Here is a 72,089-nt window from a genome sequence, read left to right as displayed (position 1 = left end):
GGAGTAGATATTTCCAAGTTTATACACTTAGCGGTGTAGACATTTCTATGTTTATAGAGATAACAGTGTAGATATTTCCATGTTTATACAGATGGCTGTGTAGATATTTCCATGTGTATACAGATGGCAGTGTAGATATTTCCATGTTTATACAGATGGTGGTGTAGATATTTCCATGTTTATACAGATGAATGTGTAGATATTTGCATGTTTATACAGATGGCGGTGTAGATATTTCCATGTTTATTAAGATAGCGGTGTAGATATTTCCATGTTTATACTGATAGCGGCGTAGCTATCTCCTTGTTTATAGAGATGGCTTTGTAGATATTTCCATGTTTATACAGATGGCAGTGTAGATATTTCTATGTTTATAGAGATAGTGGTGTAGTTATTTCCATGTTTATACAGATGACTGTGTAGGTATTTCCATGTTTATATAGATGTATGTGTAGATATTTTCAGGTTTATAGAGATAGCGATGTAGATATTTCCAGGTTTATACAGATAGCGGTGTAGACATTTCCATGTTTACAGAGATAGCGGTGTAGATATTTCCATATTTATACAGATAGCGGTGTAGACATTTCCATGCTTATACAGATAGCGGTGTAGATTTTTCCATGTTTATAGAGATGGTGGTGAAGTTATTTCCATGTTTATAGAGATAGTGATGTAGATATTTCCATGACTATACCGATAGCGGTGCGGTTATTTCCAAGTTTATACAGATAGCGGTGTAGGTATTTCCATGTTTATACAGATAGCTGTGTAGATATTTCCATGTTTATAGAGATAGCGGTGTACATGATTCTATGTTTATACAGATATAGGTGGAGATATTTCCATGTTTATACAGATTTCGGTGTAGATATTTCCATATTTATAGAGATAGTGGTGTAGTTATTTCCATATTTATACAGATGGACGTGTAGATATTTCCATGTTTATTCATATGTCGGTGTAGATATTTCCATGTTTGTTCAGATGGCGGTGTAGATAGTTCCATGTTTATACAGATAGAGGTGTATATATTTCCATGTTTACAGAGATATCGGTGTAGATATTTCCATCTTTGCGGGGATTGCGGTGTAGTTATTTCCATGTATATACTGATAGTGGTTTAGATATTTCCATGTTTACAGAGATAGCTCTGTAGGTTTTTACATGTTTACACAGATAGTGTTGTAGATGTTTCCATGTTTATAGAGATAGCGGTTTAGATATTTCCATGTATCTACAGATAGCGGTGTAGATATTTCCATGTATACAGGGATAGTGGTTTACATATTTCCTTGTTTATACAGATAGCGGTGTAGATATTTCCATGTTTATACAGATAGCGGTGCAGATATTTCCCTGTTTATACAGATAGTGGTGTAGATATTTCCATGTTTATACAGATCGTGGTGTAGATATTTCCATGTTTATACAGATAGCGGAGTAGATATTTGCATCTTTGCACAGATTTCGGTGTAGATATTTCCATCTTTACACAGATAGCGGTATAAATATTTCCATCGTTGCACAGACTGTGCTGTAGATATTTCCATCTTAACAGAGATAGTGGTGTAGATACTTCCATGTTTACAGAGACAGCGGTGTAGACATTTCCATGTTTACACAGATAGTGGTGTAGGTATTTCCAAGTTTATACAGATAGCGCTGTAGATATTTAAATGTTTTTACAGATAGCACTGTAGATATTTCCATATTTATACAGATAGCGGTGTAGGTATTTCCATGTTATACAGATAGCGGTGTAGAGATTTCCATGTTTATAGAGATAGCGGTGTAGATATTTCCTTGTTTGTACAGATGGCTGTGTAGATATTTCCATGTGAATATAGATGGCTATGTTGCTATTTCCATGTGAATACAGATGGCAGTGTAGATATTTCCATGTTTATAGAGATGTTGGTGTAGGTATTTAAATCTTTATACAGATGACTGTATATATTTCCATGTTTATACAGATGGCGGTGTAGATATTTTAATGTTTATATAGATAGCGGTGTAGATATTTCCATGTTTACAGAGATAGCGGTGCAGATATTTCCATCTTTGCACAGATTGCGGTGCAGATATTTCCATCATTATACAGAAAGCGGTGAAGATATTTCCAAGTTTCCACAGATAGCTGTGTAGATATTTCCATTTTTCCTCAGATAGCGTTGAAGATATGTCCATGTTTACAAAGATAGCGTTGTAGATATTTCCACCTTGGCACAGATTGCGGTGTAGATATTTCCATCTTTACACAGATTGCGGTGTAGATATTTCCATGTTTACACAGATACCGGTGTTGATATTTCCACGTTTATACAGATGGTGGTGTAGATATTTCCACGTTTACACAGATGACTGTGTAGTTATTTCCATATTTATACAGATGGAGGTTTAGATATTTCCATGTTTATAGAGATAGCCATGTAGATATTTCCATGTTTATACAGATCGCAGTGTAGTTATTTCCATGTTTATACAGATAGCGGTTTAGATATTTCCATGTTTATACATATAGTGGTGTAGATATTTCCATGATTATAGAGATCTTGGTGTAAATATTTCCATGTTTATTCAGATGTCGGTGTAGATATTTTCAGGTTCGTAGAGATAGCGATGTAGATATTTCCATGTATATACATACAGCGGGGTAGACATTTCCATGTTTACAGAGAGAGCGGTGTAGATATTTCCATATTTACACAGATAGTGGTGTAGATATTTCCATGTTTATACAGATGGCGGTGTAGATAGTTCCATGTTTATGAAGATGGCGGTGTAGATATTTTCATGTTTATAGAGATTGCGGTGTAGATATGTTCATGTTCATAGAGATAACAGTGTAGATATTTCCATGTTTATACAGATGGCTGTGTAGATATTTCCAAGTGTATACAGGGGCAGTGTAGTTATTTCCATGTTTATAGAGATGGTGAAGTAGATATTTCCATGTTTATACAGATGACTGTGTAGATATTTCCATGTTTATACAGATGGCGGTGTAGATATTTCCATGTTTATACAGATAGCGGTTTAGATATTTCCATGTTTACAGAGATAGCGTTGTAGATATATCCATCTTTGCAGAGATTATGGTACAGATATTTCCATCTTTACACAGATAGCAGTGTAGATATTTCCAAGTTTACACAGATAGCTGTGTAGATATTTCCATGAATCCACATATAGCGTTGTAAGTATTTCCATGTTTACACAGATACCGGAGTAGATATTTCCAAGTTTATACACTTAGCGGTGTAGATATTTCTATATTTATAGAGATAACAGTGTAGATATTTCCATGTTTATACAGATGGCTGTGTAGATATTTCCATGTGTATACAGATGGCAGTGTAGGTATTTCCATGTTTATACAGATGGTGGTGTAGATATTTCCATGTTTATACAGATGAATGTGTAGATATTTGCATGTTTATACAGATGGCGGTGTAGATATTTCCATGTTTATTAAGACAGCAGTGTAGATATTTCCATGTTTATACTGATAGCGGTGTAGGTATCTCCTTGTTTATAGAGATGGCTTTGTAGATATTTCCATCTTTATACAGATGGCAGTGTAGATATTTCCATGTTTATAGAGATAGTGGTGTAGTTATTTCCATGTTTATACACATGACTGTGTAGGTATTTCCATGTTTATGTAGATGTAGGTGTAGATATTTTCAGGTTTATAGAGATAGCGATGTAGATAATTCCAGGTTTATACAGATAGCGGTGTAGACATTTCCATGTTTACAGAGATAGTGGTGTAGATATTTCCATATTTATACAGATAGCAGTGTAGACATTTCTATGCTTATACAGATAGCGGTGTAGATTTTTCCATGTTTATAGAGATGGCGGTGAAGTTATTTCCATGTTTATAGAGATAGTGATGTAGATATTTCCATGATTATACAGATAGCGGTGCGGTTATTTCCAAGTTTATACAGATAGTGGTGTAGGTATTTCCATGTTTATACAGATAGCCGTGTAGATATTTCCATGTTTATAGAGATAGCGGTGTACATGATTCTATGTTTATACAGATATAGGTGGAGATATTTCCATGTTTATACAGATTTTTGTGTAGATATTTCCATATTTATAGAGATAGTGGTGTAGTTATTTCCATATTTAAACAGATGGCGGTGTAGATATTTCCATGTTTATTCATATGTCGGTGTAGATATTTCCATGTTTACTCAGATGGCGGTGTAGATATTTCCATGTTTATACAGATAGAGGTGTATATATTTCCATGTTTACAGAGATATCGGTGTAGATATTTCCATCTTTGCAGAGATTGCGGTGTAGTTATTTCCATGTATATACTGATAGTGGTGTAGATATTTCCATGTTTACACAGATAGCTCTGTAGGTATTTACATGTTTACACAGATAGTGTTGTAGATGTTTCCATGTTTATTGAGATAGCTGTTTAGATATTTCCATGTATCTACAGATAGCGGTGTAGATATTTCCATGTTTACAGGGATAGTGGTTTACATATTTCCATGTTTATACAGATAGCGGTGTAGATATTTCCATGTTTATACAGATAGTGGTTCAGATATTTCCCTGTTTATACAGATAGTGGTGTAGATATTTCCATGTTTATACAGATCGTGGTGTAGATATTTCCACGTTTATACAGATAGCGGAGTAGATATTTGCATCTTTGCACAGATTTCGGTGTAGATATTTCCATCGTTGCGCAGACTGTGCTGTAGATATTTCCATCTTAACAGAGATAGTGGTGTAGATACTTCCATGTTTACAGAGACAGCGGTGTAGATATTTCCATGTTTACACAGATAGTGGTGTAGGTATTTCCAAGTTTATACAGATAGCGGTGTAGATATTTAAATGTTTTTACAGATAGCACTGTAGATATTTCCATATTTATACAGATAGCGGTGTAGGTATTTCCATGTTATACAGATAGCGGTGTAGAGATTTCCATGTTTATAGAGATAGCGATGTAGATATTTCCTTGTTTGTATAGATGGCTGTGTAGATATTTCCATGTGAATATAGATGGCTGTGTTGCTATTTCCATGTGAATACAGATGGCAGTGTAGATATTACCATGTTTATAGAGATGTTGGTGTAGATATTTAAATGTTTATACAGATGACTGTATATATTTCCATGTTTATACAGATGGCGGTGTAGATATTTTCATGTTTATATAGATAGCGGTGTAGATATTTCCATGTTTACAGAGATAGCGGTGCAGATATGTCCATCTTTGCAAAGATTGCGGTGCAGATATTTCCATCATTATACAGAAAGCGGTGAAGATATTTCCAAGTTTACACAGATAGCTGTGTAGATATTTCCATTTTTACTCAGATAGCATTGAAGATATGTCCATGTTTACAAAGGTAGCGTTGTAGATATTTCCACCTTGGCACAGATTGCGGTGTAGATATTTCCATCTTTACACAGATTGCGGTGTAGATATTTCCATGTTTACACAGACACCGGTGTTGATATTTCCACGTTTATACAGATGGTGGTGTAGATATTTCCACGTTTACACTGATGACTGTGTAGTTATTTCCATATTTATACAGATGGTGGTTTAGATATTTCCATGTTTATAGAGATAGCCATGTATATATTTCCATGTTTATACAGATCGCAGTGTAGTTATTTCCATGTATATACAGATAGCGGTTTAGATATTTCCATGTTTATACATATAGTGGTGTAGATATTTCCATGATTATAGAATTCTTGGTGTAAATATTTCCATGTTTATACAGATAACGGTGTAGATATTTCCCAATTAATACACGTAGCACTGTAGATATTTCCAAGTTTATACAGATCGCGGTGTAGACATTTCCATCTTTCTAGAGAGGGCAGTGTAGATATTTCAATGTTTATACAGATGGCGGTGTAGATATTTCCCTGTTTATAGAGATGGCGGTGTAGATATTTCTATGATTATAGAGATAGCGTTGTAGATATTTCCATGTTAATACAGATGGCGGTGTAGATCTTTCCATGTTTATGCAGATGGTGGAGTAGATATTTCCATGTTTATAGAGATGGCCGTGTATATATTTCTATGTTTATAGAGATAGCGGTGTAGATATTTCCATGTTCATACAGATAGCGGTGAAGATATTTCCATGTTTATACAGATGACTGTGTAGATATTTCCATGTTTATACAGATAGCGGTGTAGATATTTCCATGTTTATACAGTTCGCGGTGTAGATATTTCCACCTTTATACAGATGACAGTGTAGATATTTCCATGTTTATACAGATAGCGGTGTAGATATTTCCATGTTTTCAGAGCTGGTGGTGTAGATAGTTCCAAATTAATGGAGATGGTGGTGTAGATATTTTCATGTTTATAGAGATTGCGGTGTAGATATTTCCATGTTTATACAGATGACTGTGAAGATATTTCCATACTTATAGAGATGGCGGTGTATATATTTCCATGTTTATAGAGATATTGGTGTAGATATTTCCATGCTTATACAGATAGCGGTGCAGATATTTCCATTTTTATAGAGACAGCATTGTATATATTTCCATATTTATACAGATAGCGGTGTAAATATTTCCATGTTTATTCAGATCACTGTGTAGATATTTCCATGTTTATAGAGATGGCGGTGTAGATATTTCCCTGTTTATTCAGATAGAGGTGTGGTTATTTCCGTGTTTATACAGGTAGCGGTGTTGATATTTCCATGTTTACACAGATAGCGGTGTAGATATTTCCATCTTTGCACAGATTGTGGTGTTGATGTTTCCATTTTTACACAGAGAGCGGTGTAGATATTTCCAGGTTTACACAGAGAGCTGTGTAGATATTTCCATGTTTACACAGATAGCGTTGTAGATTTTCCATATTTATACAAATAGCGGTGTAGATATTTCCATATTTATACAGATAGCGGTGTAGATATTTGCATATTTATACAGAGAGCAGTGTATGTATTTCCATGTTTAAACAGATAGCGGTGGAGGTATATCCATGTTTATACAGATAGCTGTGGAGATATTTCCATTTTTATACAGATCGGGGTGTAGATATTTTCATGTTTGTACAGATAGCGTTGTCCATATTTCCAAGTTTCTACAGATAGCCGTGTAGGTATTTCCATGTTTATGCAGATACCGGTGTAGATATTTGCATGTTTATACCCATAGCGGTGGATATATTTCCACGTTTACAGAGATTGCGGTGTAGGTATTTCCATGTTTATACTGATGGCTGTGTAGATATATCCATGTGTATACAGATGGCAGTGTAGATTTCCCATGTTTATACTGATGGAGGTGTAGATATTTCCTTGTTAATAGAGATAGCGGTGGAGATATTTCCATGTTCATACAGATAGCGATGTAGATATTTCCATGTTTATACAGACAGCAGTGTAGGTATTTCCATGATTATACAGATAGCGGTGAAGATATTTCCATGTTTATAGAGACAGCGGTGTAGATATTTCCATGTTTATACAGATAGCGGTGTAGATATTTCCATGTTTATACAGATAGCGGTGGAGATATTGCCTTATTTATACAGATGGTGGTGTAGATATTTCCGAGTTTCTACAGATAGCCTTGTAGATATTTCCATGTTTATACAGATAGCAGTGGAGTTATTTCCATGTTTATATATATTGCAGTGTACGTATTTCCAGGTTTATAGAGATAGCGGTGTAGATATTTCCATGTTTATACAGATGGCTGTGTAGATATTTCCATGTGTATACAGATGGCAGTGTAGATATTTCCATGTTTATACAGATGGAGGTGTAGATATTTCCATGTTTATACAGATGACTGTGAACATATTTTCACATTATTACACATGGCGGTGTAGATATTTCATTGTTTATACAGATAGCTGTGTGGCTATTTCCAAGTTTATACAGATAGCAGTGGAGCTATTTCCATGTTTATAGAGATGGCTGTGTAGATATTTCCATGTTTATACAGATGGCAGAGTAGATATTTCCATGTTTATACAGATAGTGGTGTAGATATTTCCATGTTTATAGAGATAGCGGTGGAGATTTTTCCATGTTGATACAGATAGCGATGTAGATATTTCCATGTTTATAGAGATAGCAGTGTAGGTATTTCCATGTTTATACAGAAAGTGAAGATATTTCCATGTTTATAGAGATAGCGTTGTAGATATTTCCATGTTTATACAGATAGCGGTGGAGATATTTACATGTTTATACAGACAGCGGTGGAGATATTTCCATGTTTATACAGATAGCGGTGGAGATATTGCCTTGTTTATTCAGATGGCAGTGTAGATATTTCCAAGTTTATACAGATAGCGGTTTAGATATTTTCAATTTTATACAGATAGCAATGCAGTTATTTCCATGTTTATACAGATTGCAGTGAAGGTATTTCCAGATTTATAGAGATATCAGTGTAGATATTTCCATGTTTATACAGATGGTTGTGTAGATATTTCCAGGTGTATACAGATGGCAGAGTAAATATTTCCATGTTTATGCAGATGGATGTGTAGATATTTCCATGTTTATACAGATGACTGTGTAGGTATTTCCATGTTTATACACATGGCCGTGTATATATTTCCATGTTTACAGAGAGAGCCATGTAGATGTTTCCATGTTTATACAGATTGCGTTGTAGATATTTCCATGTTTATACAGAAAGCGGTGTAGATATTTCCATGTATTTACAGATAGCAGTGTAGATATTTCCATGTTTATATAGATAGCGGTGTAGACAATTCCATGTATATAAAGATAGCGGTGTAGATATTTCCATATTTATACAGATATCGGTGTAGATATTTCTATGTTTATATATATAGTGGCATAGGTATTTCCATGTTCATAAAGATTGCAGTGTAGGTATTTCCATGTTTATATAGGTAGTGGTGTGAATATTTCCATGTTTATACAGATCGCAGTGTAGATATTTCCATGTTTATACAGATGGAGGTGTAGATATTTCCAAGTTTATACAGATTACTTTGTAGATATTTCCATGTTTTTACAGATGGCGATGTTGATATTTCCATGTTTATACAGATAGCGTTGTAGACATTTCGATGTTTATAGAGATAGCGGTGTAGATATTTCCATATTTATACAGATAGCAGCGTATATATTTCCATGTTTATACAGATGGCGGTGTAGATATTTCCATGTTTATACAGATTGCTGTGTAGCTATTTCTGTGTTTATAGAAATAGCCGTGTAGATATGTCCATGTTTTTACTGATAATATTGTAGATATTTCCCTGTTTATACAGATAGCGGTGGGGGTATTTCCGTGTTTATATAGATAGCGGTGGATATACATCCATGTTTATACAGATGGCGGTGTAGGTATTTCAAAGTTTATGAAGAAAGAGGTGTAGATATTTCCATGTTTATACAGATAGCGGTGTAGATATTTCCATGTTTATAAACATTGCGGTGTAGGTATTTCCATGTTTATAGAGGTAGCGGTGTAGATATTTCCATGTTTATACAGATGGCTGTGTAGATATTTCCATATGTATAGAGATTGCAGTGTAGATATTTCCATGTTTATACAGATGGAGGTGTAGATATTTCCATGTTTATACAGATGACTGTGTAGATATTTTCATATTTTTACACATTGCAGTGTAGATATTTCATTGTTTATACAGATCGCGGTGTGGCTACTTCCCTGTTTATACAGATAGCAGTGGAGGTATTTCCATGCTGATAGAGATAGCCGTGTAGGTATTTACATGTTTATATAGATGGCTGTGTAGATTGCAGTGTAGATATTTCCATGTTTACACAGATACCTGTGTAGACATTTCCATGTTTTCACAGATAGCGCTGTAGATATTTCCATGTTTATACTGATAGTGGTGTAGATATTTCCATGACTATACAGATAGCAGTGTAGATGTTACCATGTTTATACAGATGACTGTGTAGGTATTTCCATGTTTATACAGACTGCTGTGTAGATATTTCCATGTTTATAGAGATAGCGGTGTAAATATTTCCATGTTTGCACAGATTGTGGTGCAGATATTTCCATATTTACAAAAATAGCGGTGGAGATATTTCCATGTTTTCACAGATAGCTGTGTAGACATTTCCATATTTACACAGATAGCGTTGTAGTTATTTCCATGTTTATACAGATACCGGTGAAGATATTATGATGTTTACAAAGATAGCGGTTTAGATATTTCCATCTTTGCACAGATTGCAGTGTAGATATTTCCATCTTTACAAAGATAGCGGTGTAGATATTTCCATGTTTACACAGATTACGGTGTAGATATTTCCATGTTTACACAGATAGTGGTGTAGATGTTTCCATGTTTATTCAGATAACTGTGTAGGTATTTCCATGTTAATACAGATGGCAGTGTTGATATTTCTATGTTTATACAGAGGGCTGTGCAGATATTTTCATGTTTATACAGATGGCGGTGTAGATATTTCCTTTTTATACAGATCGTGGTGTATATGTTTCCATGTTTATACAGATAGCTTTGTAGATATTTCCATGTTTACACAGATAGCTGTGTTGATATTTCCATGTTTACACAGATAGTGTTGTAGATTTTTCCATGTTTATACAGACAGCGGTGTAGATATTTCCATGTTTATATAGATAGCGGTGTAGATGTTTCCATGTTTATACAGATAGCGGTGGAGATATTTCCATGTTTATACAGATCGTGGTGTAGATATTTCCATGTTTATGGAGATAGCGGTGTAGATATTTCCACATTTATACAGATAGCGGTGTAGATATTTCCATGTTTATTCAGAAGGCGGTGTGGTTATTTCCATGTTTATACAGATGGTGGTGTAGATATTTCCATGTTTATACTGACAGTGGTGTAGATATTTCAATGTTTATACAGTTAGTGGAGTAGATATTTCCATGTTTATACAGATAGCACTGTAGATATCTCAATGTTTACAAAGATGGTGGTGTAGGTAATTCCATATTTGCACAGATTGCGGTGCAGATATTTCCATCTTTACACAGATAGCGGTGTACATATTTCCATGTTTACACGGATAATGTTGTAGACATTTCCATGTTTATACAGATAGCATTGTAGATATTTCCATGTTTATACAGATAGCGGTGGAGATCTTTCCATGTTTATACAGATGGCCATGGAGATATTTCCCTCTTTATACAGATGGCGGTGTACATATTTCCAAGTTTATACAGATAGCGGTGTAGATATTTCCATGTTTATACAGATAGTGGTGTAGATATTTGCATGTTTATACCGATAGAGGTGTAGATATTTCCATGTTAATACAGATCGCGTTGTAGATATTTCCATGTTTATGCAGACGGCGGTGTAGATATTTCCATGTTTATAGAGATGGCGGTGTAGATATTTCTATGTATATAGAGATAGCGGTGAAGATAATTCCATGTTTATAGAGATGGTGGTCTAGGTATTTCCATGTTTATAAAGATAGTGGTGTAGTTATTTCCAAGTTTATTCAGATAGCGGTGTAGATATTTCCATGCTTATACAGATAGTGGTGTTGATATTTCCATGTTTATACACATAGCGGTGTAGACATTTCCATGTTTATTCTGATCCCGGTGCAGGTATTTCCATGTTTATACAGATGGCAGTGTAGGTATTTCCATGTTTATGCAGATAGCGGTGTAGATACTTCCATGTTAATACATGTAGAGGTGTAGATATTTCCATGTTTATGCAGATCTCGGTGAAGTTATTTCCATCTTTCTACAGATGGCAGTGTAGATATTTCTATGTTTATAGGGATGGCTGTTTAGATAATTCCATATTTATACAGACAGCGGTGTAGTTATTTCCATGTTTATGCTTATGGCGGTGTTGATATTTTCATGTTTATAGAGATGGCAGTGTACATATTTCTAAGTTTATAGAGATGGCGGTGTAGATAATTCCATGTTTATAGAGATGGCGGTGTAGGTATTTCCATGTTTATAGAGATAGTGGTGTAGATATTTCCATGTTTATACAGATAGCGGTGTAGATATTCCCATTTTTATACAGATAGTGGTGTTGCTATTTCCATGTTTATACAGATAGCGATGTAGATATTTGCATGTTTATACAGCTCGCGGTGTAGATATTTCCATATTTATACAGATGGCGGTGGAGATATTTCCATATTTTTAGAAATAGCCTTGTAGATATTTCCATGATAAAACAGATAGCGGTGTAGATATATCCATGTTTATACAGAGAGCGGTGCATATAATTCCATGTTTATAGAGATAGCATAGATATTTCCATCTTTGCACAGATTGTGGTGTAGATATTTCCATCTTTACAGAGATAGCGGTGTAGATATTCCCATGTTTACACAGATAGCTGTTTAGATATTTCCATGATTACACAGATAGCGGTGTAGATATTTCAATGTTTATGCTGATAGCGGTGTAGATGTTTCCATGTCTATACAGATAGCAGTGAAGGTATTTCCATGTTTATACAGATCGAGGTGTAGATATTTCCATGTTTATACAGATAGCGGTGTAGATATTTCCATGTTTATACAGATAGTGTTGCAGATATTTCCATGTTTATACCGATAGTGTTGTAGATATTTCCATGTTTATAAAGATAGCCATGTAGATATTTCCATGTTTATACAGATAGCGGTGGAGATATTTCCGTGTTTATACAGATAGTGTTGCAGATATTTCCATGTTTATACAGATAGCTGTGTACATATTTCCATGTTTACACAGATAGAGGTGTATTTATTTCCGTGTTAACACAGATAGTGTTGTAGGTATTTCCACGTTTATACAGATTGCGGTGTAAATATTTCCATCTTTATACAGATCGTGGTGTAGATATTTCCATGTTTATACAGATCGTGGTGTTTATATTTCCATGTTTATACAGACAGCAGTGTAGATATTTTCATGTTTATTGAGACAGCAGTGTAGATATTTCCATGTTTACAGAGATAGCGGTGTAGATATTTACATCTATGCACAGATTGCGGTGTAGATATTTCCATCTTTACTCAGATAGCGGTGTACATATTTCCATGTTTACACAGATAGCGGTGTAGATATTTCCATGTTTACACAGATAATGTTGTAGATATTTCCATGTTTATAGAGATAATAGTGCAGATATTTCTATGTTTATAAAGATAGCGGTGTAGATGTTTCCATCTTTATACAGATAGCGGTGTAGATATTTACATGTTTATACAGATGGCGGTGTAGGTATTTCCATATTTATAGAGATAGCGGTGAAGATATTTCCGTGTTCATACAGACGGCAGTGTACATATTTCCTTGTGTATATAGATGGCAGAGTAGATATTTCCATGTTTATACAGATGGCTGTGTAGGTTTTTCCATGTTTATACAGATGACATTGTAGACACTTCCATGTTTTACAGATGGCGGTTTAGATATTTCCATGTTTATACAGATGGCAGGGTTAGTATTTCCATGTATGTGCAGATAATGGTGTAGATATTTCCACGTTTATACAAATAGCGGTGTAAAATATTTCCATGTTTATTCAGATGGCGGAGTAGATACTACCATTTTTATACTGGTAGCGGTGTAATTTCCATGTTTTTACAGATAGTGGTGTAGATATTACCATGTTTTTACAGATGGCTGTGTAGATATTTCCATGTTTATGCAGATAGCGGTGTGACTATTTCCATGTTTATAGAGATCGTGGTGTAGATATTTCCATATTTATACAGATAACGGTGTACATATTTCCATGTTTCCACAGATAGCGGTGTACATATTTCCATGTTAACACAGATAGTTTTGTAGATATTTCCATGTTTATACAGATTGCGGTATAGATATTTCCATGTTTATAAAGATTGCGGTGCAGATATATCCATGTTTATACAGATTGCGGTGTAGATATTTCCATGTTTATAAAAATAGCGGTGTAGATATTTCCATGTTTACACAGATAGTGTTGTAGATATTTCCATTTTTATAGAGATAGCGCTGTAGATATTTCCATATTTATTCAGATAGCGGTGTAGACATTTCCATGTTTATACAGATAGCTGTGTAGATATTTCCATGTTTACAGAGTTAGCGGTGTAGATATTTCCATCTTTGAACTCATTGCGGTGTATATCTTTCCATCTTTACACATATTGCGGTGTAGATATTCCCAAGGTTACACAGATAGCTGTGTAGATATTTCCATGTTTACACAGATAGCGTTGTAGATATTTCCACGTTTATACACATAACAGTGTAGATATTTCCAGGTTTATAGAGATAGCGGTGTAGATATTTCCATATTTATGGAGATGGCGGTGTAGATATTTCCATGTTTATATAGATAGCAGTGTAGATATTTCCGTGTTTATAGAGATAGCGATGTTGACATTTCCATGTTTATACAGATAGCGGTGTAGATATTTCCATCTTTATACAGATAGCGGAGTAGATATTTCCATGTTTACACAGATAGCGATGTAGATATTGCCATGTTTACACAGATAGTGTTGCAGATATTTCCATGTTGATACAGATAGCCGTGTGGATATTTCCATGTTTATACAGGTGGCGGTGTAGATATTTCCATGTTCATGCAGATGGCGGTGTAGATATTTCCTAGTTCATAGAGATGGCGGTGTAGATATTTCCATGTTTATAGAGATAGCGGTGTAGGTATTTCCATGTTTATAGTGATAGCGGTGTAGTTATTTCCAGGTTTATACAGATAGCGGTGTAGATATTTCCATGTTTATATGGACAGCGTTGTTGATATTTCATGTTTATTGGGATAGCGGTGTATATAATTCCATGTTTATACAGATAACGGTGTAAGTATTTCCATGTTTATACAGATAGCGACGGAGATATTTAAATGTTTATACACATGTCTGTGTAAATATTTCCATGTTTATAGAGTTAGCTGTGTAGATATTTCCATGTCTATACAGATCGCGGTGTAGATATTTCCATGTTTATACAGATAGCGGTGTAGATATTTCCATGTTTATACAGATCGCTGTGTAGATATTTCCATGTTTATACAGATCGCGGTGTTGATATTTCCATGTTTATACAGATAGCGGTGTAGATATTTCCATGTTTATAGAGATAGCGGTGTAGATATTTCCATGTTTATATAGATGGCGTTGTAGATATTTCCATGTTTATACCGATAGATGTGTTGGTATTTCCACGTTTATACAGTTAGCGATGTAGATATTTCCATGTTTATACAGCTCGCGGTGCAGAAATTTATATCTTTATACAGATGGCATTGTAGATATTTCCTTATTCACACTGATGGCGGTGTAGATGTTTCCATGTTTATACAGCTGGCGGAGTAGTTAGTTCCATGTTTATGGAGATGGCAGTGTAGATATTTTCATGTTTATATAGATGACGGTGTAGATATTTCAGTGTTTATAGAGATAGCAGTGTAGATATTTACATGTAAATACAGATGGCTGTGTAGATATTTCCATGTGTATACAGATGGCATTGTAGATATTTCCATGTTTATACAGATGACTGTATAGGTATTTCCACGTTTTTACTGATGGCAGTGCAGATATTTCCATGTTTATAGAGATAGCGGTGTAGATATTTCCATGTTTGTACAGATGGCGGTGTTGGTATATCCATCTATACACAGATGGCCGTGTAGATATTTCCATGTTTATACAGATGGCGGCATAGATATTTTCATGGACATGAAGATGGTGGTGTAGATATTTCCATGTTTATACAGATAGCGGTGTAGAGATTTCCATGTTTACACAGATGGTGGTGTAGATATTTCCGTGTTTATACACATGGCGGAGTGGATACTTCCATCTTTATGGAGATGGCAGTGTAGATATTTTCATGTTTATAGAGATGGCGGTGTAGATATTTCCGTATTTATAGAGATAGCGGTGTAGATATTTCCATCTTTCTACAGATGCCACTGTAGATATTTCCATGTTTATACAGATGGCAGTCTAGATATTTCCATATTTAAACAGATGCCTGTGTAGATATTTCCATGTGTATACAGATGGTATTGTAGGTATTTCCATGTTTATACAGATGGTGGTGTAGATATTTCCATGTTTATTCAGATGACTGTGTAGATATTTCCATGTTTTTACAGATGGCAGTGTAGATATTTCAATGATTATAGAGATGGAGCAATAGATATTTCCATGTTTACACAGATCGCGGTGTAGATATTTCCATGTATATACAGATAGCGGTGTAGATATTTCCATGTTTTTACAGATATCGGTGAAGATATTTCCATCTTTACACAGATTGCGGTGTGGATAGATCCATCTTTCAACAGATGGCATTGTAGATATTTCCATGTTTATACAGATGGCGGTGTAGATATTTACATGTTTATATAGATGGTGGTGTAGATATTACCATGTTTATACAGATAGCGGTGTAGATATTTCCATGTTTATACAGATGTTGGTGTAGATATTTCCAGGTATATATAGATGCCTATGAAGATATCTCCATATTTATACAGAGGGCTATGTAGATATTTCTATGTTTATACAGATGGCAGTGTAGATATTTCCATGTTCCTACACATGACTGTGTAGGTATTTTCATGTTTATACAGATGGCTTTTTAGATATTTCCATGTCTATAGAGATAGCGGTGCAGATATTTCCATGTTTATACAGATAGCGGTGTATATATTTCCTTGTTTATACAGATCGTGGTGTAGATATTTCCATGTTTATTCAGATACCGGTGTAGATATTTCCATGTTTATACAGATGGTGGTGTAGATATTTCCATGTTTACACGGATGACTGTATAGGTTTTTCCATGTTTATACAGATGGCGGTGTAGATATTTCCATGTTTATAGAGATAGCGGTGTATATATTTCCATATTTATACAGATACCGGTGTGGAAATTTCCATGTTTATACAGATAGCGGTGTAAATATTTCCATGTTTATACAGATCACGGTGTAGATATTTCCATGTTTATAGAGTTAGCGGTGTAGATATTTCCATGTTTATACAGATAGCGGTTTAGATATTTCCATGTTTATACAGACCACGGTGTAGATATTTCCATGTTTATAGAGATGGCGGTGTAAATATTTCCATCTATACACAGATGACCGTGTAGATATTTCCGTGTTTATACAGATGGCGGCACAGATATTTCCATGGATACGTAGATGGCGGTGTAGATATTTCCAAGTTTATACAGATGGCGGTGTAGATATTTCCTTGTTTATACAGATAACTTCGTAAGTATTTCCATGTTTATACAGATGGCGGTGTAGATATTTCCACGTTTATACTGATCGCGGTGTAGATATTTCCATGTTTATAGAGATGGCGGTGTAGATATTTCCATGTTCATAGAGATAGCGGTGTAGATATTTCCATGTTCATAGAGATAGCGGTGTTGATTTTTCCATGTTTATAGAGATAGCGGTGTGGATATTTCCATGTTTATACAGATAGGGGTGTAGATATATCCATGTTTATAGAGATGGCGGTGTAGTTATTTCCATGTTTATACAGATCACGGTGTAGATATTTCCATGTTTATACAGATCGCGGTGTAGATATTTCCATGTTTATACAGATCATGGTGTAGATATTTCCATGTTTATGCAGATCGCGGTGTTGATATTACCATGTTTATAGGGATAGCGGTGTAAATATTTCCACATTTATACAGATAGCGGTGTAGTTATTAGCATGTTTATACAGATAACGGTGTAGATATTTCCATGTAAAAACAGATGTCTGTGAATATATTTCCATGTTTAAACCGATGGCTGTGTAGATATTTCCTTGTTTTTACAAATAGCGGTGTGGTTATTTCCATGTTTATACAGATCACGGTGTATATATTTCCTTGTTTATACAAATAGAGGTGTAGTTTTTTCCATGCTTATACAGATACCTGTGTAGATATTTCCTTATTTATACAAATAGCGGTGTAGATATTTCCATGTTTATACAGATCACGGTGTAGATATTTCCTTGTATATACAGATAACGGTGTAGTTATTTCCATGTTTATACAGATAGCGATGTAGATATTTCCATGTATATACAGATGGCTGTGTAGATATTTCCATGTTTATACAGATGGCTGTGTAGATGTTTCCACGTTTATACACGTGACTTTGTAGGTATTTCCATGTTTATACAGATGGCGGTGTAGATATTTCCATGTTTATAGAGATATCTGTGTAGATATTTCCATCTTTATACAGATCACTGTGTAGATATTTCCATGTTTATACACAACGCGGTGTAGATGTTTACATGTTTATACAGATAGCGGTGTAGATATTTCCATGCTTTTACAGATATCGGTGTAGATATTTCCATGTTTACACAGATTGCGGTGTAGATATTTCCATCTTTCTACAGATGGCATTGTAGATATTTCCATGTTTATGCAGATGGCGGTGTAGATATTTCCATGTTTATATAGATGGTGGTGTAGATATTACCATGTTTAGACAGATAGCGGTGTAGATAATTCCATGTTTATACAGATCGTGGTGAAGATATTTCCATGTTTATACAGATCACGGGGTAGATATTTCCATGTTTATACAGATCGCGGTGTAGTTATTTCCATGTTTATAGAGATAGCGGTGTAGATATTTCCATGTTTACACAGATCGCGGTGTAGGTATTTCCATGTTTATACAGATAGCCGTGTAGCTATTTCCATGTTTGTAGAAATAGCGGTGTAGGTATTTCCATGTTTACAGACATAGCGGTGTAGATATTTCCATGTTTCTAGAGATGGCGTTGTAGATATTTCCATGTTTATACCCATAGCGGTGTTGGTATTTCAACGTTTATACAGATAGCGACGTAGGTATATCCATGTTTTTACTGCTCGCGGTGCAGATATTTATTTCTTTATACAGATGGCATTGTAGATATTTCCTTATACACACAGATGGCGGTGTAGATGTTTCCATGTTTATACAGATGGCGGTGTAGATATTTCCATGTTTATAGAGATTGCTGTGTAGATATTTCCATATTTATAGAGATAGCGGTGTACATATTTCCATCTTTCTGCAGATGGCAGTGTGGATATTTCCATGTTTATACAGATGGCCGTGTAGATATTTCCATATTTACACAGATGTCTGTGTAGATATTTCCACGTGTATAAAGATGGTATTGTAGGTATTTCCATGTTTATACAGATGGTGGTGTAGATATTTCCATGTTTATTCAGATGACTGTGTAGATATTTCCATGTTTTTACAAATGGCAGTGTAGATATTTCAATGTTTATAGAGATGGCGCTGTAGATATTTCCATGTTTAAACAGATATCGGTGGAGGTATTTCCATGTTTATACAGACAGCAGTGGAGATATTTCCATGTTTATACACATAGCGATGTACATAATTCCATGTCTATAGAGACAGCTGTGTAGGTATTTCCATGTTTATACAGATAGCGGTACAGATATTTCCATGTTTACACGATGCCTATGCCGATATTTCCATATTTATACAGAGGGCTGTGTAGATATTTCTAGGTTTATACAGATGGCAGTGTAGATATTTCCATGTTCCTACACATGGCTGTGTAGGTATTTCCATGTATATACAGATGGCTTTGAAGATATTACCATGTTTATAGAGATAGCGGTGCAGATATTTCCATGTTTATACAGATAGCGCTGTATACATTTCCATGTTTATACAGACTGTGGTGTAGGTATTTAAATGTTTATACAGATACCCGTGTAGATACTTCCATGTTTATGCGGAATGCAGTGTAGATAATTCCATGTTTATAGAGATACCAGTGTAGATATTTTCATGTTTGCACAGATGGCGGTGTTGTTGTTTCCATCTATACACAGATTGCCGTGTAGATATTTCCATGTGTATACAGATGGCATTGTAGATATTTCCATGTTTATACAGATGGTTGTGTAGATATTTCCATGTTTACACAGATGACTGTATAGGTATTTCCATGTTTCTACAGATGGCGGTGTAGATATTTCCAAGTTTATAGAGATAGCTGTGTAGATATTATTTCCATGTTTATACAGATAACGGTGTAGAAATTTCCATGTTTATACAGATAGCGGTGTAAATAGTTCCAAGTTTATACAGATCACGGTGTAGATATTTCCATGTTTATAGAGATAGCCGTGTAGATATTTCCATGTTTATTCAGATAGCGGTGTAGATATTTCCATGTTTACACAGACCGCGGTGTAGATATTTCCATGTTTATACAGATAGCGGTGCACATATTTCCATGTTTGTACAGATGGCGGTGTTGATATTTCCACCTATACACAGATGACCGTGTAGATATTTCCATGCTTATATAGATGGCGGGGCAGATATTTCCATGGATATATAGATGGCGGTGTAGATATTTCCATGTTTATACAGATAGCGTTGTAGTTATTTCCATGTTTATATAGATAGCGGTGTAGATATTTTCATGTATATACACATGGCTGTGTAGATATTTCCATGTTTATACAGATGGTGGTGTAGAAATTTCCATGGTTATGCAGATAATTTTGTAAGGATTTCCATGTTTATACAGATGGCTTTGTAGATATTTCGATGTTTATAGAGATAGCAGTGGAGATATTTCCATCTTTAAACAGATAGCGTTGTAGATATTTCCATGTTTATACTGATCGTGGTGTAGATATTTGCATGTTTATAGAGATGGCGGTGTAGATATTTCCATGTTTATACAGATCGCGGTGCAGATATTTCCATGTTTATACAGATAGCGGTGTAGATATTTCCATGTTTTTACAGATATCGGTGTAGATATTTCCATGTTTACAAAGATTGTGGTGTAGATATTTCCATCTTTCTACAGATGGCATTGTAGATATTTCCATGTTTATGCAGATGGCGGTATAGATATTTCCATGTTTATATAGATGGTGGTGTAGATATTACTATGTTTATACAGATAGCGGTGTAGTTATTTCCATGTTTATGCAGATCGTGGTGAAGATATTACCATGTTTATACAGATCGCGTTATAGATATTTCCATGTTCATACAGATCGCGGTGAAGATATTTCCATGTTTATACAGATAGCAGTGTAGATATTTCCATGTTTATACAGATAGCGGTTTAGATATTTCCATGTTTATAGAGATAGCGGTGTAGGTATTTCCATGTTTATAGACATAGCGGTGTAGATATTTCCATGTTTACATAGATGGCGTTGTAGATATTTCCATGTTTATACCGATAGATGTGTTGGTATTTCCACGTTTATACAGATAGCGATGTAGATATTTCCATGTTTATACAGCTTGCGGTGCAGATATTTATATCTTTATACAGATGGCATTGTAGATATTTCCTTATTCACACAGATGGCGGTGTAGATGTTTCCATGTTTATACAGATGGCGGAGTAGTTAGTTCCATGTTTATGGAGATGGCAGTGTAGATATTTTCATGTTTATAGAGATGGCGGTGTAGATATTTCCATGTTTATAGGGATAGCAGTGTAGATATTTACTTGTTTATACAGATGGCTGTGTAGATATTTCCATGTGTATACAGATGGCATTGTAGATATTTCCATGTTTATACAGATGACTGTAGAGGTATTTCCATGTTTTACAGATGGCTGTGCAGATATTTCCATGTTTATAGAGATAGCGGTGTAGATATTTCCATGTTTGTACAGATGGCGTTGTTGATATTTCCATCTATACACAGATGGCCGTGTAGATATTTCCATGTTTATACAGATGGCAGCGTAGATATTTCCATGGACATGCAGATGGCGGTGTAGATATTTCCATGTTTATACAGATAGCGGTGTAGATATTTCCATGTTTTCACAGATGGTGGTGTAGATAATTCCGTGTTTATACACATGGCCGAGTAGATACTTCCATCTTTATGGAGATGCCAGTGTTGATATTTTCATGTTTATAGAGATGGCGGTGTAGTTATTACCATATTTATAGAGATAGCGGTGTAGATATTTCCATCTTTCTACAGATGGCAGTGTAGATATTTCCATGTTTCTACAGATGGCGAAGTAGATATTTCCATACTTATACAGATGTCTGTGTAGATATTTCCATGTGTATACAGATGGTATTGTAGGTATTTCCATGTTTATACAGATGGTGGTGTAGATATTTCCATGTTTATTCAGATGACTGTTTAGATATTACCATGTGTTTACAGATGGCAGTGTAGATATTTCAATGTTTATACTGATGGCGCTGTAGATATTTCCAGGTTTATACAGATCGCGGTGTAGAGATTTCCATGTTTATACAGATAGCGGTGTAGATATTTCCATGTTTTTACAGATATCGGTGTAGATATTTCCATGTTTACACAGATTGCGGTGTAGATATTTCCATCTTTCTAAAGATGGCATTGTAGATATTTCCATGTTTATGCTGATGGCGGTGTAGATATTTCCATGTATATATAGATGGTGGTGTAGATATTACTATGTTTATACAGATAGCGGTGTAGTTATTTCCATGTTTATACAGATCTTGGTGAAGGTATTTCCAGGTTTATACAGATCGCGTTATAGATATTTCCATGTTTATACAGATCGCGGTGAAGATATTTCCATGTTTATACAGATAGCGGTGTAGATATTTCCATGTTTATACAGATAGCGGTGTAGATATTTCCATGTTTATAGAGATAGCGGTGTAGGTATTTCCATGTTTATAGACATAGCGGTGTAGATATTTCCATGTTTATATAGATAGCTTTGTAGATATTTCCATGTTTATACCGATAGATGGGTTGGTATTTCCACGTTTATACAGATAGCGATGTACATATTTCCATGTTTATACAGCTCGCGGTGCAGATATTTATGTCTTTATACAGATGGCATTGTAGATATTTCCTTATTCACACAGATGGCGGTGTAGAAGTTTCCATGTTTATACAGACGGCGGAGTAGTTAGTTCCATGTTTATGGAGATGGCAGTGTAGATATTTTCATGTTTATAGAGATGGTGGTGTAGATATTTCCATGTTTATAGAGATAGCAGTGTAGATATTTACATGTTTACACAGATGGCTGTGTAGGTATTTCCATGTGTATACAGATGGCATTGTAGATATTTCCATGTTTATACAGATGACTGTAGAGGTATTTCCATGTTTTAAAGATGGCTGTGCAGATATTTCCATGTTTATAGAGATAGCGCTGTAGATATTTCCATGTTTGTACAGATGGCGTTGTTGATATTTCCATCTATACACAGATGGCCGTGCAGATATTTCCATGTTTATACAGATGGCAGCGTAGATATTTCCATGGGCATGCAGATGGCGGTGTAGATATTTCCATATTTATACAGATAGCGGAGTAGGTATTTCCATGATTTCACAGATGGTGGTGTAGATATTTCCGTGCTTATACACATGGTGGAGTAGATACTTCCATCTTTATGGAGATGCCAGTGTGGATATTTTCATGTTTATAGAGATGGCGGTGTAGTTATTTCCATATTTATAGAGATAGCGGTGTAGATATTTCCATCTTTCTACAGATGGCAGTGTAGATATTTCCATGTTTATACAGATGGCGGTGTAGATATTTGCATACTTATACAGATGTCTGTGTAGATATTTCCATGTGTATACAGATGGTATTGTAGGTATTTCCATGTTTATACAGATGGAGGTGTAGATATTTCCATGTTTATTCAAATGACTGTGTAGATATTTCCATGTTTTTACAGATGGCAGTGTAGATATTTCAATGTTTATACAGATGGCGCTGTAGATATTTCCATGTTTATACAGATCGCAGTGCAGATATTTCCATGTTTATACAGATAGCGGTGTAGATATTTCCATGTTTTTACAGATATCAGTGTAGATATTTCCATGTTTACAAAGATTGCGGTGTAGATATTTCCATCTTTCTACAGATGGCATTGTAGATATTTCCATGTTTATGCAGATGGCGGTGTAGATATTTCCATGTTTATATAGATGGTGGTGTAGATAGTACCATGTTTATACAGATATCGGTGTAGATAATTCCATGATTATACAGATCGTGGTGAAGATATTTGCATGTTTATACAGATCGCGGTGTAGATATTTCCATGTTTATTCAGATAGCGGTGTAGATATTTCCATGTTTATAGAGATAGCGGTGTAGGTATTTCCATGTTTATAGACATAGCGGTGTAGATATTTCCATGTTTATATAGATGGCGTTGTAGATATTTCCATGTTTATACCGAAAGATGTGTTGGTATTTCCACGTTTATACAGATAGCGATGTAGATATTTCCATGTTTATACAGCTCGCGGTGCAGATATTTATATCTTTATGAACATGGCATTGTAGATATTTCCTTATTCACACAGATGGCGGTGTAGACGTTTCCATGTTTATACAGATGGCGGAGTAGTTAGTTCCATGTTTATGGAGATGGCAGTGTAGATATTTTCATGTTTATAGAGATGGCCGTGTAGATATTTTCATGTTTATAGAGATAGCAGTGTAGATATTTACATGTATATACGGATGGCTGTGTAGATATTTCCATGTTTATAGAGATAGCGGTGTAGATATTTCCATGTTTATACAGATAGCGGTGTAGATATTTCCATGTTTATAGAGATAGCGGTGTAGGTATTTCCATGTTTATAGACATAGCGGTGTAGATATTTCCATGTTTATATAGATGGCGTTGTAGATATTTCCATGTTTATACCGATAGATGGGTTGGTATTTCCACGTTTATACAGATAGCGATGTAGATATTTCCATGTTTCTACAGCTCGCGGTGCAGATATTTATGTCTTTATACAGATGGCATTGTAGATATTTCCTTATTCACACAGATGGCGGTGTAGATGTTTCCATGTTTATACAGATGGCAGAGTAGTTAGTTCCATGTTTATGGAGATGGCAGTGAAGATATTTTCATGTTTATAGAGATGGCGGTGTAGATATTTCCATGTTTATAGATATAGCAGTGTAGATATTTACATGTTTACACAGATGGCTGTGTAGATATTTCCATGTGTATACAGATGGCATTGTAGATATTTCCACGTTTACACAGATGACTGTAGAGGTATTTCCATGTTTTTCAGACGGCTGTGCAGATATTTCCATGTTTATAGAGATAGCGGTGTAGATATTTCCATGTTTGTACAGATGGCGTTGTTGATATTTCCATCTATACACAGATGGCCATGTAGATAATTCCATGTTTATACAGATGGCAGCGTAGATATTTCCATGGACATGCAGTTGGCGGTGTAGATATTTCCATGTTTATACAGATAGCGGTGTAGGTATTTCCATGATTTCACAGATGGTGGTGTAGATATTTCCGTGTTTATACACATGGCGGAGTAGATACTTCCATCTTTATGGAGATGCCAGTGTGGATATTTTCATGTTTATAGAGATGGCGGTGTAGTTATTTCCATATTTATAGAGATAGCAGTGTAGATATTTCCATCTTTCTACAGATGGCCGTGTAGATATTTCCATGTTTATACAGATGGCCGTGTAGATATTTCCGTACTTATACAGATGTCTGTGTAGATATTTCCATGTGTATACAGATGGTATTGTAGGTATTTCCATGTTTATACAGATGGTGGTGTAGATATTTCCATGTTTATTCAGATGACTGTGTAGATATTTCCATGTTTTTACAGATGGCTGTGTAGATATTTCAATGTTTATAGAGATGGCGCTGTAGATATTTCCATGTTTATACAGATCGCAGTGTAGATATTTCCATGTTTATACAGATAGCGGTGTAGATATTTCCATGTTTTTACAGATATCAGTGTAGATATTTCCATGTTTACAAAGATTGCGGTGTAGATATTTTGATCTTTCTACAGATGCCATTGTAGGTATTTCCATGTTTATGCAGATGGCGGTGTAGATATTTCCATGTTTATATAGATGGTGGTGTAGATAGTACCATGTTTATACAGATAGCGGTGTAGATAATTCCATGTTTATACAGATCGTGGTGAAGATATTTCCATGTTTATACAGATCGCGGTGTAGATATTTCCATGTTTATACAGATAGCGGTGTAGATATTTCCATGTTTATAGAGATAGCGGTGTAGGTATTTCCATGTTTGTAGACATAGCGGTGTAGATATTTCCATGTTTATATAGATGGCGTTGTAGATATTTCCATGTTTATACCGAAAGATGTGTTGGTATTTCCACGTTTATACAGATAGCGATTTAGATATTCCCATGTTTATACAGCTCGAGGTGCAGATATTTATATCTTTATACAGATGGCATTGTAGATATTTCCTTATTCACACAGAAGGCGGTGTAGATGTTTCCATGTTTAAACAGATGGCGGAGTAGTTACTTCCATGTTTATGGAGATGGCAGTGTGGATATTTTCATGTCTATAGAGATGGCCGTGTAGATATTTTCATGTTTATAGAGACAGCAGTGTACATATTTACATGTATATACAGATGGCTGTGTAGATATTTCCATGTTTATAGAGATATCGGTGTAGATATTTCCATGTTTACAAAGATTGCGGTGTAGATATTTCCATCTTTCTACAAATGGCATTGTAGATATTTCCATCTTTATGCAGATGGCGGTGTATATATTTCCATGTTTATATAGATGGTGGTGTAGATATTACCATGTTTATACAGATATCGGTGTAGATATTTCCATGTTTATAGAGATAGCGGTGTAGGTATTTCCATGTTTATAGACATAGCGGTGTAGATATTTCCATGTTTATATAGATGGCGTTGTAGATATTTCCATGTTTATACCGATAGATGTGTTGGTATTTACACGTTTATACAGATAGTGATGTAGATATTTCCATGTATATACAGATGACTGTAGAGGTATTTCCATGTTTTACAGATGGCTGTGCAGATATTTCCATGTTTATAGAGATAGCGGTGTAGATATTTCCATGTTTGTTCAGATGGCGTTGTTGATATTTCCATCTATACACAGATGACCGTGTAGATATTTCCATGTTTATACAGATAGCAGCGTAGATATTTCCATGGACATGCAGACGGCGGTGTAGATATTTCCATGTTTATACAGATAGCGGTGTAGATATTTCCATGTTTTCACAGATGGTGGTGTAGATATTTCCGTGTTTATACACATGGAAGAGTAGGTACTTCCATCTTTATGGAGATGGCAGTGTAGATATTTTCATGTTTATAGAGATGGCGGTGTAGATATTTCCATGTTTATAGAGATAGCGGTGTAGGTATTTCTATGTTTATAGACATAGCGGTGTAGATACTTCCATGTTTATATAGATGGCCGTGTAGATATTTCCATGTTTATACACATGGCAGCGTAGATATTTCCATAGACATGCAGATGGCGGTGTAGATATTTCCATGTTTATAGACATAGCGGTGTAGATATTTCCATGTTTATATAGATGGCGTTGTAGATATTTAAATGTTTATACCGATAGATGTGTTGGTATTTCCACGTTTATACAGATAGCGATGTAGATATTTCCATGTTTATTCAGCTCGCGGTGCAGATATTTATATCTTTATACAGATGGCATTGTAGATATTTCCTTATTCACACAGATGGCGGTGTAGATGTTTCCATGTTTATACAGATGGCGGAGTAGTTAGTTCCATGTTTATAGAGATGGCGGTGTAGATATTTCCATGTTTATAGAGATAGCAGTGTAGATATTTACATGTTTATACAGATGGCTGTGTAGATATTTCCATGTGTATACAGATGGCATTGTAGATATTTCCATGTTTATACAGATGACTGTAGAGCTATTTCCATGTTTTACCGATGGCTCTGCAGATATTTCCATGTTTATAGAGATAGCGGTGTAGATATTTCCATGTTGGTACAGATGGCGTTGTTGATATTTCCATCTATACACAGATGGCCGTGTAGATATTTCCATGTTTATACAGATGGCAGCATAGATATTTCCATGGACATGCAGATGGCGGTGTAGATATTTCCATATTTATACAGAGAACGGTGTAGATATTTCCATGTTTTAACAGATGGTGGTGTAGATATTTCCGTGTTTATACATATGGCGGAGTAGATACTTCCATCTTTATGGAGATGGCAGTGTAGATATTTTCATGTTTATAGAGATGGCGGTGTAGATATTTCCATATTTACAGAGATAGCCGTGTAGATATTTCCATCTTTCTACAGATGGCAGTGTAAATATTTCCATGTTTATACAGATGGCCGTGTAGATATTTCCATACTTATAGAGATGTCTGTGTAGATATTTCCATGTGTATACAAATGGTATTGTAGGTATTTCCATGTTTATACAGATGGTGGTGTAGATATTTCCATGTTTATTCAGATGACTGTGTAGATATTTCCATGTTTTACAGATGGCAGTGTAGATATTTCAATGTTTATAGAGATGGCGCTGTAGATATTTCCATGTTTTTACAGATATCGGTGTAGATATTTAAATGTTTACACAGATTGCGGTGTAGATATTTCCATCTTTCTACAGATGGCATTGTAGATATTTCCATGTTTATGCAGATGGCGGTGTAGATATTTCCATGTTTATATAGATGGTGGTGTAGATATTTCCATGTTTATACAGATCGCGGTGTAGATATTTCCATGTTTATACAGATCGCGGTGTAGATATTTCCATGTTTATACAGATCGCTGTGTAGATATTTCCATGTTTATACAGATAGCGGTGTAGATATTTCCATGTTTATACAGATAGCGGTGTAGATATTTCCATGTTTATAGAGATAGCGGTGTAGGTATTTCCATGTTTATAGACATAGCGGTGTAGATATTTCCATGTTTATATAGATGGCATGGTAGATATTTCCATGTTTATACCGATAGATGTGTTGGTATTTCCACGTTTATACAGATAGCGATGTAGATATTTCCATGTTTATACAGCTCGCGGTGCAGATATTTATATCTTTATACAGATGGCATTGTAGATATTTCCTTATTCACACAGATGGCGGTGTAGATGTTTCCATGTTTATACAGATGGCGGAGTAGTTAGTTCCATGTTTATGGAGATGGCAGTGTGGATATTTTCATGTTAATAGAGATGGCAGTGTAGATATTTCCATGTTTATAGAGATAGCAGTGTAGATATTTACATGTTTATACAGATGGCTGTGTAGATATTTCCATGTGTATACAGATGGCATTGTAGATATTTCCATGTTTATACAGATGACTGTAGAGTTATTTCCATGTTTTTCAGATGTCTGTGCAGATATTTCCATGTTTATAGAGATAGCGGTGTAGATATTTCCATGTTTGTACAGATGGCGATGTTGATATTTCCATCTATACACAGATGGCCGTGTAGATATTTCCATGTTTATACAGATGGCAGCGTAGATATTTCCATGGACATGCAGATGGCGATGTAGATATTTCCATGTTTATAAAGATAGTGGTTTAGATATTTCCATGTTTTCACAGATGGTGGTGTAGATATTTCCGTGTTTATACACATGGCGGAGTAGATACTTCCATCTTTATGGAGATGGCAGTGTTGATATTTTCATGTTTATAGAGATGGCGGTGTAGATATTTCCATGTTTATAGAGATAGCAGTGTAGATAATTCCATCTTTCTACAGATGGCAGTGTAGATATTTCCATGTTTATACAGATGGCGGTGTAGATATTTCCATACTTATAGAGATGTCTGTGTAGATATTTCCATGTGTATACAGATGGTATTGTAGGTATTTCCATGTTTATACAGATGGTGGAGTAGATATTTCCATGTTTATTCAGATGACTGTGTAGATATTTCCACGTTTTTACAGATGGCAGTGTAGATATTTCAATGTTTATGCAGATTGCGGTGTAGATACTTCCATGTTTATATAGATGGTGGTGTAGACATTACCATGTTTATACAGATAGCGGTGTAGATATTTCCATGTTTATACAGATCGTGGTGAAGTTATTTCCATGTTTATACAGATCGCGGTGTAGATATTTCCATGTTTATACAGATCGCGGTGTAGATATTTCCATGTTTATACAGATGGCGTTGTAGATATTTCCATGTTTATAGACATATCAGTGTAGATATTTCCATGTTTATGTAGATGGCGTTGTAGATATTTCCATGTTTATACCGATAGATGTGTTGGTATTTCAACGTTTATACAGTTAGCGATGTGGATATTTCCATGTTTATACAGCTCGCGGTGCAGATATTTATATCTTTATACAGATGGCATTGTAGATATTTACTTATTCACACAGATGGCGGTGTAGATGTTTCCATGCTTATACAGATGGCGGAGTAGTTAGTTCCATGTTTATGGAGATGGCAGTGTAGATATTTTCATGTTTATAGAGATGGCGGTGTAGGTATTTCCATGTTTATAGAGATAGCAGTGTAGATATTTACATGTTTATACAGATGGCTGTGTAGATATTTCCATGTTTATATAGATGACTTTAGAGGTATTTCCATGTTTTACAGATGGCTGTGCAGATATTTCCATGTTTATAGAGATAGCGGTGTAGATATTTCCATGTTTGTAGAGATGGCGTTGTTGATATTTCCATCTATACACAGATGGTCGTGTAGATATTTCCATGTTTATACAGATGGCAGCGTAGATATTTCCATGGACATGCAGATGGCGGTGTAGATATTACCATGTTTGTACAGATAGCGGTGTAGTTATTTCCATGTTTTCACAGATGGTGGTGTAGATATTTCCGTGTTTATACACATGGCAGAGTAGATACTTCCATCTCTATAGAGATGGCATTGTAGATATTTTCAAGTTTATAGAGATGGCGGTGTAGATATTTCCATATTTATAGAGATTGCGGTGTAGATTTTTCCATCTATCTACAGATGGCAGTGTAGATATTTCCATGTTTATACTGATGGCGGTGTAGATATTTCCATACTTATAGAGATGTCTGTGTAGATATTTCCATGAGTATACAGATGGTATTGTAGGTATTTCCATGTTTATACAGATGGTGGTGTAGATATTTCCATGTTTATTCAGATGACTGTGTAGATATTTCCATGTTGTACAGATGGCAGTGTAGATATTTCAATGTTTATAGAGATGGCGCTGTAGATATTTCCATGTTTATACAGATCGCGATGTAGATATTTCCATGTTTATACAGATAGCGGTGTAGATATTTCCATGTTTATACAGATAGCGGTGTAGATATTTCCATGTTTATAGAGATAGCGGTGTAGGTATTTCTATGTTTATAGACATAGCGGTGTAGATATTTCCATGTTTATATAGATGGCGTTGTAGATATTTCCATGTTTATACCGATAGATGTGTTGGTATTTCCACGTTTATACAGATAGCGATGTAGATATTTCCATGTTTATACAGTTCGCGGTGCAGATATTTATATCTCTATACAGATGGCATTGTAGATATTTCCTTATTCACACAGATGGCGGTGTAGATGTTTCCATGTTTATACAGATGGCGGAGTAGTTAGTTCCATGTTTATGGAGATGGCAGTGTAGATATTTTCATGTTTATAGAGATGGCGGTGTAGATATTTCCATGTTTATAGAGATAGCAGTGTAGATATTTACATGTTTATACAGATGGCTGTGTAGATATTTCCATGTGTATACAGATGACATTGAAGATATTTCCTTGTTTATACAGATGACTGTGGAGGTATTTCCATGTTTTACCGATGGCTCTGCAGATATTTCCATGTTTATAGATATAGCGGTGTACATGTTTCCATGTTTTTACAGATGGCGCTGTTGATATTTCCATGTATACACAGATGGCCGTGTAGATATTTCCATGTTTATACAGATGGCAGCGTAGATATTTCCATGTTTATACAGAGAACGGTGTAGATATTTCCATGTTTTCACAGATGGTGGTGTAGATATTTCCGTGTTTATACACATGGCGGAGTAGATACTTCCATCTTTATGGAGATGGCAGTGTAGATATTTTCATGTTTACAGAGATGGCGGTGTAGATATTTCCATATTTACAGAGATAGCCGTGTAGATATTTCCATCTTTCTACAGAATGCAGTGTAAATATTTCCATGTTTATACAGATGGCGGTGTAGATATTTCCATACTTATAGAGATGTCTGTGTAGATATTTCCATGTGCATACAGATGGTATTGTAGGTATTTCCATGTTTATACAGATGGTGGTGTAGATATTTCCATGTTTATTCAGATGACTGTGTAGATATTTCCATGTTTTACAGATGGCAGTGTAGATATTTCAATGTTTATAGAGATGGCGCTGTAGATATTTCCATGTTTTTACAGATATCGCTGTAGATATTTAAATGTTTACACAGATTGCGGTGTAGATATTTCCATCTTTCTACAGATGGCATTGTAGATATTTCCATGTTTATGCAGATGGCGGTGTAGATATTTCCATGTTTATATAGATGGTGGTGTAGATATTTCCATGTTTATACAGATCGCGGTGTAGATATTTCCATGTTTATACAGATCGCGGTGTAGATATTTCCATGTTTATACAGATCGCTGTGTAGATATTTCCATGTTTATACAGATAGCGGTGTAGATATTTCCATGTTTATACTGATAGCTGTGTAGATATTTCCATGTTTATAGAGATAGCGGTGTAGGTATTTCCATGTTTATAGACATAGCGGTGTAGATATTTCCATGTTTATATAGATGGCATGGTAGATATTTCCATGTTTATACCGATAGATGTGTTGGTATTTCCACGTTTATACAGATAGCGATGTAGATATTTCCATGTTTATACAGCTCGCGGTGCAGATATTTATATCTTTATACAGATGGCATTGTAGATATTTCCTTATTCACACAGATGGCGGTGTAGATGTTTCCATCTTTATACAGATGGCGGAGTAGTTAGTTCCATGTTTATGGAGATGGCAGTGTGGATATTTTCATGTTAATAGAGATGGCAGTGTAGATATTTCCATGTTTATAGAGATAGCAGTGTAGATATTTACATGTTTATACAGATGGCTGTGTAGATATTTCCATGTGTATACAGATGGCATTGTAGATATTTCCATGTTTATACAGATGACTGTAGAGTTATTTCCATGTTTTTCAGATGTCTGTGCAGATATTTCCATGTTTATAGAGATAGCGGTGTAGATATTCCCATGTTTGTACAGATGGCGATGTTGATATTTCCATCTATACACAGATGGCCGTGTAGATATTTCCATGTTTATACAGATGGCAGCGTAGATATTTCCATGGACATGCAGATGGCGATGTAGATATTTCCATGTTTATAAAGATAGCGGTTTAGATATTTCCATGTTTTCACAGATGGTGGTGTAGATATTTCCGTGTTTATACACATGGCGGAGTAGATACTTCCATCTTTATGGAGATGGCAGTGTTGATATTTTCATGTTTATAGAGATGGCGGTGTAGATATTTCCATGTTTATAGAGATAGCAGTGTAGATAATTCCATCTTTCTACAGATGGCAGTGTAGATATTTCCATGTTTATACAGATGGCGGTGTAGATATTTCCATACTTATACAGATGTCTGTGTAGATATTTCCATGTGTATACAGATGGTATTGTAGGTATTTCCATGTTTATACAGATGGTGGAGTAGATATTTCCATGTTTATTCAGATGACTGTGTAGATATTTCCATGTTTTTACAGATGGCAGTGTAGATATTTCAATGTTTATGCAGATTGCGGTGTAGATACTTCCATGTTTATATAGATGGTGGTGTAGATATTACCATGTTTATACAGATAGCGGTGTAGATATTTCCATGTTTATACAGATCGTGGTGAAGTTATTTCCATGTTTATACAGATCGCGGTGTAGATATTTCCATGTTTATACAGATCGCGGTGTAGATATTTCCATGTTTATACAGATGGCGTTGTAGATATTTCCATGTTTATAGACATATCAGTGTAGATATTTCCATGTTTATGTAGATGGCGTTGTAGATATTTCCATGTTTATACCGATAGATGTGTTGGTATTTCAACGTTTATACAGATAGCGATGTGGATATTTCCATGTTTATACAGCTCGCGGTGCAGATATTTATATCTTTATACAGATGGCATTGAAGATATTTACTTATTCACACAGATGGCGGTGTAGATGTTTCCATGCTTATACAGATGGCGGAGTAGTTAGTTCCATGTTTATGGAGATGGCAGTGTAGATATTTTCATGTTTATAGAGATGGCGGTGTAGGTATTTCCATGTTTATAGAGATAGCAGTGTAGATATTTACATGTTTATACAGATGGCTGTGTAGATATTTCCATGTGTATACAGATGACATTGAAGATATTTCCTTGTTTATACAGATGACTGTGGAGGTATTTCCATGTTTTACCGATGGCTCTGCAGATATTTCCATGTTTATAGATATAGCGGTGTACATGTTTCCATGTTTTTACAGATGGCGCTGTTGATATTTCCATGTATACACAGATGGCCGTGTAGATATTTCCATGTTTATACAGATGGCAGCGTAGATATTTCCATGTTTATACAGAGAACGGTGTAGATATTTCCATGTTTTCACAGATGGTGGTGTAGATATTTCCGTGTTTATACACATGGCGGAGTAGATACTTCCATCTTTATGGAGATGGCAGTGTAGATATTTTCATGTTTACAGAGATGGCGGTGTAGATATTTCCATATTTACAGAGATAGCCGTGTAGATATTTCCATCTTTCTACAGAATGCAGTGTAAATATTTCCATGTTTATACAGATGGCGGTGTAGATATTTCCATACTTATAGAGATGTCTGTGTAGATATTTCCATGTGCATACAGATGGTATTGTAGGTATTTCCATGTTTATACAGATGGTGGTGTAGATATTTCCATGTTTATTCAGATGACTGTGTAGATATTTCCATGTTTTACAGATGGCAGTGTAGATATTTCAATGTTTATAGAGATGGCGCTGTAGATATTTCCATGTTTTTACAGATATCGCTGTAGATATTTAAATGTTTACACAGATTGCGGTGTAGATATTTCCATCTTTCTACAGATGGCATTGTAGATATTTCCATGTTTATGCAGATGGCGGTGTAGATATTTCCATGTTTATATAGATGGTGGTGTAGATATTTCCATGTTTATACAGATCGCGGTGTAGATATTTCCATGTTTATACAGATCGCGGTGTAGATATTTCCATGTTTATACAGATCGCTGTGTAGATATTTCCATGTTTATACAGATAGCGGTGTAGATATTTCCATGTTTATACTGATAGCTGTGTAGATATTTCCATGTTTATAGAGATAGCGGTGTAGGTATTTCCATGTTTATAGACATAGCGGTGTAGATATTTCCATGTTTATATAGATGGCATGGTAGATATTTCCATGTTTATACCGATAGATGTGTTGGTATTTCCACGTTTATACAGATAGCGATGTAGATATTTCCATGTTTATACAGCTCGCGGTGCAGATATTTATATCTTTATACAGATGGCATTGTAGATATTTCCTTATTCACACAGATGGCGGTGTAGATGTTTCCATCTTTATACAGATGGCGGAGTAGTTAGTTCCATGTTTATGGAGATGGCAGTGTGGATATTTTCATGTTAATAGAGATGGCAGTGTAGATATTTCCATGTTTATAGAGATAGCAGTGTAGATATTTACATGTTTATACAGATGGCTGTGTAGATATTTCCATGTGTATACAGATGGCATTGTAGATATTTCCATGTTTATACAGATGACTGTAGAGTTATTTCCATGTTTTTCAGATGTCTGTGCAGATATTTCCATGTTTATAGAGATAGCGGTGTAGATATTCCCATGTTTGTACAGATGGCGATGTTGATATTTCCATCTATACACAGATGGCCGTGTAGATATTTCCATGTTTATACAGATGGCAGCGTAGATATTTCCATGGACATGCAGATGGCGATGTAGATATTTCCATGTTTATAAAGATAGCGGTTTAGATATTTCCATGTTTTCACAGATGGTGGTGTAGATATTTCCGTGTTTATACACATGGCGGAGTAGATACTTCCATCTTTATGGAGATGGCAGTGTTGATATTTTCATGTTTATAGAGATGGCGGTGTAGATATTTCCATGTTTATAGAGATAGCAGTGTAGATAATTCCATCTTTCTACAGATGGCAGTGTAGATATTTCCATGTTTATACAGATGGCGGTGTAGATATTTCCATACTTATACAGATGTCTGTGTAGATATTTCCATGTGTATACAGATGGTATTGTAGGTATTTCCATGTTTATACAGATGGTGGAGTAGATATTTCCATGTTTATTCAGATGACTGTGTAGATATTTCCATGTTTTTACAGATGGCAGTGTAGATATTTCAATGTTTATGCAGATTGCGGTGTAGATACTTCCATGTTTATATAGATGGTGGTGTAGATATTACCATGTTTATACAGATAGCGGTGTAGATATTTCCATGTTTATACAGATCGTGGTGAAGTTATTTCCATGTTTATACAGATCGCGGTGTAGATATTTCCATGTTTATACAGATCGCGGTGTAGATATTTCCATGTTTATACAGATGGCGTTGTAGATATTTCCATGTTTATAGACATATCAGTGTAGATATTTCCATGTTTATGTAGATGGCGTTGTAGATATTTCCATGTTTATACCGATAGATGTGTTGGTATTTCAACGTTTATACAGATAGCGATGTGGATATTTCCATGTTTATACAGCTCGCGGTGCAGATATTTATATCTTTATACAGATGGCATTGAAGATATTTACTTATTCACACAGATGGCGGTGTAGATGTTTCCATGCTTATACAGATGGCGGAGTAGTTAGTTCCATGTTTATGGAGATGGCAGTGTAGATATTTTCATGTTTATAGAGATGGCGGTGTAGGTATTTCCATGTTTATAGAGATAGCAGTGTAGATATTTACATGTTTATACAGATGGCTGTGTAGATATTTCCATGTTTATATAGATGACTGTAGAGGTATTTCCATGTTTTACAGATGGCTGTGCAGATATTTCCATGTTTATAGAGATAGCGGTGTAGATATTTCCATGTTTGTAGAGATGGCGTTGTTGATATTTCCATCTATACACAGATGGTCGTGTAGATATTTCCATGTTTATACAGATGGCAGCGTAGATATTTCCATGGACATGCAGATGGCGGTGTAGATATTACCATGTTTATACAGATAGCGGTGTAGTTATTTCCATGTTTTCACAGATGGTGGTGTAGATATTTCCGTGTTTATACACATGGCAGAGTAGATACTTCCATCTTTGTAGAGATGGCAGTGTAGATATTTTCAAGTTTATAGAGATGGCGGTGTAGATATTTCCATATTTATAGAGATAGCGGTGTAGATTTTTCCATCTATCTACAGATGGCAGTGTGGATATTTCCATGTTTATACTGATGGCGGTGTAGATATTTCCATACTTATAGAGATGTCTGTGTAGATATTTCCATGAGTATACAGATGGTATTGTAGGTATTTCCATGTTTATACAGATGGTGGTGTAGATATTTCCATGTTTATTCAGATGACTGTGTAGATATTTCCATGTTGTACAGATGGCAGTGTAGATATTTCAATGTTTATAGAGATGGCGCTGTAGATATTTCCATGTTTATACAGATCGCGATATAGATATTTCCATGTTTATACAGATAGCGGTGTAGATATTTCCATGTTTATACAGATAGCGGTGTAGATATTTCCATGTTTATAGAGATAGCGGTGTAGGTATTTCCATGTTTATAGACATAGCGGTGTAGATATTTCCATGTTTATATAGATGGCGTTGTAGATATTTCCATGTTTATACCGATAGATGTGTTGGTATTTCCACGTTTATACAGATAGCGATGTAGATATTTCCATGTTTATGCAGCTCGCGGTGCAGATATTTATATCTTTATACAGATGGCATTGTAGATATTTCCTTATTCACACAGATGGCGATGTAGATGTTTCCATGTTTATACAGATGGCGGAGTAGTTAGTTCCATGTTTATGGAGATGGCAGTGTAGATATTTTCATGTTTATAGAGATGGCGGTGTAGATATTTCCATGTTTATAGAGATAGCAGTGTAGATATTTACATGTTTATACAGATGGCTGTGTAGATATTTCCATGTGTATACAGATGACATTGAAGATATTTCCATGTTTATACAGATGACTGTGGAGGTATTTCCATGTTTTACCGATGGCTCTGCAGATATTTCCATGTTTATAGATATAGCGGTGTACATGTTTCCATGTTTTTACAGATGGCGTTTTTGATATTTCCATGTATACACAGATGGCCGTGTAGATATTTCCATGTTTATACAGATGGCAGCGTAGATATTTCCATGTTTATACAGAGAGCGGTGTAGATATTTCCATGTTTTCACAGATGTTTGTGTAGATATTTCCGTGTTTATACACATGGCGGAGTAGATACTTCCATCTTTATAGAGATGGCAGTGTAGATATTTTCATGTTTACAGAGATGGCGGTGTAGATATTTCCATATTTATAGAGATAGCGGTGTAGATATTTCCATCTTTCTACAGATGGCAGTGTAGATATTTCCATGTTTATACAGATGGCGGTGTAAATATTTCCATACTTATAGAGATGTCTGTGTAGATATTTCCAAGTGTATACAGATAGTATTGTAGGTATTTCCATGTTTATACAGATGGTGGTGTAGATATTTCCATGTTTATTCAGATGACTGTGTAGATATTTCCATGTTTTACAGATGGAAGTGTAGATATTTCAATGTTTATAGAGATGGCGCTGTAGATATTTCCATATTTATACAGATCGTGGTGTAGGTATTTCCATGTTTATTCAGATAGCGGTGTAGATATTTCCATGTTTTTACAGATATCGGTGTAGATATTTCCATGTTTACACAGATTGCGGTGTAGATATTTCCATCTTTCTACAGATGGCATTGTAGATATTTCCATGTTCATGCTGATGGCGGTGTAGATATTTCCATGTTTATATAGATGGTGGTGTAGGTATTACCATATTTATACAGATAGCGGTTTAGATATTTCCATGTTTATACAGATCGTGGTGAAGATATTTCCATGTTTATACAGATCGCGCTGTAGATATTTCCATGTTTATACAGATCGCGGTGTAGATATTTCCATATTTATACAGATAGCGGTGTAGATATTTCCATGTTTATACAGATAGCAGTGTAGATATTTCCATGTTTATAGAGATAGCGGTGTAGGTATTTCCATGTTTATAGACATAGCGGTGTAGATATTTCCATGTTTATATAGATGGCGTTGTAGATATTTAAATGTTTATACCGATAGATGTGTTGGTATTTCCACGTTTATACAGATAGCGATGTAGATATTTCCATGTTTATACAGCTCGCGGTGCAGATATTTATATCTTTATACAGATGGCATTGTAGATATTTCCTTATTCACACAGATGGCGGTGTAGATGTTTCCATGTTTATACAGATGGCGGAGGAGATATTCCCATGTTGATGGAGATGGCAGTGTAGATATTTTCATGTTTATGGAGATGGCGGTGTAGATATTTCCATGTTTATAGAGACAGTGTTGTAGATATTTCCATGTCTATAGAGATGGCTGTGTAGATATTTCCATGTATACAGATGGCAGTGTAGATATTTCCATGTTCATACAGATGGTGGTGTAGATATTTCCATGTTTATACAGAAGACTGTGCAGGTATTTCCAAATTTATACAGATGGCGGTGTAGATATTTCCATGTTTATACAGATAGCCATGTAGATATTTCCATGTTTATACATATCGTGGTGTAGGTATTTCCATGTTTATACAGATACTGGAGTAGATATTTCCATGTTTATACAGGTAGCGGTGTAGATGTTTCCATGTTTATACAGATCACGGTGTAGATATTTCCATCTTTATAGACATGGCAGTGTAGATATTTCCATGTTTATACAGATAGCGGTGTAGATATTTCCATGTTTACACTAATGTCGGTGTAGATAGAAACATGTTTATGCAGATTGCGGTGTAGATACTTTCATGTTTATAGAGATGGCGGTGTAGATATTTCCATGTTTATAGAGATGGCAGTGTAGATATTTCCATGTCTATAGAGATAGCGGTGTAGCTATTTCCATGTGTATAGAGATAGCGGTGTAGATGTTTCCATGTTAATACTGATGGCAGTGTAGATATTTCCATGTGTATACAGATGGCAGTGTAGACATTTCCATGTTTATAGAGATGGTGGTGTAGATATTTCCATGTTTGTACACATGAATCTGTAGATATTTCCATGTTTATACAGATGACGGTGTAGATATTTCCATGTTTATACACATGGCGGTGTAGATATTTCCATGTTTATACAGATTGCGGTGTAGATATTTCAATGTTTATACAGATAACGGAGTAGATATTTCCATGTTTATAGAGATGGCTGTGTACATATTTCCATGTTTATACAGATGGCAGTGTAGATATTTCCATGTTTATAAAGATGGTTGTGTAGATACTTCCATGTTTATACAGATAGCGGTGTAGATATTTCCATGTTTATGGAGATAGCGGTGTAGATATATCCATGTTGATACAGATCGTGGTGTAGATATTTCCATGTATATACAGATACCGGTGTAGATATTTCCATGTTTATACAGGTAGCGGTGTAGATATTTCCATGTTTCTACAGATCACCGTGTAGATATTTCCATCTTTATATAGATGGCAGTGTAGATAATTCCATGTTTATACAGGTAGCGGTGTAGATATTTCCATGTTTACAAAGATTGCGGTGTAGATAATTACAACTTTATGGAGATGGAGGTGTAGATATTTTCCTGTTTAAAGAGATAGCGGTATAGGGGTTTCCATGTGTATAGAGAAAGCGGTGTAGATGTTTCCAGGTTCATACTGATGCCTGTGTAGATATTTCCATGTGTATACAGATGGCAGTGTAGACATTTTCATGTTTATAGACATGGTGGTGTAGATACTTCCATGTTTACACAGGTAATAGTGTAGACATTTCCATGTTTATACAGATGACGGTGTAGGTATTTCCACGTTTATACTCATGGCGGTGTAGATATTTCCATGTTTATACAGGTAGCGCTGTAGATATTTCCATGTTTATACAGATAGCGGTGTAGATATTTCCATGTTTACACGGATATCGGTGTAGATATTTCCATCTTTGCACAGATTGTGGTGTAGATATTTCCATGTTTATACAGATAGCGGTGTAGATATTTCCATGTTTATCCAGATGGCGGTGGAGATATTTCCCTGTTTATACAGATGGCATTGAAGATATTTCCATGTTTATTCAGATGGCGGTGGAGATATTTCCATGTTTATAGAGATGGTGGTGTAGATATTTCCATGTTTATACACATGAATATGTAGATATTTCCATGTTTATAGAGATGGCGGTGTAGATATTTCCATGCTTACAGAGATAGCGGTGTAGATATTTCCATGTTTACAGAGACAGTGGTGCAGATATTTCCATGTTTATCCAGATAGCGGTGCAGATATTTCCATGTTTATAGAGATAGCGGTGTTATATTTATATGTTTATACAGATGACGGTGTAGATATTTCCATGTTTATACACATGGCGGTGCAGATATTTCCCTGTTTATACAGATAGCGGTGTAGATATTTCCATGTATATACAGAGAGCGGTGTAGATATTTCCGTGTTTATACAGATAGCGGTGTAGATATTTCCATGTTTATAGAGATGGCTGTGTAGATATTTCCATGTTTATACAGATGGCAGTGTAGATATTTCCATATTTATAAAGATAGTTGTGTAGATATTTGATGTTTATACAGATAGCGGTGTAGATATTTCCATGTTTATGGAGATAGCGGTGTAGATATTTCCATGTTGACATAGATCGAGGTGTAGATATTTCCATGTTTAAGCAGATGGCAGTGTAGATATTTCCATGTTTATGCAGATGGCGGTGTAGATATTTCCATGTTTATAGAGATGGCGTTGTAGGTACTTCCATGTTTATGGAGATATTGGTGTAGGTATTTCCATGTTTATACAGTTAGCGGTGTAGCTATTTCCATGTTTATACAGATAGCTGTGTTGGTATTTCCATGTTTATACAGATAGCGGTGTAGGTATTTCCATGTTTATACAGCTCACGGTGTAGATATTTCCATTTTTATACAGATGGCAGTGTAGGTATTTCCATGTTTATACAGATAGCGGTGTAGATATTTCCATGTTTACAAAGATGGCGGTGTAGATAATTACATCTTTATGGAGATGGAGGTGTAGATATTTTCATGTTTAAAGAGACAGCAGTATAGGTGTTTCTATGTGTATAGAGATAGCGGTGTAGATGTTTCCATGTTTATATTGATGGCAGTGTAAATATTTCCATGTGTATACAGATGGCAGTGTAGACATTTTCATGTTTATAGACATGGTGGTGTAGATACTTCCATGTTTACACAGATAGTAGTGTAGACATTTCCATGTTTATACAGATGACGGTGTAGATATTTCCATGTTTATACCAATGGTGGTGTAGATATTTCCAAGTTTATACAGACAGCGGTGTAGATATTTCCATGTTAATACAGACAGTGGTGTAGATATTTCCATGTTTACACAGATATCGGTGTAGTTATTTCCATCTTTGAACAGATTGCGGTGTAGAAATTTCCATCTTTACACACGTAGCGGTGTAGATATTTCCATGTTTATAGAGATGGCAGTGTATATATTGCCATGTTTATAGAGACAGCAGTGTAGATATTTCCATGTATATAGAGATAGTGGTGTAGGTATTTCCATGTTTATAGAGATAGTGGAGTAGATATTTCCATGTTTATACACATAGCGGTGTAGATATTTCCAAGTTCATACTGATTGTGGTGTCGATATTTCCAGGTTAATACAGATATCGGTGTAGATATTTGCATGTTTATACAGCTCGCGGTGTAGATATTTACATCTTTATACAGATGGCAGTGTAGATATTTCCATGTTTATACAGATGGCGGTGGAGATATTCCCATGTTTATGGAGATGCCAGTGTAGATATTTTCATGTTTATGGAGATGGCGGTGTAGATATTTCCATGTTTATAGAGACAGTGTTGTAGATATTTCCATGTCTATAGAGATGGCTGTGTAGATATTTCCATGTATACAGATGGCAGTGTAGATATTTCCGTGTTCATACAGATGGTGGTGTAGATATTTCCATGTTTATACAGAAGACTGTGCAGGTATTTCCAAGTTTATACAGATGGCGGTGTACATATTTCCATGTTTATACAGATAGCCATGTAGATATTTCCATGTTTATACAGATCGTGGTGTAGATATTTCCATGTTTATACAGATATCGGAGTAGATATTTCCATGTTTATACAGGTAGCGGTGTAGTTGTTTCCATGTTTATACAGATCACGGTGTAGATATTTCCATCTTTATACAGATGGCAGTGTAGATTTTCCATGTTTATACAGATAGCGGTGTGGATATTTCCATGTTTACACTGATGGCGGTGTAGATAGAAACATGTTTATGCAGATGGCGGTGTAGATACTTTCATGTTTATAGAGATGGCGGTGTAGATATTTCCATGTTTATAGGGATGGCAGTGTAGATATTTCCATGTTTATAGAGATAGCAGTGTAGCTATTTCCATGTGTATAGAGATAGCGGTGTAGATGTTTCCATGTTAATACTGATGGCAGTGTAGATATTTACATGTGTATACAGATGGCAGTGTAGACATTTCCATGTTTATAGAGATGGTGGTGTAGATATTTCCATGTTTGTACACATGAATATGTAGATATTTCCATGTTTATACAGATAGCGGTGTAGATATTTCCATGTTTATAGAGATGGCTGTGTACATATTTCCATGTTTATACAGATGGCAGTGTGGATATTTCCATGTTTATAAAGATGGTTGTGTAGATATTTCCATGTTTATACAGATAGCGGTGTAGATATTTCCATGTTTATGGAGATAGCGGTGTAGATATATCCATGTTGATACAGATAGTGGTGTAGATATTTCCATGTATATACAGATACCGGTGTAGTTATTTCCATGTTTATACAGGTAGCGGTGTAGATATTTCCATGTTTATACAGATAGCAGTGTAGATATTTCCATGTTTACACGGATATCGGTGTATATATTTCCATCTTTGCACAGATTGTGGTGTAGATATTTCCAGGTTTGTAAAGATGGTGGTGTAGATATTTCCATGTTTATACAGAAGACTGTGCAGGTGTTTCCAAGTTTATACAGATGGCGGTGTAGATATTTCCATGTTTATACAGATAGCCATGTACATATTTCCATCTTTATACAAAAAGCGGTGTAGACATTTCCATGTTTATAGAGATAGCGGTGTAGACATTTCCATATTTATAGTGATAGCGGTGTAGATATTTCCATGTTTAGATAGCGGTGTAGATATTTCCATGTTTATACACATAGCGGTGCAGATATTTCCATGTTTATAGAGATAGCGCTGTAGACATTTCCATGTTTATACAGATAGTAGTGTAGATATTTCCATGTTTATACAGATGACGACGTAGATATTTCCATGTTTATACACATGGTGGGGAGGATATTTCCATGTTTATACAGATAGCGGTGTAGATATTTCCATGTTTACACAGATAGCGGTGTAGATATTTCCATCTTTGCACAGATTGAGGTGTAGAAATTTCCATCTTTACACAGGTAGCGTTGTAGATATTTCCATGTTTATATAGATAGTGATGTAGATATTTCCACGTTTATACAGATAGCGGTGTTGTTATTTCCTTGTTTATACAGATAGCGGTGTTTATATTTCCATGTTTATACAGCTCGCGGTGTAGATATTTACATCTTTATTCAGATGGCAGTGTAGATATTTCCATATTTATGCAGATAGCGGTGTAGATATTTCCAAGTTTAAACAGATGGAGGTGTAGATATTTCCGTGTTTATGGAGATGGGGGTGTAGATATTTTCATGTTTACAGAGTTGACGGTGTAGATATTTCCATGTTTATAGAGACAGTGGTATAGTTATTTCCATGTGTATAGAGATAGCGGTGTAGATGTTTCCATGTTTATACTGATGGCTGTGTAGATATTTCTATGTGTATAGAGATTGCAGTGTAGATATTTCCATGTTTACACAATTAGCGTTGTAGATATTTCCATGTTTATACATATAGCGGTGTAGATATTTCCATGTTTATACAGATAGCAGTGTTGGTATTTCCATGTTTATGCAGATAGCGTTGTAGATATTTCCATGTTTATACAGCTCGTGGTGTAGATATTTCCATCTTTATACAGATGTCAGTGTAGATATTTCCATGTTTATACAGATAGCTGTGTAGATATTTCCATGTTTACACAGATGGCGTTGCAGATAGTTCCATGTTTATGGAGATGGCAGTGTAGATATTTTCATGTTTATAGAGATGGCGGTGTAGATATTTCCATGTTTATACAGATTGCAGTGCAGATATTTCCATGTTTATAGACATAGCGGTGTCGGTATTTCCATGTGTATAGAGATAGCGGTGTAGATGTTTCCATGTTTATACTGTTGTCTGTGTAGATATTTCCATGTTTATAGAGATTGTGTTGTAGATATTTCCATGGTTGTACAGATAGCGGTGTTATATTTCTATATTTATACAGATGACGGTGTAGATATTTCCATGTTCCTACACATGGCGGTGTAGATATTTCCATGTTTATACAGATAGCGGTGTAGATATTTCCATATTTATACAGATAGCAGTGTAGATATTTCCATGTTTATACAGATGGCTGTGTTGATATTTCCATGTTTATACAGATGGCAGTGTAGATATTTCCAGGTTTGTAAAGATGGTGGTGTAGATATTTCCATGTTTATACAGAAGACTGTGCAGGTGTTTCCAAGTTTATACAGATGGCGGTGTAGATATTTCCATGTTTATACAGATAGCCATGTAGATATTTCCATCTTTATACAAAAAGCGGTGTAGACATTTCCATGTTTATAGAGATAGCGGTGTAGACATTTCCATATTTATAGTGATAGTGGTGTAGATATTTCCATGTTTAGATAGCGGTGTAGATATTTCCATGTTTATACACATAGCGGTGCAGATATTTCCATGTTTATAGAGATAGCGCTGTAGACATTTCCATGTTTATACAGATAGTAGTGTAGATATTTCCATGTTTATACAGATGACGACGTAGATATTTCCATGTTTATACACATGGTGGGGAGGATATTTCCATGTTTATACAGATATCGGTGAAGATATTTACATGTTTACACAGATAGCGGTGTAGATATTTCCATCTTTGCACAGATTGAGGTGTAGAAATTTCCATCTTTACACAGGTAGCGTTGTATATATTTCCATGTTTATATAGATACCGGTGTAGATATTTCCAAGTTTACACAGATAGCGGTGTTGTTATTTCCTTGTTTATACAGATAGCGGTGTTTATATTTCCATGTTTATACAGCTCGTGGTGTAGATATTTACATCTTTATTCAGATGGCAGTGTAGATATTTCCATATTTATGCAGAGAGCGGTGTAGATATTTCCAAGTTTAAACAGATCTCGGTGTAGATATTTCCGTGTTTATGGAGATGGCGGTGTAGATATTTTCATGTTTACAGAGATGACGGTGTAGATATTTCCATGTTTATAGAGACAGCGGTATAGTTATTTCCATGTGTATACAGATAGCGGTGTAGATGTTTCCATGTTTATACTGATGGCTGTGTAGATATTTCTATGTGTATAGAGATGGCAGTGTAGATATTTCCATGTTTACACAATTAGCGTTGTAGATATTTCCATGTTTATACAGATAGCGGTGTAGATATTTCCATGTTTATACAGATAGCAGTGTTGGTATTTCCATGTTTATGCAGATAGCGTTGTAGAAATTTCCATGTTTATACAGCTCGTGTTGTAGATATTTCCATCTTTATACAGATGTCAGTGTAGATATTTCCATGTTTATACAGATAGCTGTGTAGATATTTCCATGTTTATACAGATGGCGTTGCAGATAGTTCCATGTTTATGGAGATGGCAGTGTAGATATTTTCATGTTTATAGAGATGACGGTGTAGATATTTCCATGTTTATAGAGATAGAAGTGTAGGTATTTCCATGTGTATAGAGATAGCGTTGTAGAAGTTTCCATGTTTATACTGACGGCTGTGTAGGTATTTCCTTGTGTATACAGATGGCAGTGCAGATATTTTCATGTTTATAGAGATGGTGGAGTAGATATATCCATGTTTATACAGATGTCTGTGTTGATACTTCCATGTTTATACAGATGGCGGTTTAGATATTTCCATGTTTAAAGAGATAGCGGTGTAGTTATTTCCATGTTTATACAGATAGCTGAGCAGATATTTCCATGTTTATAGAGATAGCAGTGTAGATATTTCCATGTTAATACAGACAGCGATGATATATTTCCATGTTTATACAGATGATGGTGTAGATATTTCCATGTTTATACACATGGGGATGTAGGTATTTCCACGATTATACAGATAGCGGTGCAGATATGTCCATGTTTATGCAGATAGCGGTGTGGATATATCCATGTTTATAGAGATGGCTGTGTAGATATTTCCAAGTTTATACAGAAGGCAGTGTAGATATTTCCATGTTTATACAGATGTTGCTGTAGGTATTTCCATGTTTATACAGAAGACTGTGTAGGTATTTCCAATTTTATGCAGATGATGGTGTAGAAATTTCCATGTTTATAGAGATAGCCATGTAGATATTTCCATGTTTATACAGATAGAGGTGTAGACAAGTCCATGCTTCTGGAGATAGTGGTGTAGATATTTCCATGTTGATACAGATCGTGGTGTAGATATTTCCATGTTTATACAAATACCGGTGTAGATATTTCCATGTTTATACAAATCACGGTGTAGATATTTCCATCTTTTTACAAACACCAGGGTAGATATTTCCATGTTTATACAGATGGCGTTGTAGATATATCCATTTTTATGCAGATGGCGGTGTAGATATTTCCATGTTTATAGAGATGGCGGTGTAGTTTTTTCTATATTTATAGAGATAGCGGTGTAGATAATTCCATGTTTATAGAGATGGCGTCTTAGTTATTTTCATGTTTTTGGAGATACTGGCGTAGATATTTCCATGTTTATATACATAGCGGTGTAGCTATTTCCATGTTTATACAGATAGCGGTGTTGGTACTTCCATGATTATACAGATAGCGGTGTAGATATTTCCATATTTATACAGCTTGCAGTGTAGATATTTCCATCTTTATACAGATGGCAGTGTATATATTTCCATGTTTATACTGATAGCGGTGTAGATATTTCCACGTTTACACAGATGGAGGTGTAGATAGTTCCATGTTTATGGAGATGGCGGAGTAGATATTTTCATGTTTATTGTGGTGACTATGTAGATATTTCCATGTTTATAGAGATAGCGGTATAGGTATTTCCATGTGTATAGAGATAGCGGTGTAGATATTTCCATGTTTATACTGATGGCTGTGTAGATATTTCCATGTGTATACAGATGGCAGTGTAGATATTTCCATGTTTATAGAGATGGTGGTGTAGATATATCCATGTTTATACAGATGGCAGTGTAGATATTTCCATGTAATAGAGATGGTGGTGTAGATATTTCCATGTTTATACAGATGACTGTGTAGATATTTCCATGTTTACACAGATGGCGGTGTAGATATTTCCATGTTTGTAGAGATAGCGGTGTAGATATTTCCATGTTTATACAGACAGCGGTGCAGAGATTTCCAGGTTTATAGAGATAGCGCTGTAGATATTTCCATGTTTATACAGATGGCGGTGTAGATATTTCCATGTTTATGTAGATGGCGGTGTAGATTTTTCCATGTTTATATAGATGGTTGCGTAGTTATTACTGAATTTATAGAGATAGCGGTGTAGATAATTCCATGTTTATAGAGATGGTGGTGTAGATATTTCCTTGTTTATGGAGATAGTGGTGTAGATATTTCCATGTTTACACAGATAGCGGTATAGATATTTCCATCTTTGCACAGATTGCGGTGTACAAATTTCCAACTTTGCACAGATAGCGGTGTTGATATTTCCATGTTTATACAGATGGCGGTGTAGGTATTTCCATGTTTATGCAGATGGCAGTGTAGATATTTCCATGTTTATAGAGATGGTGGTGTAGATATTACTATATTTATAGAGATAGCGGTGTAGATAATTCCATGTTTATAGAGATGGCGGTGTAGTTATTTCCATGTTTATGGAGAGAGTGGTGTAGATATTTCCATGTTTACAAAGATAGCGGTGTAGTTATTTCCATCTTTGCACAGATTGCGGTCTACAAATTTCCATCTTTGCACAGATAGTGGTGTAGACAGTTCCATGTTTATACAGATAGCGTTGGAGATGTTTCCATGTTTATACAGATAGCTATATGGATATTTCCATGTTTATACAGATAGTGGTGTAGATATTTGCATGTTTATACAGCTGACAGTGTAGATATTTCCATGTTTATAAAGATAGCGGTGAAGGTATTTCCATGTTTATAGAGATAGCGGTGTAGATATATCCAAGTTTATACAGATGGCTGTGTAGGTATTTCCATGTGTGTAGATGGCAGATTAGTTATTTGCAAGTTTATACAGATGGTTGTGTAGATACTTCCATGTTTCTACTGATGACTTTTTAGATATTTCCATGTTTTTACAGATGGTGGTGTAGATATTTCCATGTTTATAGAGATATCGGTGTAGATATTTCCAAGTTTATACAGATAGCGGTGTAGACATTTCCATGTCTATACAGATATCGGTGGAGATATTTTCATGTTTATACAGATGGCGGTATAGATATTTCCATGTTTATACAGACAGCGGCGTAGGTATTTCCATGTTTATAGACATAGCGGTGTAGATATTTCCATGTTTATATAGATGTCGGTGTAGATATTTCCTTGTTTATGTAGATGGTGGTGTAGCTATTTCCAGGTTTATAGAGATGGCGTTGTATATGCTTCCATGTTTATAGAGATAGCGGTGTAGATATTTCCATGTTTATACAGATAGCGGTGTTTGTATTTCCATGATTATAGAGATAGCGGAGTAGATATTTCCATGTTTATACAGATAGCGGTCTAGATATTTCCATGTTTATACCGATTGCGGTGTTGGTATTTCCATGTTTATACTTATAGTGGTGTCGATATTTCAAAGTTTATACAGCTCGCCGTGTCGATATTTACATCTTTATACAGATGGCGGTCTAGAAATTTCCATGTTTATACAGATGGTGGTATAGACACTTCCATGTTTATGGAGATGGCAGTGTAGATATTTTCACGTTTATAGAGATGGCTTTGTAGATATTTCCATGTTTATAGAGATTGCGGTGTAGATATTTCCATGTGTATAGTGATAGCGGTGTAGGTGTTTCCATGTTTAAACTGATGGCTGTGTAGGTATTTCCATGTGTATACAGCTGGCAGTGTAGGTGTTTCCATGTTTATAGAGATGGTGGTGTAGATATTTCCATGTTTATACAGATGACTGTGTAGATATTTCTATGTTTATACAGATGGCATTGTGGATATTTCCATGTTTATACAGATAGCAACGTAGATATTTCCATGTTTATACCGATAGCGGTGCAGATATTTCCATGTTTATAGAGATAGCGGTGTAGATATTTCCATGTTTATGTAGATAGAGGTGTAGATATTTCCATGTTTATATAGATGATGGTGTAGATATTTCCATGTTTATACACATGGCGGTGTAGATATTTCCATGTTTATACAGATAGCGGTGTAGATATTTCCATGTTTATACAAATAGTGGTGTAGATATTTCCATGTTTACACAGATAGCGGTGTAGAAATTTCCATCTTTGCACAGATTGCACTGTAGAAATTTCCATCTTTACACAGGTAGCAGTGTAGATATCTCCATGTTTATAGAGATTGCGGTGTAGATATTTCCACATTTATACAGATAGCGGTGTAGATATTTCCATATTTATACAGATGGCGATGTAGATATTTCCTTGTTTCTACAGATGGCGGTGTAGATATTTCCATGTTTATACTGATAGTGGTGTAGATATTTCAACGTTTATACAGATGGCGGTGTAGATATTTCCATGTTTACAGAGATAGCGGTGTAGATAATTGCATCTTTCCACAGATTGCAGTGTAGATATTTCCATCTTTACACAGATAGCGGTGTAGATATTTCCATGTTTAAACAGATAGCTGTGTAGATATTTCCAGGTTAATACAGATGGCGGTGTAGATATTTCTTTGTTTTTGTAGATGTCGGTGTAAATATTTCCATGCTTATAGAGATAGCGGAGTAGATATTTCCCTGTTTATACAGACAGAGGTATAGATATTTCCAGGTTTATACAGCTCGCGGTGAATATGTTTCCATCTTTATTCAGATGGCGGTGTAGATATTTCCATGTTTATAGAGATAGCAGTGTAGTTATTTCTATGTTTATACAGATAGCGATGTAGATATTTCCATGTTCACAGAGATAGCCGTGTAGTTATTTCCATATTTATACATATAGCGGTGTAGAAAGTTCCTTGTTTATACAGAGAGCGGTGTAGATATTTCCATGTTTATACAGATAGCGGTGTAGATAATTCCATTTTTATACAGATAGCGGTGGACATATTTCCATGTTTATACAGGTAGCGGTGTAGATATTTCCATGTTTATTCAGATAGCGGTGTTGATATTTCCATGATTATAGAGATAGCGGTGCAGGTATTTCCATGTTTATAGAGATATCATAGTAGATATTTCCATGTTTATACAGCTCGCAATGTAGAAATTTACATCTTTATACAGATGGCAGTGTAGATATGTCCCTGTTTATACAGATGGCTTTGTAGATAGGTCCATGTTTACGGAAATGGCAGTGTTGATATTTACAAGTTTATAGAGATGGCGGTGTAGATATTTCCATGTTTATAGAGATACTGGTGTAGATATTTCCATGTTTATAGAGATAGCGGTGTAGGTAATTCCATGTTTATAGAGATAGCGGTGTAGTTATTTCCATGTTGATACAGATGGCTGTGTAGATATTTCCATGTGTATACAGATGGCAGTGTAGGTATTTCCATGTGTATAGAGATGGCAGTGTAGATACTTCCAAGTTTACACACATGGTGGTGTAGATATTTCTATGTTTATACAGATGACACTGTAGATATTTCCATGTTTATACAGATGGAGGTGTAGATATTTCCATATTTATTCAGATAGCAGTGTAGATATTTCCATGTTTACAGATACCCGTGTAGATATTTCCATGTTTATACATATAGCAGGGTAGATATTTCCATGTATACACAGATGGCAGTGTAGATATTTCCATGTTTATATAGACAGTGGTGAAGATATTTCCATGTTTATACAGATGGCGGTGTAGATATTTCCATGTATATCAAGATAGACATGAAGATATTTCCATGTTTATACAGATAGCGGTGTAGACATTTCCATGTTTATAGAGATGGCGGTGTAGATATTTCCATATGTATACAGACAGTGGTGTAGATATTTCCATGTTTATACAGATAGCGATTGTAGATGTTTCCCTGTTTATACAGATAGCGGTGAAGATATTTCCATGTTTATACAGATAGCCGTGGATATATTTCCATGTTTATAGAGGTGGCGGACTAGATATTTCCACGTTTATACAGATAGTGGTGTAGATATTTCCATGTTTATACACATATTGGTGTAGATATTTCCATGTTTATACAGATAGCGGTGTAGGTATTTCCATGTTCATAGAGATAGCGTTGTAGATATTTCCAGGTTTATACAGATTGCTGTGTAGATATTTCCGTGTGTATACAGATGGCAGTGTAGTTATTTCCATGTTTATACAGATGGAGGTGAAGATACTTCCATGTTTATACAGATGACTGTGTAGATATTTCCATGTTTTTACAGATGGCGGTGTAGATATTTCCATGTTTATACAGATAGCAGTGTGGGTATATACATTTTTATACAGATAGCGATGCAGATATTTCCATGTTTATACAGATGGCGGTGCAGATATTTCCATGTTTTTACAGATAGTGGTGTAGATATTTCCATGTTTATATAGATGACTGTGTAGGTATTTCCATGTTTATACAGATAGCGTTGTAGATATTCCCATGTTTATACAGATAGCGGTGTAGTTATTTCCATGTTCATAGAGATAGCATTGTAGATATTTCCTGGTTTATACAGATGGCTGTGTATATATTTCCATGTGGATACAGATGGCAGTGTAAATATTTCCATGTTTATACACATGAAGGTGTAGATACTTCCACGTTTATACAGATGACTGTGTAGATATTTCCATATTTATACAGATGGCAGTGTAGGTAGTTCCATGTTTTCACTGATGGCGGTGTAGATATTTCCATGTTTATAGAGATACCCATGTTGATATTTCCATGTTTATACAGATAGCAGTGTATATATTTCCATGTTTATAGAGATAGCGGTGTAGTTATTTCCATGTTTATACAGATGGTGGTGAATATATTTCCATGTTTATACAGATAGCGATGGAGATATTTCCATGTTTAAACAGATGGCAGTGTAGATATTTCCATCTTTATAGAGATAGCTGTGTAGATATTTCCATGTTTATAGAGATAGCAGTGTAGATATTTCCATATTTATAGAGATAGCCGTGTAGGTATTTCCATGTTTATTCAGATGGCAGTGTAGATACTTCCATGTTTGTACAGATAGCGGTGTGGCTATTTCCATGTTTATACAGATGGAAATGTAGATATTTCCATGTTCATGCAGATAGCAATGTAGATATTTCCATGCTTATAAAGATAGTGGTGTAGATATTTCCAAGTTTATAGAGATTGCAGTGGAGATAATTCCATGTTTGTGGAGATAGCAGTCGAGATATTACCAAGTTTATACAGATAATGATGTAGATATTTCCATGTTTACACAGATAGCGGTGTAGATATTTCCATGTTTATACGGATAGCGGTGTTGATATTTACATGTTTATACAGATAGCGGTGTAGACATTTCCATGTTTATAGAGATAGCGGTGTAGATACTTCCATATTTAAACAGATAGCGTTGAAGATATTTCCATGTTTATAGAGATAGCGGTGTATATATTTCCATGTTTATAGAGATAGCGGTGTAGTTATTTCCATGTTTATACAGATGGTGGTGAATATATTTCCATGTTTATACAGATAGCGATGGAGATATTTCCATGTTTAAACAGATGGCGGTGTAGATATTTCCATCTTTATAGAGATAGCTGTGTAGATATTTCCATGTTTATAGAGATAGCAGTGTAGATATTTCCATATTTATACAGATAGCCGTGTAGGTATTTCCAGGTTTATTCAGATGGCAGTGTAGATACTTCCATGTTTGTACAGATAGCGGTGTGGCTATTTCCATGTTTATACAGATGGCAATGTAGATATTTCCATGTTCATGCAGATAGCAATGTAGATATTTCCATGTCTATAAAGAGAGTGGTGTAGATATTTCCAAGTTTATAGAGATTGCAGTGGATATATTTCCATGTTTGTAGAGATAGCGGTCGAGATATTACCAAGTTTATACAGATAACGATGTAGATATTTCCATGTTTATACAGATAGCGGTGTAGATATTTACATGTTTATACAGATAGCGGTGTAGGTATTTCCATGTTTATACTGATTGCGGTGGAGATATTTCCATGTTTATACAAATAGCGGTGTAGATAATTCCATCTTTATAGAGATAGCGGGGTAGACATTTCCATGTTTGCACAGATAGCGATGTAGATATTTCCTTGTTCATACAGATAGCGGTGGAGGTATTTCCATGTTTATACAGATAGCGGTGGAGATATTTCCATGTTTATACAGATAGGTTTGTATATATTACCATGTTTATAGAGATGGCGGTGTAGATATTTCCATATTTATACAGATAGCTGTGTAGATATTTTGATGTTTATTCAGATGGTGCGGTAGATATTTCCATGTTTACACCGATAGCGGTGTGGCTAATTCCATGTTTATACAGATGGCAGTGTAGCTATTTCCATGTTTGTACAGATAGGGATGTAGATATTTCCATGTTTATAGAGATAGCGGTGTAGATATTTCCATGTTTATACAGATGGCTGTGTGGTTATTTCCATGTGTATACAGATAGCAGTGTAGATATTTCCATGTTTACACAGATGGAGGTGTAGGTATTTCCATGTTTACAGATGACTGTGTAGATATTTCCATGTTTTTACAGATGGCCTTGTAGATATTTCCATGTTTATACAGATAGCGGTGTGGCTATTTCCATGTTTATAAAGATAGCGATGTAGATATTTCTATGCTTATAGAGATGGCTGTGTAGATATTTCATTGTTTATGCAGATGGCAGTGTAGATATTTCCATGTTTATAGAGATGGTGGTGTAGATATTTCCATGTTTACACAGATGTCTGTGTAGATATTTCATTGTTTATACAGATGGCGGTGTAGATATTTCCATGTTTATACAGATGACTGTATAGGTATTTCCATGTTTATGCAGATGGCAGTGTAGATATTTCCATGTTTATAGAGATGGTGGTGTAGATATTTCCATGTTTACACAGATGTCTGTGTAGATATTTCATTGTTTATACAGATGGCGGTGTAGACATTTCCATGTTTATACAGATTGGAGTGCTGCTGTTTCCATGTTTATATAGATGGCAGCGTGGGTATTTCTTTGTTTATACAGATAGAGGTGTAGATATTTCCATGTTTATAAAGATAGCAGTGTACATATTTCCATGTTTATAGAGATAGCGATGGGGATATTTCCATGTTTATAGAGATAGCGGTCGAGATATTTCCATGTTTACACAGATAACGATATAGATATTTCTATGTTTATACAGACAGTGGTGTAGAGATTTCCATGTTTATAGAGATGGCTGTGTAGGTATTTCCATGTTTATGCAGATGGTAGTTTAGATATTTCCATGTTTATACAGATATTGGTGAAGGTATTTCCATGATTATACAGATGACTCTGTAGGTATTTCCATGTTTATAGAGATGGCGGTGTAGATATTTCCATGTTTATAGAGATAGCCATGTAGATATTTCCATGTTTAAACAGATAGAGGTGTAGACATTTCTATGTTTATTGAGATAGCAGTGTAGGTGTTTACATATTTATACAGATGGCGGTGCAGATATTTCCATGTTTATAGAGATAGCCATGTAGATTTTTCCATGTATATACAGATAGCGGTGTAGATATTTCCATGTTTATAGAGATCGCGGTGTAGGTATTTCCATATTTATACTGATAGCCGTGTAGATATTTCCATGTTTATGCAGATAGTGGTGTAGGTATTTCCATTTTCAACAGATGGCAGTGTAGATATTTCCATGTTTATACAGATGGCGGTGTAGATATTTCCATGTTTCTACAGATGGCGTTATAGATATTTCCATGTCTATACAGACAGCGGTGCAGATATTCCATGTATGTACAGATAGCGGTGTAGATATTTTCATGTTTACACAGATAACGGTGTAGTTATTTCCATCTTTGCCCAGATTGCGTTGCAGATATTTCCATCTTTACACAGATAGCGGTGTAGATATTTCCGTGGTTACACAGATATCTCTGTAGATATTTCCATGTTTACACAGATAGCTTTGTAGATATTTCTATGTTTATAGAGATAGCGGTGTAGATATTTCCAAGTGTATAGAGATGGCGTTGTAGGTATTTCCATGTTTATAGAGAGAGTGGTGTAGATATTTCCATCTTTATACAGAGAGCGGTGTAGATATTTCAATCTTTACACAGATAGCGGAGTATATATTTCCAAGTTTACACAGATAGCTTTGTAGATATTTCCATGTTGACACAGAGAGCGTTGTAGTTATTTCCATGTTTATACAGAGAGCGGTGTAGATATTTCCATGTTTATACAGATAGCGGTGTAGATATTTCCATGTTTATACTGATAGCGGTGTAGATATTTCCATGTTTATACTGATAGCGATGCTGATATTTCCAACTTTATAGAGATAGCGGTGTAGATATTTCCACGTTTATAGAGATTGCGGTGTAGATATTTCCATGTTTATAGAGATAGCGCTGTAGTTACTTCCATGTTTATATAGATAGCGGGTAGATATTTCCATGTTTATACTGATTGCTGTGTAGGAATTTCCATGGGTTTACAGATAGCGGTGGAGTTATTTCCTTTTTATGCAGATCGCGGTGTATACATTTCCATGTTTATACAGATAGCGGTGTAGATATTTCTATGTTTATAAAGGTAGCAGTGTAGATATTTCCATGTTTATACAGATAGCGCAGATATTTCCTTGTTTATACAGATCGTGGTGTAGATTTTTCCATGTTTATACAGATAGCCGTGTAGATATTTCCATGTTTATACAGGTAGTGGTGTAAATATTTCCATGTTTATGCAGATTGTGGTGTAGGTATTTCCATTTTCCACAGAAGGCAGTGTAGATATTTCCATGTTTATACAGATGGCGGTGTAGATATTTCCATATTTATACAGATAGCGGTGTAGATTTTTCCAGGTTTCTACAGATGGCAGTGTAGATATTTCCATGTTTATGCAGATTGTGGTGTAGGTATTTCCATTTTTCACAGATGGCAGTGTAGATATTTCCATGTTTATGCAGATTGCGGTGTAGATATTTCCACATTCATACAGATAGCGGTGTAGATTTTTCCAGGTTTCTACAGACGGCGGTGTAGATATTTCCATGTTTATCTGGATAGCGATGTAGATATGTCCATGTATATACAGATTGCAGTGTAGATATTTCCATGTTTACACAGATAGCGGTTTAGATATTTCCATCTTGCCCAAATTGCGTTTTAGATATTTCCATCTTTATACAGATAGCGGTGTAGATATTTCCATGTTTACACAGATAGCTATGTGGATATTTCCATGTGTACACCCATAGCGTTGTAGATATTTCCATGTTTATAGAGATAGCGGTGTAGATATTTCCATGTGTATAGAGATGGCGTTGTAGGTATTTCCATGTTTATAGAGAGAGTGGTGTAGATATTTCCATCTTTAGATAGAGAGCGGTGTAGAGATTTAAATGTTTATACAGATAGCTGTGTTGGTTTTTCCATGTTTTTACAAATAGCGGTGTGTATACTTCCATGTTTATACAGCTCGTGGTGTAGATATTTCCACCTTTACAGAGATGGCAGTGTAGATGTTTCAATGTTTATACAGATAGCGGTGTAGATAATTCCATGTTTATACAGATGGCGGTGTAGATATTTCCATGTTTATGGAGATGGCTCTATAGATATTTTCATGTTGATAGATATGGTGGTGTAGATACTTCCATGTTTGTAGAGATTGCAGTGTTGATATTTCCATGTTTACAGAGATAGCGGTGTAGGTATTTCCATGTTTATAGAGATGGAGGTATAGATATTCCCATGTTTATACAGATGGCTTTGTAGATATTTCCATGTATATACAGATGGCAGAGTAGATATTTCCATGTTTAAAGTGATCGTGGTGTGGATATTACTATGTTTATACAGATGACTGTGTAGATATTTCCATGTTTATACAGATAGCGGTGTAGATATTTCCATGTTTATAGAGATAGCGGTGTAGATATTTCCATGTTGATACCGTTAGCGGTGTAGATATTTCCATGTTTATAGAGATAGCAGTGTAGATATTTCCATATTTATACAGATAGCGGTGTAGATATTTCCATATTTATACAGATTGCCATGTAGATATTTCCATTTTTATAGAGATGGAGGTGTGGATTTTTCCATGTTTATAAAGATAGCTGTGTAGATATTTCCATGTTTATACAGATAGCGGTGTAGATATTTCCAGGTTTACACAGAGAGCAGTGTAGATATTTCCAACTTTGCACAGATTGCAGTGTAGATTTTCCATGTTTATTCTGATAGCGTTGTAGATATTTCCATGTTTAGAAAGATAGCTGTGTAGATATTTCCATGTGTACGCAGATAGCATTGTACATATTTCCATGTTTAAAGAGAGAGTGGTTTAGGTATTTCCATGTTTATACAGATGGCTGTGTAGACATTTCCATGTTTATACAGAGGACTGTGTAGATATTTCCATTACAATACTGTTGGCTGTGTAGATATAACCATGTTTATAAAGATAGCGGTGTAGATATTTCCATGTTCACACAGATAGCTATGTAGATATTTCCATATTTACACCCATAGCGTTGTAGATATTTCCATGTTTATAGAGATAGCGGTGTAGATATTTACATGTGTATAGAGATGGCGGTGTAAGTATTTCCATGTTTATAGAGAGAGTGGTGTAGATATTTCCATCTTTAGATAGAGAGCGGTGTAGATATTTAAATGTTTATACAGATAGCGGTGTTGGTTTTTCCATGTTTTTACAGATAGCGGTGTGTATACTTCCATGTTTATACAGCTCACGGTGTAGATATTTCCACCTTTACAGAGATGGCAGTGTAGATGTTTCAATGTTTATACAGATAGCGGTGTAGATAATTCCATGTTTATACTGATGGCGGTGTAGATATTTCCATGTTTATGGAAATGGCGCTATAGGTATTTTCATGTTGATAGATATGGCAGTGTAGATATTTCCATGTTTGTAGAGATTGCAGTGTTGATATTTCCATGTTTACAGAGATAGCGGTGTAGGTATTTCCATGTTTATAGAGATGGTGGTATAGATATCCCCATATTTATACAGAAGGCTGTGTAGATATTTACATGTGTATGCAGATGGCAGAGTAGATATTTCCATGTTTAAAGTGATCGTGGTGTGGATATTACCATGTTTATACAGATGACTGTGTCGATATTTCCATGTTTATACAGAGAGCGGTGTAGATATTTCCATGTTTATAGAGATAGCGGTGTAGATATTTCCATGTTGATACCGATAGCGGTGTAGATATTTCCATGTTTATAGAGATAGCAGTGTAGATATTTCCATATTTATACAGATAGCGGTGTAGATATTTCCATATTTATACAGATTGCCATGTAGATATTTCCATTTTTATAGAGATGGCGGTGTGGATTTTTCCATGTTTATAAAGATAGCTGTGTAGATATTTCCATGTTTATACAGATAGTGGTGTAGATATTTCCAGGTTTACACAGATAGCAGTGTAGATATTTCCATCTTTGCACAGATTGCAGTGTAGATTTTCCATGTTTATTCTGATAGCGGTGTAGATATTTCCATGTTTAGAAAGATGGCTGTGTAGATATTTCCATGTTTACTCAGATAGCACTGTAGATATTTCCATGTTTAAAGAGAGAGTGGTTTAAGTATTTCCATGTTTATACAGATGGCTATGTAGACATTTCCATGTTTATACAGAGGACTGTGTAGATATTTCCATTATAATACTGTTGGCTGTGTAGATATAACCATGTTTATAAAGATAGCGGTTTTGATATTTCCATGTTCACACAGATAGCTATGTAGATATTTCCATGTTTACACCCATAGCGTTGTAGATATTTCTATGTTTATAGAGATTGCGGTGTAGATATTTACATGTGTATAGAGATGGCGGTGTAGGTATTTCCATGTGTATAGAGAGAGTGGTGTAGATATTTCCATCTTTAGATAGAGAGCGGTGTAGATATTTAAATGTTTATACAGATAGCGGTGTTGGTTTTTCCATGTTTCTACAGATAGCGGTGTGTATACTTCCATGTTTATACAGCTCACGGTGTAGATATTTCCACGTTTACAGAGATGGCAGTGTAGATGTTTCAATGTTTATACAGATTGCGGTGTAGATAATTCCATGTTTATACTGATGGCGGTGTAGATATTTCCATGTTTATGGAGATGGCGCTATAGATATTTTCATGATGATAGATATGGTGGTGTAGATATTTCCATGTTTGTAGAGATTGCAGTGTTGATATTTCCATGTTTAAAGAGATAGCGGTGTAGGTATTTCCATGTTTATAGAGATGGTGGTATAGATATCCCCATGTTTATACAGATGGCTGTGTAGATATTTCCATGTATATACAGATGGCAGAGTAGATATTTCCATGTTTAAAGTGATCGTGGTGTGGATATTACCATATTTATACAGATGACTGTGTAGATATTTCCATGTTTATACAGATAGCGGTGTAGATATTTCCATGTTTATAGAGATAGCGGTGTAGATATTTCCATGTTGATACCGATAGCGGTGTAGATATTTCCATGTTTATAGAGATAGCAGTGTAGATATTTCCATATTTATACAGATAGCGGTGTAGGTATTCCCATATTTATACAGATTGCCATGTAGATATTTCCATTTTTATAGAGATGGCGCTGTGGATTTTTCCATGTTTATAAAGATTGCTGTGTAGATATTTCCATGTTTATACAGATAGCGGTGTAGATATTTCCAGGTTTACACAGATAGCAGTGTAGATATTTCCATCTTTGCACAGATTGCAGTGTAGGTTTTCCATGTTTTTTCTGATAGCGGTGTAGATATTTCAATGTTTAGAAAGATAGCTGTGTAGATATTTCCATGTGTACGCGGATAGCATTGTAGATATTTCCATGTTTAAAGAGAGAGTGGTTTAGGTATTTCCATGTTTATACAGATGGCTGTGTAGACATTTCCATGTTTATACAGAGGACTGTGTAGATATTTCCATTACAATACTGTTGGCTGTGTAGATATAACCATGTTTATAAAGATAGCGGTGTAGATATTTCCATGTTCACACAGATAGCTATGTAGATATTTCCATGTTTACACCCATAGCGTTGTAGTTATTTCCATGTTTATAGAGATAGCGGTGTAGATATTTACATGTGTATAGAGATGGCGGTGTAGGTATTTCCATGTTTATAGAGAGAGTGGTGTAGATATTTCCATCTTTAGATAGAGAGCAGTGTAGATATTTAAACGTTTATACAGATAGCGGTGTTGGTTTTTCCATGTTTTTACAGATAGCGGTGTGTATGCTTCCATGTTTATACAGCTTACGGTGTAGATATTTCCACCTTTACAGAGATGGCAGTGTAGATGTTTCAATGTTTATACAGATAGCGGTGTAGATAATTCCATGTTTATACTGATGGCGGTGTAGTTATTTCCATGTTTATGGAGATGGCGCTATAGATATTTTCATGTTGATAGATATGGCGGTGTAGATATTTCCATGTTTGTAGAGATTGCAGTGTTGATATTTCCATGTTTACAGAGATAGCGGTGTAGGTATTTCCAAGTTTATAGAGATGGTGGTATAGATATCCCCATGTTTATACAGATGGCTGTGTAGATATTTCCATGTATATACAGATGGCAGAGTAGATATTTCCATGTTTAAAGTGATCGTGGTGTGGATATTACCATGTTTGTACAGATGACTGTGTAGATATTTCCTTGTTTATACAGATAGCGATGTAGATATTTCCATGTTTATAGAGATAGCGGTGTAGATATTTCCATGTTGATACCGATAGCGGTGTAGATATTTCCATGTTTATAGAGATAGCAGTGTAGATATTTCCATATTTATACAGATAGCGGTGTACATATTTCCATATTTACTCAGATAGCGGTGTACATATTTCCATATTTATACAGATTGCCATGTAGATATTTCAATTTTTATAGAGATGGCGGTGTGGATTTTTCCATGTTTATAAAGATAGCTGTGTAGATATTTCCATGTTTTTACAGATAGCGGTGTAGATATTTCCAGGTTTACACAGATAGCAGTGTAGATATTTCCATCTTTGCACAGATTGCAGTGTAGATTTTCCATGTTTATTCTGATAGCGGTGTAGATATTTCCATGTTTAGAAAGATAGCTGTGTAGATATTTCCATGTGTACGCAGATAGCATTGTAGATATTTCCATGTTTAAAGAGAGAGTGGTTTAGGTATTTCCATGTTTATACAGATGGCTGTGTAGACATTTCCATGTTTATACAGAGGACTGTGTAGATATTTCCATTACAATACTGTTGGCTGTGTAGATATAACCATGTTTATAAAGATAGCGGTGTAGATATTTCCATGTTCACACAGATAGATATGTAGATATTTCCATGTTTACACCCATAGCGTTGTAGATATTTCCATGTTTATAAAGATAGCGGTGTAGATATTTACATGAGTATAGAGATGGCGGTGTACGTATTTCCATGTTTATAGAGAGAGTGGTGTAGGTATTTCTATCTTTAGATAGAGAGCGGTGTAGATATTTAAATGTTTATACAGATAGCGGTGTTGGTTTTTCCATGTTTTTACAGATAGCGGTGTGTATAATTCCATGTTTATACAGCTCGCGGTGTAGATATTTCCACCTTTACAGAGATGGCAGTGTAGATGTTTCAATGTTTAAACAGATAGCGGTGTAGATAATTCCATGTTTATACTGATGGCGGTGTAGATATTTCCATGTTTATGGAGATGGCGCTATAGATATTTTCATGGTGATAGATATGGCGTTGTAGATATTTCCATGTTTGTAGAGATTGCAGTGTTGATATTTACATGTTTACAGAGATAGCGGTGTAGGTATTTCCATGTTTATAGAGATGGTGGTATAGATATTCCCATGGTTATAAAGATGGCTGTGTAGATATTTCCATGTATATACAGATGGCAGAGTAGATATTTCCATGTTTAAAGTGATCGTGGTGTGGATATTACCATGTTTATACAGATGACTGTGTAGATATTTCCATGTTTATACAGATAGCGGAGTAGATATTTCCATGTTTATAGAGATAGCGGTGTAGATATTTCCATGTTGATACCGATAGCGGTGTAGATATTTCCATGTTTATAGAGATAGCAGTGTAGATATTTCCATATTTATACAGATAGCGGTGTAGATATTTCCATGTTTATACAGATTGCCATGTACATATTTCCATTTTTATAGAGATGGCGGTGTGGATTTTTCAATGTTTATAAAGAAAACTGTGTAGATATTTACATGTTTATACAGATAGCAGTGTAGATATTTCCAGGTTTACACAGATAGCAGTGTAGATATTTCCATCTTTGCACAGATTAGAGTGTAGATTTTCCATGTTTATTCTGATAGCGGTGTAGATATTTCCATGTTTAGAAAGATAGCTGTGTAGATATTTCCATGTTTACGCAGATAGCATTGTAGATATTTCCATGTTTATAGAGAGAGCGGTTTAGGTATTTCCATGTTTATACAGATGGCTGTGTAGACATTTCCATGTTTATACAGAGGACTGTGTAGATATTTCCATTATTATACTGTTGGCAGAGTAGAAATAACCATGTTTATAAAGATAGCGGTGTAGATATTTCCATGTTCACACAGATAGCAGTGTAGATATTTCCATGTTTACACAGATAGTGGTGTAGATAGTTCCATGTTTATACAGATGGCAGTGTAGATATTTCCAAGTTTATACACACATCGGTGTAGATATTTCCATGTGTATAGAGATGGCGGTGTAGGTATTTCCATCATTATTCAGATAGTGGTGTAGACATTTCCATGTTTACACAGATAGCGGTGTAGATATTTCCATGTTTATACAGATTAAGGTGTAGGTAATTACATGTTTATGCAGACAGCGGTGTAGATAATTCCATGTTTATACAGATGAATTTGTAGATATTTCCATGTTTATACAGATGGCGGTGTAGATATTTCCATGTTTATAGAGATAGCTGTGTAGTTATTTCCATGTTTATACAGATAGCGGTGTAGATATTTCCATGTTTATAGAGATAGCGGTGTAGGTATTACCATATTTATACAGATAGCGGTGTATACATTTCCATGTTTATGCACATAGCGGTGTAGATATTTCCATGTTTATACAGATAGCGGTGTGGGTATTTCCATGTTTACACAGATAATGGTGTAGATATTTCCATCTTTTCACAGATTTTGGTGTAGATATTTCCATTTTTACACACATAGTGGTGTAGATATTTCCATGTTTACACAGAAAACGGTGTAGATATTTCCATGTTTACATAGATAGCGTTATATATATTTGCATGTTTATACAAATAGCGTTGTAGATATTTCCATGTTTCTACTAATAGCGGTGTAGATCTTTCCATCTTAATACAGATAGCGGTGGAGATATTTCCATGTTTATACAGATAGCGGTGTAGATATTACCATGTTTACACAGATAGCGGTGTAGATATTTCCATGTTTACCCAGAGACCTGTGTAGACATTTCCGTGTTTACACAGATAGCGTTGTAGAAATTTCCATCTGTATACAGATAGCTGTGTGGATATTTCCATGTTTATACAGATAGAGGTGTAGATGTTTCCATGTTTATACAGACAGCGGTGGAGATGTTTCCATGTTTATACATATAGAGGTGTAGATAATTCCATGTTTATAGCGATATCATTGTAGATATTTCCATATTTATACAGATTGCGGTGTGGATATTTCCATGTTTATTCAGAAGGTGGTGTAGATATTTCCATATTTATACAGATAGTGGTGTAGATATTTCCATGTTTGTACAGATAGTGGTGTAGATATTTCCAGGTTTGCAGAGATAGCGGTGTTGTTATTTCCATGTTTATGCAGATGGCGGTGTAGATGTTTCCATGTTTATACAGATAGCGGTGGAGATATTTCCAAGTTTGTACAGATAGCGGTGTAGATATTTCCATGTTTATACAGATGGCTGTGTAGATATTTCCATGCGTATACAGATGGCAGATAGATATTTCCATGTTTATAGAGATGGTTGTGTAGACATTTCCATGTTTATACAGATGACTGTGTAGATATTTCCATGTTTATACAGATGGTGGTGTAGATATTTCCATGTTTATAGACATAGCCATGCAGATATTTCCATGTTTATACAGATAGCGGTGTAGACATTTCCATGTTCATGGAGATAGCGTTGTAGATATTTCCATGTTTATACAGATAGCGGTGTAGATATTTCCATGTTTGTACAGGTAGATGTGTAGATATTTCCATGTTTATACAGATTGTCGTGTAGATATGTCCATCTTTGCACAGATGGCAGTGTAGATATTCCTATGTTTATACAGATGATGGTGTAGATATTTCGATGTTTATACTGATGGTGGTGTAGATATTTCCATGTTTATGTAGATGGCGGTGTAGATATTTCCATGTTTATAGAGATGGTGGTGTAGATATTTCTATGTTTATAGATATAGCGGTGTAGTTAATTACAAGTTTATAGAGATGGCGGTGTAGGTATTTTCAAGTTTATAGAGATAGTGGTGTAGATATTTCTATGTATATAAAGATAGCGGGGTAGATATTTCAATGTTTTTAGTGATGGCGGTGTAGATACTGTGTGTTTATTTAGATAGCGGTGTAGATATTTCCATGTGTATAGACATGCCGGTGTAGGTATTTGCATGTTTATAGAGGTAGTGGTGAGGATATTTTCATGTTTATACAGATGAATGTGTAGATATTTCCATGTTTATACAGGTAGCGGTGTAGATGTTTCCATGTTTACACAGATAGGGGTGGAGATGTTTCCATGTTTATACAGATAGCGGAGTAGATAATTCCATGTTTATACAGATAGCGGTGTAGATATTTCCATCTGTATACAGATGGCACTGTAGATATTTCCATGTTTATACAGATAGTGGTGTAGGTATTTCTATCTTTATACAGATGGCACTGAAGATATTTCCATGTTTATACAGATAGCGGTGTAGATATTTACATTTTTACACAGATGGTGGTGTACATAGTTCCATGTTTATGGAGATGGCGGTGTAGATATTTCCCTGTTTACACAGGTAGAGGTGTAGGTATTTCCATGTGTATAGAGATAGTGGTGCAGATGTTTCCATATTTATACTGATGGCTGTGTAGTTATTTCCATGTGTATAGAGATAGTGGTGCAGATGTTTCCATATTTATACTGATGGCTGTGTAGTTATTTCCATGTGTATACAGATGGCAGTGTAGGTATTTCAATGTTTATAGAGATGGTGGTGTAGTTATTTCCATCTTTATATATATGACTGTGTAGATATTCCCATGTTTATGGAGATAGCGATGTAGATCTATCCATATTTACACAGATAGCGGTGTGGTTATTTCCATGTTTACCCAGAGAGCTGTGTAGATATTTCCATGTTTACACAGAAAACATTGTAGATATTTCCATCTTTATACAGATAGCGGTGTAGAGATTTCCATGTTTATTCAGATGGCAGTGTAGATATTTCCATGTTTATACAGATAGCGGTGTAGATATTTCCATGTTTATACAGAGAGTGGTGTTTATATTTCCATGTTGCTAGAGATAGCGGTGTAGATATTTCCATGTTTATGCAGATGGCGGTGTAGATATTTCCATATTTATACAGATAGCGGTGTAGATATTTTCATGTTTATACAGATGGCGGTGTAGATATTTCCATGTGTATACAGATGGCAGTATATGTATTGCCATGTTTATAGAGATGGTGGTGTAGATATTTCCATGTTTATACAGACGAATGTGTAGATATTTGCATGTTTACAGATGGCGGTGTAGATATTTCCATGTTTATATAGATAGGGGTGGAGATATTTCCATGTTTATATAGATGTCGGTGTAGATATTTGCAAATTTGTACAGATAGCGGTGTAGATATTTCCATGTTTATACAGATAGCGTTGTAGGTATTTACATGTTTATAGAGATAGCGGTGGAGATATTTCCATGTTTATACAGATAGCGATGTAGATATTTCCATGTTTATATATACAGCAGTGTAGATATTTCCATGTTGATACAGATAGTGGTGTAGATATTTCCATCTTTATACAGATGACTGTGTAAATATTTCCACATTTATACAGATGTCAGTGTAGATATTTTCAGGTTTATAGAGATAGCGGTGTAGATATTTCCATGTTTATACAGATAGCAGTGTAGACATTTCCAAGTTTACAGAGATAGCGGTGTAGATATTTCCATATTTATACAGATACCGGTGTAGATATTTCCATGTTTATACAAATAGAGGTGTAGATATTTCCATGTTTATACAGATGGCGGTGTAGATATTTCTACATTTCCACAGATGGCAGTGTAGATATTTCCATGTTTATACAGATGGCGGTGTAGATATTTCCATGTTTATACAGATAGCGGTGTAGATATTTCCATGTTCATGCAGATGGCGGTGAAGATATTTCCATGTTTGTAGAGATGGCGGTGTAGGTTTTTCTATATTTATACAGAAAGCGCTGTAGATATTTCCAAGTGTATAGAGATGGTGGTGTAGGTATTTCCACCTTTATAGCGATAGTTGTGAAGATATCTCCATGTTTATACAGATAGCGGTGTAAATATTTCCATGTTTATACAGATCACAGTGTAGATATTTCCTTGTTTATACAAATAGCGCTGTAGTTATTTCCATGTTTATACAGATAGCGTTGTAGATATTTCTTTGTATATACAGATGGCTGCGTAGATATTTCCATGTTTATACAGATGGCGGTGTAGATATTTCCATGTTTATACAGATGACTTTGTAGGTATTTCCATGTTTATACAGATGGCGGTGTAGATATTTCCATGTTTATAGAGATAGCTGTGTTGATATTTCCATGTTTATACACATCGCGGTGAAGATATTTCCATGTTTATACAGATGGCGGTGTAGATACTTCCATCTTTCTACAGATGGCATTGTAGATATTTCCATGTTTATACAGATGGTGGTGTAGATATTTCCATGTTTACACAGATGACTGTATAGGTATTTCCATGTTTATACAGATGGCGGTGTAGATATTTCCATGTTTATAGAGATAGCTGTGTAGATATTTCCATGTTTATACAGATCGCGGTGTAGATATTTCCATGTTTATACAGATAGCGGTGTAGATATTTCCATGTTTTTACAGCTATCGGTGTAGATATTTCCATGTTTACACAGATTGCGGTGTAAATATTTCCATGTTTATACAGATCACAGTGTAGATATTTCCTTGTTTATACAAATAGCGCAGTAGATATTTCCATGTTTATACCGATAGCGTTGTAGATATTTCCATGTATATACAGATGGCTGTGTAGATATTTCCATGTTTATACAGATGGCGGTGTAGATATTTCCATGTTTATACAGATGACTTTGTAGGTATTTCCATGTTTATACTGATGGCGGTGTAGATATTTCCATGTTTATAGAGATATCTGTGTAGATATTTCCATGTTTATGCAGATCGCGGTGTAGATATTTCCATGTTTATACAGATAGCGGTGTAGATATTTCCATGTTTTTACAGCTATCGGTGTAGATATTTCCATGTTTACACAGATTGCGATGTAGATATTTCCATCTTTCTACAGATGGCATTGTAGATATTTCCATGTTTATACAGATGGCAGTGTAGATATTTCAATGTTTACATAGATGGCGATGTAGATATTTCCATGTTTATACAGATAGCGGTGTAGATATTTCCATGTTTATACAGATCGCGGTGAAGATATTTCCATGTTTATACAGATCGCGGTGTAGATATTTCCATGTTTATACAGATCGCCGTGTAGATATTTCCATGGTTATACAGATCGCGGTGTAGATATTTCCATGTTTATACAGATCGCGGTGTAGATATTTCCATGTTTATACAGATAGCGGTGTAGATATTTCCATGTTTATACAGATAGCGGTGTAGTTATTTCCATGTTTATAGAGATAGCGGTGTAGGTATTTCCATGTTTATAGACATAGCGGTGTAGATATTTCCATGTTTATATAGATGGCGTTGTAGATATTTCCATGTTTTTACCGATAGCAGTGTTGGTATTTCCACGATTATACAGCAAGCGATGTAGATATTTCCATGTTTATACAGCTCACGGTGCAGATATTTATATCTTTATACAGATGGCATTGTAGATATTTCCTTATTCACACTGATGGCGGTGTAGATGTTTCCATGTTTATACAGATGGCGGAGTAGTTACTTCCATGTTTATGGAGATGGCAGTGTAGATATTTTCATGTTTATAGAGATGGCGGTGTAGATATTTCCATGTTTATAGAGATAGCAGTGTAGATATTTACATGTTTATACAGATGGCTGTGTAGATATTTCCATGTGTATACAGATGGCACTGTAGATATTTCCATGTTAATACAGATGGTTGTGAAGATATTTCCATGTTTACACAAATGACTGTATAGGTATTTCCATGTTTATACAGATGGCGGTGTAGATATTTCCATGTTTATAGAGATAGCGGTGTAGATATTTCCATATTTATACAGATAACGGTGTAGAAATTTCCATGTTTATATAGGTAGCGGTGTAAATATTTCCATGTTTATACAGATCACAGTGTAGATATTTCCTTGTTTATACAAATAGCGCTGTAGTTATTTCCATGTTTATACAGATAGCGTTGTAGATATCTCCATGTATATATAGATGGCTGTGTAGATATTTCCGTGTTTATACAGATGGCGGTGTAGATATTTCCATGTTTATACAGATGACTTGTAGGTATTTCCATGTTTATACAGATGGCAGTGTAGATATTTCCATGTTTATAGAGATAGCTGTGTAGATATTTCCATGTTTATACACATCGCGGTGTAGATAATTCCATGTTTATACAGATAGCGGTGTAGATATTTCCATGTTTTTACAGCTATCGGTGTAGATATTTCCATGTTTACACAGAATGCGGTGTAGATATTTCCATCTTTCTACAGATGGCGGTGTAGATATTTCCATGTTTAAATAAATGGTGGTGTAGATATTACCATGTTTATACTGATCGCGGTATAGATATTTCCATGTTTATACTGATCGTGGTGAAGATATTTCCATGTTTATACAGATCGCGGTGTAGATATTTCCATGTTTATACAGATCGCGGTGTAGATATTTCCATGTTTATACAGATAGCGGTGTAGATATTTCCATGTTTATACAGATAGCGGTGTAGATATTTCCATGTTTATAGAGATAGCGGTGTAGGTATTTCCATGTTTATAGATATAGCGTTGTAGATATTTCCATGTTTATATAGATGGCGTTGTAGATATTTCCATGTTTATACCGATAGCGGTGTTGGTATTTCCACGTTTATACAGCAAGCGATGTAGATATTTCCATGTTTATACAGATAGCGGTGTAGATATTTCCATGTTTATAGAGATAGCGGTGTAGGTATTTCCATGTTTATAGACATAGCGGTGTAGATATTTCCATGTTTATATTGATGGCGTTGTAGATATTTCCATGTTTATACCGATAGCGGTGTTGCTATTTCCACGTTTATACTTCAAGCGATGTAGATATTTCCATGTTTGTACAGCTCGCGGTGCAGATATTTATATCTTTATACAGATGGCATTGTAGATATTTCCTTATTCACACTGATGGCGGTGTAGATGTTTCCATGTTTATACAGATGGAGGAGTAGTTAGTTCCATGTTTATGGAGATGGCAGTGTAGGTATTTTCATGTTTATAGAGATGGCGGTGTAGATATGTCCATGTTTATAGAGATAGCAGTGTGGATATTTACATGTTTATACAGAGGGCTCTGTAGATATTTCCATGTGTATACAGATGTCATTGTAGATATTTCCATGTTTATACAGATGACTGTATAGGTATTTCCATGTTTTTACAGATGGCAGTGCAGATATTTCCCTGTTTATAGAGATAGCGGTGTAGATATTTCTATGTTTGTACAGATGGCGGTGTTGATATTTCCATCTATACACAGATGGCCGTGTAGATATTTCCATGTTTATACAGATGGCGGCGAAGCTATTTCCATGGACATGCCGAT

This window comes from Pan paniscus, chromosome 6 (assembly GCF_029289425.2).
Source record: "Pan paniscus chromosome 6, NHGRI_mPanPan1-v2.0_pri, whole genome shotgun sequence".
Lineage (NCBI taxonomy): Eukaryota > Metazoa > Chordata > Mammalia > Primates > Hominidae > Pan > Pan paniscus.
Note: the sequence above shows the minus strand (reverse complement) of the source record.